Source organism: Salminus brasiliensis, chromosome 16 (assembly GCF_030463535.1).
Source record: "Salminus brasiliensis chromosome 16, fSalBra1.hap2, whole genome shotgun sequence".
Classification (NCBI taxonomy): domain Eukaryota; kingdom Metazoa; phylum Chordata; class Actinopteri; order Characiformes; family Bryconidae; genus Salminus; species Salminus brasiliensis.
The window spans coordinates 15,689,764-15,761,852 of NC_132893.1; the positions used below are offsets into that span (position 1 = coordinate 15,689,764).

At 39.8% G+C, this 72,089-nt stretch overlaps 1 protein-coding gene and 1 long non-coding RNA gene across 10 annotated transcripts in view; both read left to right on the forward strand.

Annotated features, from left to right (window-relative positions):
• Positions 1–24,734: 24,734 nt before the first annotated feature.
• Positions 24,735–51,387, forward strand: LOC140537298 (uncharacterized). 9 transcript variants are annotated; one of them, XR_011977661.1, is made up of 13 exons: positions 24,735–24,987; positions 25,557–25,651; positions 29,932–32,012; positions 32,096–32,165; positions 32,372–32,441; positions 32,884–32,953; positions 37,169–37,213; positions 43,135–43,894; positions 44,003–44,163; positions 48,868–49,567; positions 50,036–50,076; positions 50,162–50,362; positions 50,651–51,387. It is a non-coding gene; the product is annotated as an uncharacterized lncRNA (long non-coding RNA). The 9 variants fall into 9 exon arrangements; XR_011977660.1 differs by having other exon boundaries at positions 48,868–49,208; positions 49,404–49,567; positions 50,162–51,387; XR_011977659.1 differs by having other exon boundaries at positions 48,868–48,984; positions 49,130–49,567; positions 50,162–51,387.
• A 14,995-nt stretch (positions 51,388–66,382) lies between these two features.
• Positions 66,383–72,089, forward strand: part of smyd4 (SET and MYND domain containing 4) — a 10,433-nt gene continuing 4,726 nt past the window's right edge. The window contains exons 1-4 of the mRNA XM_072659145.1: positions 66,383–66,617; positions 66,806–66,950; positions 69,870–69,959; positions 70,081–71,092. Coding sequence (XP_072515246.1) covers positions 66,484–66,617; positions 66,806–66,950; positions 69,870–69,959; positions 70,081–71,092 — 1,381 coding nt within the window. The 5' untranslated portion in view covers positions 66,383–66,483. The remainder of the gene's footprint in view (positions 66,618–66,805; positions 66,951–69,869; positions 69,960–70,080; positions 71,093–72,089) is intronic.

Consider the following 72,089-nt stretch of genomic DNA (forward strand, 5'->3'; position numbering starts at 1 on the left):
TAGTGAAATAGATTTCAAACTGCTAACCAGCCAATTAATCTATATTAGTCTATATTGTCTATTTAAGTCAAGAGGTCATCAGGTTGCCCCAGATAAAGCCCTTGAGGTGTGACCCCGAGTATTAGTGGGGCAGTGGTGGCTCAGCGGTTAGAGCAACAGGGTTGTGGGTTCGATTCCCGGTCTCTGCAAGCTGCCACTGTTGGGCCCTTGAGCAAGGCCCTTTACCCTCTCTGCTCCCCGGGCGCTGGAGTTGGCTGCCCACCGCTCTGGGGGTGTGTGTGTACTCACTGCCCCCAACACCCCCCCTGTGTGTGTGTGTGTGTGTGTGTGTGTGTGTGTGTTCACTACCAGATGGGTTAAATGTGGAGGACACATTTCGCTGTACAGTAACATACGTGCACCTTTACCTTTTATTGCTGTTGTAAGGGAAGGCTGGATCAGCTGTTTGAAGACTCCTGAAAAGTCGAAAACATAATTCCAAAAGACCGTCATTTTTAGACAAAACCAAAACGTGTGCCTGTGTTGATTCTGTTTGACATCCATCACACATCAGATTAATGTTTTAAACCAATTCTGCCAGCCTTGCCTTAGTCCAGTGTAAGGAATGCACTATTTTAAATAGAATTATAACGTGTTTAAACATATAGATGAGGAGTGTTATTTACAATATTTATTTATAAAATGAGCTTGAGGATGCTGGTGTGTGGGTCTTCAGGTGTGTGTGTGTGTTCACTGCACAGCTAGGTTACAGGGGGGAGCCAGACTCCATCTGTGTCACAAAAAATGTGAAATGGTGAATCTGGTGGTGTTGTCTGGTATGTTGATGCTGCAATATTGTGGGGGAGTCTTTTCAGGCATTTCAATATTCTATTCCTAAGACTGACTGATCGAGTTGATTCTTTAAGCGCAGAGAAGCAAATCCCACTACCACAGTTCTGGAGGTTCCACAGAGATCCCAATATTTCTCTGGGTCCAGAGTTTTCAGAGACAGGATCAGAAACCGACAGAGGCGGCCGCCGTCATCCCAATGAGTGATTCTGAGTCAATTCAGGCGCTCTACTGACTCCGAGACTCTGTACCCGAGGTGACTGTACATAAATTAATTAGACCGCTTGCCTTACGAATTTGCACTTTTTTTTAGATTTAAATAAACGGGAGGAGACAGAAATCTGAGCGCTTTTTGTATCCACAATGTTGAACAGTATTTTCAGGTCATTTGTGAGTTGTTTTGAGACTCCCATGTTTCCACTCTTTAGCGAAGATGCAAAGAGGAGAAAAACTTGCTATTGGCCACCTTAACCTCCTTCTCATAATTGGATCCACCTGTGTTTGTAGGTCAAGAGTGTAATGGAAGTTATTGATGATTCATAATTAATACCTAAATGGTTGATGCATATTCTGTGATACGTAAGGTGACCTTGGTCACTTCGTGTTATTTATCTATGTTGTACCGGGGTCTGTCCACACTGTTATTGTCGGTCTCTGCTTATCTTTATCAGGGTGCAATTGCCGACTGGAGGGCAGAACGATCTCCGGTCAGCACTTACCTTAGAATGACCCCCCATAAACAGGGACCAGACTGGGTCAGTGGGGTCAAATTCCTGAGACAGTTCTCATGCAAGTAACAGATAAATGTATAGCCTGTTTATACCATATAAGGCTATCTGGTCAAACATTCCTGAGCGGGTGAGGGTAAAGCCCAGCGATGATAAAGGCTCCTGCAGACCATGCAGAGCTCAGAGCAGACAGGCAGAAACTAAGGTTTTGCATTATACTTCTCTCAATAAATTTGTTACTCACTTCGATACAGACTCAGAGACTCGGTGCTTCTTCTGTCACAAGTTTTCCACCACAAGAGTCAATGAGCTTATAAAACAAATTGTGTTCCAATAATTAGTGCTAAAGGTATTCAAATCAATAAAATGACACGGGTGCCCAAAAATGTATGCACCTGCCTAATTTTGTTTAAATAATTATTGCACTCTTTCTGTAAATCCTATAAACTTCATTTCTCAATATCAATATCACCGTGTTCATCTGCTTTATGATCTATTTAACTGAAATTACTGATCTGAACAACCAATGATTTATAAAAGAAAATCAAAATTATCAGGGGTGCCTAAACTTTTTCATAGCACTGCATGCAGTATATTTAAAGCGGCTTTCTTTCATTTACGCAACATTGCTAAACTCCGCAGCATACTATCTCAGGGGGAAGCTGAGAAGCTGGTGCACGCATTCATGACCTCTGGCTGGCAAGTCTGTTCTGTCCTGCTCTGATTACAGGCTTTGTATTACTATTATTGTGGTTCTAACTATTTCTGCTACAGGTGCCTCACTTAACATAAAGCTTGTTTTAATCTTCATCTTTTTCCTGCGTCTTGGTATCAGGCCTGTCCCTCTACTCAGCAGAGTTCCAACACAACCACCCTAACCCCCTCGCGCTTGCTCTCTACTTTGGGGCAGGCGGAAATGGCCTCCCAATCTGGGGGTGTCGACGTTAAATTGAGTCTCTAAGCTGTTTGCTGTAGGTTGTCAGACAATCATTTTGTTGGTTCAGTTGTCCACTGTATGACAGCACACTTACTGGCAGCTTACAGGAAGCTTAATGTACAGCTCTTGCAAGATGCTGCCTTTTGCTCTGCTTTTCAGCAGTTTTGGGAAATGTGGAGGTTAAGGAAAGGGGACTATGATTCTCTCAGACAGTGGTGGGATGTGGGGAAAGCTCAAATCAGACTATTCTGCCAACAATATACAGCCCTATCCACCATGGGAAGGAGGAGGGTTCTTTTGGACCTTGAAGCGAACGTTAAAAGCGTTGAACAGTTAGTGGGTCGGAACTCTGACTCTGGATTGCAGACTGTCTTGGCGGCGCTGCACAGAGACCTGGGAACATTTCTGCAAGAGAGACCTGGGAACTTTTCATTTGATTTCCAACCTTTCATTTAAACTGTTAAATGAAATGGATGCCCCTACGTCTTTTTGTTTTTGGGTTGGAGAACCGCTGTAATGAACCAAAACAGATGCATGGACATGTCTGATAGGAGACTAACCTTCCATGTGGGGAAAATGCGGGAGAGGGCGGTTGAGTTTCATGGAGGACCATGACTACCTTTTCGAAACTAATTTCGGATTTGGGGAGCAGTTTGTCAGTTACATTGAGCTGCTGTATTCTAATGTTTATTGTCTGGTTCAGGTGGGAGGGGGATTGAGTCGGCCGGTCAGTCACTGTTTCAGGATGGGGTCGGGTTAGAAAGCTGGAGGAGTGGAAATGGCTGCTCCCTCAAGTGTCATACCGGAGTAGGGTGCTGATCATTAACAACCTAGTGGCATCAACCCTGTGGCACCGATTGATGCTCCATCTGGTCTGCTGACTGAGGTCCAGAGGAAGATGGTGGACTTTCAAGTTGAAGGCTGCACAGAGGCCGCTGTACCATGATGTGGAATGGAGGGAGCCTGCGTGTGCTCTGCTGAGGAGGACTAGGGGTAAGGGGGTTGGACCTCCAGTTGTTCCTCATGAATCTGGAAGGATTGAACCTTGCTGCACTCTCAAACTTTTATGCTGTAGTTTTAGAGGCTTGGAGATGTTCAAATTTTCTTGGGATGGAGGACTATGAGTGGGCTCCTGGGGGTGGGAGTAACCTATCTTTCACAATCCTGAAATAAGGATGCCCATGGATCTATCACCGAGCTTCAGGAACTGCTTTATGTCAGCGGGGGACACCAAGTTGGGCCACCTGCTGATTCCAGGTGAAGGTGGATGAAAGATGCCGCAGCTCTTGTCTCGGCAGACTGGTGTGAAGCCATTGAGGCTGCTGGAAAGGTTTGTAACCCAGCTATGGCAAGAACTTCCACCAGAGGGATGTTGGACCAACTGCCGAGTGAGGAGCGTCTTCCCTTTCCATGGCTACAAATGTCTGCGGCTTGTGACTGGCAGGAGGGTAGGGGTAACCTCCTGACCTTCTCTTCACTGAGCCTAGGTGAGTTCTCGACTGTCAGCAGTAAGGCACTGTATGGTGTGGCCGTGAAGATGAGGATTTTTGGTGTCTTGAGGGAGGTAAGAGAGCACTGGTTGCAGGGTCTCTTGGGTGAGCACAGCATGGCAAATTTCAGGTGGCGAATTTTGTATAAACTGCCTGTACCCAAAAGAACTGGGGGCCTGCAGTTGAGGATAATCCATGGGGCCTTGGCCACGAACAAGCATGTTGCTCACTTGAACCCCCTTGTTGATGTCCATTTTGTAGGAGGCCTGAGACGGTAGAGCACGTGCTTGCCTGGTGCATGTGCCTGGAACCCCTGCTGGACTTGCTGAGGGGTTTGTGTGTGAAGGTTGGGGTCCCTTTCACATTAGACATATTCATACTGGGTCCACTCTGCTCTGTCTGCCTACTGAACTTTCTGTTTGGACAGGCAAAATTATCCGTCTGGCTAACAAGGCGGAATAGCCTTCAAGGTGAAGGTGTGACTGACCCGGTGCTGCTGTTTTAAGGCACTGGTCAGCTCTCGCGTCAGTGTGGAATTTGCATATTATAAACTGCTGAATGATGTGCTGAAGTTCCAGACTGTGTGATGTGTTGGTGATGCTGTGTGTGAAGTTTGGTGGGTTTTGTTATTGTTTGTTATGTCCGTTTGTCCCCCTCACTCACTCATTCTCTGCCATCCTGTTTGGAGGTGTCCATTTATCCATGTTCCAGAATCAGGCCTGTCCCTTTACTCAGCATGGACTTTAACATGAGCCTCATAACCTGTTCCTACATTATCTAGAGCTCATTATCTCTGTCTAGTTCTTTGTGTAATGTTATTTGTTTGTTTGTGCTGTGCGGGTCGACCGAAGGCAGATGAGTTCCTCGGACCATTGTGGTGCTTGCTCATAAAAGGTGTGGACCCGGATCTCTGTAAAGCGCTTTGTGGCATTTGTTGTTAAAAGGCTCTATACAAATAAACTTAGAATTTAATTGGCAGCGTGACTCCTTCAGTACCATCATTCTCTACTGTTTGCCCAATGCAGCAAGGTCCTGAAGGAACACTGCTGCATGCTTCTGGACATAGTCTTTGCCCCCTCTCACCTACCGATGAGTGAGCGAGCCGTTTACCCAGCTCTGAGCTCCACTGCTGGCTGCGGGACAGATGCGTTGGATAGTGGGCAGGTAAGTGATTTACATGATTTACTGGATTTTCTAATCATTTCTTCTGTCATTTCTCTGCTTGTTTTAATGGTTTATAATTGGAGCGTCAGAAAATTGCTTTAAAAATCTTAGTAGAATTGATATAAATTCTTTTGCTACAACACCATCATGCAATACTACTACTCTTGTGATATTCGGGGATTGTGTTGCTGCTGCCTCCATCCTAAGGGTAGGACAACTGGTAAATGATCAACACCACAGATTATCAGTGTTATCCTCCTGATTTCAGTGTATAGCCATTTTCATCTAGATAACGTTTCTGGACCATCTACAGTTTTTAATCTTAGGCCCACCTTCCCTCACTGCATGCTCAGCTTCTGGAAGAGGGGTCAGAGTAAATGTGTCATTTGTCTCTACAACCCTCTTTTGCACACTGGATCTATAGGACCAGCTAGGTCTGTATGTAAAGTTGAGATAATCCATGTAAACTTTTGTTTGGTCACATGATCTGCTGCGTCTGTGGCAACAGCAAAGGAAAATTATATTACTAAGACTTTAATTCTAGACAAAGTTGTTAAAGAAGATGATTATGATGATGATAAAATAATAAAACTGTTTCCGATTCATGTATATCACCCCAACCAGTAATAGCCATCCGCTCTCATCAACTTTTCAGCTGCTACTGTCGAGCATTTGCGCACACCTGCGACTACAGGAAAATAAATTCAGTGGGAATCGAGCAAAGTACTTGTGCATTTTGATGTGTGTGTGATTTTGATAGCTGAACAGTTATGAACTGATAATGATGAACCGCGCAACATGCGCACAAGCATGTTAATCTGATCAGGTTTAAGATGAGTGTGAGGGGCTAACAATGTTTCCAGATGTGTGAGCAACAAGACCAAGCGTGTTTTCAGCACAAGTATTTGCATGCAAGTCTTGCCATTATGGGCAGGTGTTTATCGCTTGTATGCCACCATGTTAACGGATCATCTACATCAAAGGTTGGTTCCTGTTCATATGCTGCCAGTTCAGCAGTAGCTGGCTCTTCAGTAATAGAGATTCCTGATTGCTTTTGTTTTGAACAAATAGCTGCCTGATGTTTGTTTTTCGTTAATAGGGCTCATCTTGGCTCGTGGACACACTTGTCTGGCTCTGCTCCAGCTCACTTTTGAACATTTTGGTTGGTAATTCTGTCTGTCTGCCACAAATCATCTTTTGGTTGACTCTCAATCATATTTGGACTCCAGTTCCGTCAGAATCCTGTGTTTTGATGTTTTTCATTAGCTTTAAGTTTGTTTCTGATTGACTCAATGTTGCTTTTCAGAAGCAGAAGTGTTGCAAAAGCAACGATATGGTGACCTAATTCTCTCTTGACAAAATCAGTTAACTTTAACTGGATTAAGAGCCTTGTTCATTGCTTCCAGCACATCAAGGTCCTGCCAGGTCAGTGGCAGAGCACGTCCAATTGCTGTTCAATTATCCTTTCAATCAGTTTTTTTGTCTGTTTAGAACCTCAGCGCTTGGAACAATCCTGTTTTAGGACAAAAAGGGTGAGTCTTTTAAATGTTTTTTAATAGTTTAACTCATTTTATTGTTAAGTAAACAAATGACCAAGTGCACACAACATTATGGTTCATGCGTTCATTAGTTTATTCAACAATTTAATTACTTTAAATATGTCTAAATATGAGAACTTAACGTAATCAGAGAATGTTAGGGGAGTTGGAGTTCTTGTTGAGCTTTCAGCAACGCCTGCCTCTCCTGCCACCTGTGGGGGAAAAAATACCAACGATTAAGTGGCATACATCCAGAGCTGGTTGCGTGCCCTGTCTTTGCCTCTTGGTTTGAATTCTTAACACTCAGATGTAGGTTCTGATGTAATTGAACCATTTCCATCAAAGTTCGTCTCTCACGACTGACTTTATATTTGCAGCGTTGTCTGTTGTCATGTAGGTAAATTTTTCCTCATTCAGATTCCAGTCCTGGAGTTCAGAGTGAAGACCCTCAGCTATATTGGCTGCAGTGTGGCTCTCTGGAAAGAACACAGTTTTCAAACATTTGCTTTTAAGTTTCCACTGCAGTAAAATGAAGTGTACAGAGTCATATTAGTGCTTCACCACATGTCAGTTGTCTGAGTAAAACTCCGCTCTCTTGATCAAATACTCAGCTTTAGTTTGAACGTTATTCTACATCTCCGGCACTGCTGTCTTACTGAAGTACTTACGGCTTAGTAGTTCGTATTGAGAGTTCAAGGTTTGTAGTGTTTCTCTGAATGTGTTGAATGGAGACAGTCCCTTCACGATATAACTGGTTTTGCTCGTAGTGCGCACTTGGACCCAGTTTAGCACAATGAGCTGGATGATGTTTTCTGAGATGTGCTTGCAAATTAGTAGTATTTCCACCCTTTGATGCGTTTTCTGCATAGACGGCATGTATCACTGTTTAACATCTAACTGGTCTCAGTGTTTGTCTGGTTATAAACTAAAATATTGCCAAACTGGTGCAGTGACACCCTTCTGTATAGGCTCATCCATTTTCACCGTCTACCCGGGAGAAGGCCACATGAGGTGGAGTTGTTCATTTGCACATACCCAGCATTCTTTAACCACATTTCTACATTCTAATCTTTAAGTCGCATTTTAAAAAGTTAATTTGTAGCTGTAGTTGATTTTATATTTATGATGAGTCATCAATACTTAGATGCTGTCTTATTTATTACATAGGACTAAATGTTTAGTTTACCATAGTATAGAATGCTTGCACAAAGTTAACGGTTAAATAAAGCCAATGTCCAAAAAAAAAAACTAGCAAAAAAAGCACATGGGACGATATTGCACTGAACGTCGTCACTTGTTTAAATTATCACGATATTTAATCTTGTTTTATAGCCCCAAGGCTAATAGGGACATGCAAAATTAGAATTTCTTCAACTTGAATGCTGTAGTCATGCAGAATACAAAAATCTTTATTAAAGCTTGATCATATTTTTGTTGAAGAGACAGTCCAAACTCCACCGACAGAAGACGAGGCTGTCCGTGACTCCTCAATCACGGCAGTCTTAATTCTACTCTGCTCCCAAAGAGGGCCTGGGTGAGCAGAGGGCTCCTCCACAACCACAGGCAGTTTTCACATCTGCTAACCGGTTCGAGGACAACTCCTCAGAGCGGTATTCTCACTGTTGGAGATTCTTCTGGAAAACACTAGTATCAGAGCCCAAAGAGTAATGTCACAGTCAAACGCAAACTGAAGACCTCCTCTTCCAAGAGTACTTGGGTGAAGAGTGGAGTTCTATGGTCTCCTTATTGACTTGTGTTTAGCAGTGTCTAAGCCTAGAGGTATCTTTGAATTTTTTGTCTTCAGACTAGCTGAGGTTATTCTTGAGTAAACAGAGAAGCTCTTTTGTAAGTCGCTCTGGATAAGGGCGTCAGCTAAATGCCGTAAATGTAAATTCAGCACAACCAATCTGAGGAAATATAAATGAAACAATGCATGTCTATATCATAGACTTAAACTCCCTCACTTCTTTAAAAACAGTGTATACAGAAACGGCACAGAATAGCAGTATTATGTCCTTTCAGAATTTATTTTTAATCAAGTTTCCATTGTCCTACACTGAAGCTGATGCCCCTTTTTGGTAAAATCGTGCTGCAGCACATGTTCAACCTCCTGTTTTTGACTGAAGTTTGCACACTATTCTGTCTGCACAGTTCGATTTTTGAAGCTGGATGCCAAGATACCAGCATCAAACATGACCTCTGGCCTACTCTGTCTCGCTACCTAGAGAATTTGGTCTATCTTTGACATGAGTTGGTCCTTCTCTTCCTCACAGAGGGGGGTGTCTTGTTTCAAGGCTAGTAAAGGGTCTATGTGTATGGGCTGCATGTGTTTGATGTAATTGTGACCCATAACAAAAAAAACAAATACACCAGAACAAAGTCTATCCCACATAACAGAAATGATGTTGTATTATCTGTATTCTCCTTTGTCACATGGATCCTCACTCTCTGTATTCACTTTTCTCTCAGACATGGAGGAACCTGAATCAGGCTACATCTCAGACTAACACCACTCTGCACAGTCCACTCTCTTATAGTACGCTTTATCACCATTTAATTTTTTCCATCTGTGTGACGAAGGTGCTTCCGCAGTGCTCTGCATATTCTTTCTGGGCATTCTGCTTCAGTAGAAGTGGTGCCCTCTAAAGCAGTAGGCTTGTCAGTTAAGACAGCGGGCATGCCAGAGGTATTCCCACTGCTGGCCTACTAAGATTTTGTTTCTGCTCAGTTCATTTTTTCAGAGACTGTCAGGATTTTGTTACTGTGAGATTCCAGGCCTTTCTTCTTTGGTTAATTTAATTGATGTGAAAGTCAACTCTGTACATGCAGGCAAAACCAGCTGTCGTTTGTTCACATCAAGCATGCTGGATCTAGCAGCTTGAGTACTAATACTGCGTTGGGAAGTTCCATGTTGTATTTACACATCTGTGAGTACCGCTGTTCAAAATAGATTATACAGTCTGCCATAGATGCACTACTGTCTCTAATAATCCGATCAGAACTTGAGGATGCCTTGTATGGTCGCTCTTCCATGTCTATATAATAGACTTAACCCCTTCAGCTGCGTCTGGTCCTCTAACAGAAATAAGCTTCACCCGAGCTGTCTGTGGTCTGTCGTTCATGTCAGTGAACTGGATAGTTGGCAGGTAAGTGATTTACATGATTTCATAACCTTTTATTATTCATTTATCTGCTTGTATTAAGGTAATAAATTTGTCTCCCTTGTAGTATCTCAAACCCTGCAGTATCAAGATTGTCTGTCTCCCGCATTGTTTGTAATTGATATCAGCTTTATCTTCTTTATCTGAGACAGCTGTTGTGCTCTCTGCTCCCTGTGTTCCTGTACAGTACTCTGTCTCACTGACTGTCATTTGTTTTTCTGTCTGTGTTACTCTGGAGAAACTTGGCAAATGCAGAGGAGTGAGATCTCCAGACTCTCTGCAAGGAGGTCAAGCTTGACCGCTGCTGTTGTAGAGGCAGTCCAAACTCCACCAACGTAAGACTAGGCTGGAGGCTGCCCGTGGCTCCCTCAACGATGGCCATCTTAAATCCAGCACTACCAGCGTGGTGGACACAGCGTTGCCGTCTCGCACTGGAGAGGTCCTGGGGCCGTCGGCATGGCCTGGAAAAGCAGAGGGCTCCTCCACCCCACAGCCGAATTTTACCTCAACTAACTAACTCTTTTCGCCTGCTCCCTCACCGAGGACAACTCCTCAGGGTGGTGTTTCCATTGTTGGAGGTTCTGCTGTAAGACCCTTAAGTATCGGGACCAAAGAGTAACAACTCAATCTTTTTTTGTGTCCAAGAGTCCTGGACATAATCAGGTGGCTGAAGGAGCACTGCCAAACACTACCAAAAGAAGCAGCTCAAAGTTTGGCTACCAGTACTGTCCCACCAGGAGTTTGAAGTGGAGCAAGGTCAGGTGGATCACGGAAAACCCTGTCATCTTATTTAAGATACTTCAGTATAATGACCGGGATCCCATACTAAAGGAGTGCAGGCGCTCCGGCCATCCTACATGGAGCGGCGCACACCTGAGTTTCTTCCCGGACTTTTCTCAGACAACTGCCAGGAAACAGTGCTTTTGCCGCAGTGAGGAAGACATTGAGGGAGGTGGGATTTCAATCTGTACTCTTCTATCCAGTGGTTCTAATGTGATTAGAAATGGGGGAGTTATGGACATTATTCATTCAGTTTATTCTGCGGTAATAAGAGGGATAGACTGTAGTTATGATCTGGCTGTTAACTAGGTCGATGTCGAGTTTTTTTTTTTTTGTTTTTTTTTTAACTTGCTCTATTAAAAACTAATTGGTCAGATGAGAAAATCCCATCTGAGAGATTTTGATATTCCCAAATGCAATAAATTCTATAGAGTTGCTTCTTATGCAACTGCAAATAACGGAGTTCTTATCTTGGTACTGATTAATTGGGAGGTCACTATGTTAAACCAAGGAAAGGGTTGAAGAAAGGAGAATAACACATTACAACAAAGGTAAGAAATGAGAAAATTACCTTTAGTTCAGTTCACGCTCCAACTCAAAGATCCTGGTTTTTCTTTTCTTATCTAACAAATCTAGTGGACTTTGAGTTAGTGGTGGGAGCAGATATGAATAGTAATGAATCATTTATTATTTAAACAGTTCAAGGGGTGATTTTTCTGTCATCTATGTATTACAACCCTCTGCAAGGCTCTGAATTAAGGAGTAAATTAACCGAATTTCTTATGTTGAATCAGGCTTCAGTGGATGATCAGAGGTTTGTTGGGAGCAGTGTATGGTTTCTTTAGGAATAATTCTATTGCAATTGCTTCTTGGCGACAGAAAAGACACAAGTATCTGCCCTTGAATATAAACTTGACAAGAAAGAAAGGTCCAAGAAAGATACAATCAGCACTTCTGGTGATGTTGCAGTACAAATAGTTTTAATAGGCATCCCTGACAAATGTTATGTATTCTTCTGGGTAGAATTGGGAACTTGATCTAGGGAGTAATTCATCATTTCTAACAATAAAGGTGAATTTCATTAGGGAGGTTAATTTAGCTTTAATCTTATTACTTAAATAGAACTCAACTTTTTGCAGTAGTTGTCGCCCGGTATCACTTATAAATGCTGACATAAAATGATTTGCTAGGGTATTGGCCAGATGCTTAGAATTACTGGTTCCTGAAATGATCCACTGTGATCAAACTGGTTTCATAAAGTCTCGTTTGGCGGCTGATGACATTTCATCTTCTCCTGCATATTATTTACTCAGTAGACACTTCCAAGACACAATAGGCTATTGTCTCACTAGATGCCATGAAGACCTTTGATCGTCTTAAGTGACCCTATTTGTGGTCCGCTTTGAGACGTTTTGGCTCTGTCTCCTCGGTGGAGGCTTCGTTATCCACTTTAGTGACACGAGTTACCACCACAGAAGGCAGATTGGATGAGGTTTAAAACACTCTTGGCGGCTGAAGACTCTCTAAACCACGACAAAGCCCAAGTCACCAAACTGTCCGAAATAGCAGAGTTCCTGCAGGCAAAGATTGACTATCTGGAAAACCGTGGGAGAAGGAAAAACCTTAAAATTGTTGGTTTGCCGGAAAATGCAAAGGGCAATGTACTCCCTGGCAGAGTTCCTGCAACACTAGATTCCCTCCTGGATGGATCTTTCCACAGGTGTTCTGCCCATTGAAATTGAACAGGCTTAAACATCCCAGTCCAAAAGCTCACCACGGAGCGTCCGGGTCCGCTTTCTACGCTTTAGAACTAAAGTCATTTTTGGAGCTGCGCTGAATAAACGTTCAGTCTCTCGTAATGATCAACCTTGCGCTTCTACACTGACCTCTCGGCTATAGCGTGGCATGAACTGCGGATTCGCCTACCCAGCCAAGCTCTGTCGTATTAACCTTGAATACACTCCTCATACTTCTAATCAGACTGTGTTTAAGTTTTAATTTTGCATTTGCTAGCAGGGACCAATTTGTAAGTTGTTACTTTTTCTAAACAGAAATATTTGGAAACAAACGCAGTCATTTATTAGCTCAACAGCTTAATTATAACAGACTGAACGATCTATAAAAGCTATTAAATTTGATGTTTCCTACCACCCTTGCATAATTAATGATCCTTTCTTTTTAAAATGGCTTTACACTTCAGACTGGAGCAGTTCACATTTGGATAGATCAAATTACTTTGATAACATTTCTCTCCCTAGAGCCTCAGAAGTTGATCAGACTTTTTTGAATGCCCCCTTTACACCAGAGGAGATCTGGGATGCTATCAGGGCCATATCCTCAGGAAAAGCACCTGGCCCTGACTGCTATCCAGTCCAATTTCAAAAGAAGTTTTGGTCAGATTTATACCCCATTTTTATGCCCATGATTAATAATCTTGAAGAAAATTCAAATGTTCTACAGGACAGAAACCCAACAGAATGTGCTTATCAACCCATTAGTCTACTTAATGTAGATTACACAATTCTAATTAAAGCGGTGTCTCTCCGACTGGAAACATTTCTTCCATAGATCATTAAACCTGATCAGACGGGATTCATTAAATCCAGATATTGATCTGATAACATTCACCACCTTCGTAATATTATAAATCTTACCAAAAGAAAAGACCCTACTTTAATAGTTTCTTTAGATTCTGAAAAAGTGTTCAGCAGGGTTGAGAGGAATTTTCTTTTTGCACTACTGGAGAAAAAAATTGTATAAATATAGTCAAATTGTTGTATTTAGACTCCACAGCCTCTATTAATGCAAACAGTCTTATAACTGAGATTTTTCCAATTGGAAGACGCTGCAGACAAGGCTAATGTATTTCACCGTTGCATTTTGCTCTAGTAATAGAACTCCTTGCCGAATACATTTACATCTAGTTTCATTATTTCAGGAGTTTTAGTGGGGGAAACGGACCATCGTATTACATTATTTTTGATGATCTACTTCTATATTTAAAAAATCCAGTGACCTCTGTTCCTGAAATCAGAAACTTCATCACTAATTATAGTGTGCTATCTGGCTATAAAATCAATGTTGGCAGGTCTACAGCTATTCAGCTGAATGTCCTGGATTATATTAAACTAAATCTACCTTTCCAGTTGACAAAAACTGGCTTTAGATACCTTGGGATAACAATTACCTCTGACCTGAACCACACTTTGTTTTGCCAGAATTAGTGTAATCAAGAACAGTTTACCTAGATTGCTTTATTTCTAAACCTGCCGTGTCATTTGACCCCCATCTTTTTCTAAAAAGGTAAATCAATTAAAAAGCAGATTTATTTGGGTTAATAAAAAAACCCAGATTAAAATTCTCCACCCTTCTAAACCCTAAAAATCTAGGTGTATCCTAACCAAATCTGAGTTTATATTTCTGGCAACACAGGCAGAACAGATGTGTAGTTGGTTTTCAAATAGATTAGACTGATTATGGGTCAGTATAGAAATGCTCATGTTGTGGTGATGGCATGGCTTTAAGTGAATGTGAAGGACAGTTCACCAGAAGGAGACAGCCAAATACTTCCAGGTAAGTTCCAGTGATATTTAATGTTTAATTTGTGCAAAAATCAAAAGAAAGTACACACAACAAAAACACAACCCAAAAGAGAGAGGCTGCACACACTCTGTACAACAAGGCCTCCGCGGCTTCATCTGAGGGCTGCAAAGCCTCACAGACATCTACTTCTGCTTCAGCCTATTTTGCTCCTCCCTCCTCAGCCTGGAGTGGACCAAGTGTCTACTAAGGGGGTGGTCATCACAAGCAATGACAATACAACAGATAACATGGACATTATTTACACATCTTTTTCCACTATTATTTGCAAATAAATTCTTTAAAAATCAATGTGATTTTCAGATTTTTTTTTTCCATTTTGTCTCTCATAGTTGAGGTCTACCTATGATTTCAATTACAGACCTCTCATCTTTTTAAGTGGGAGAACTTGCACAATTGGTGACGGACTAAATACTTTTTTCCACACTGTATACAATTATTATTTACATGTTTATGGCCTTATTGATGTATACTGGTAAGTTATGCTAGCTGGAATTATATGTATATCATAGGGTTGTTGGTTGTGTGTTTTCCTCCTTCTAGATTAACTGTGGATCCTGCCAGCTCCTAGAAGACCTACTCACAAGCACCCTCATTCTCCCAGGATCACCAGGTAGGTAACATGTCAGAGTGACAAGTCTCTACTGTGTATGGGCTGGTGAGTCAGCTACCACTGACTTAATCACACGTCATCCTAGATCCCCAACTTCTCTACCATTTATTCATAATTTTGACAAAATATCGTCTCTCTCTGATAACTTTAGTGTACAATACGTTGCTTTCTTGGAGAGACGCTAGAAAATATATTGAAGTCTCTAATTGTATCTCGTTATGGTCACCACTCACCTTGAATCCAGATCTACCCCCTCAGCTTTGGGAGATTGGGCTTAGTAATTAGACATAAAGGAATATAGAGGATTTTTCTAGTTTATTCACAGCAGAAGTTTTAAACTTATTTGAACAACTCAAAGCACTTTCTGGACTCCCCAATACTGAGCTTTATAATTTGTTTCAAATCAGACACTTTACCCAGTCCTGTCAGAAAAGTGGCAAGTTTAGATTTCAATTCAACGAATTGGAGGAACAGCTCACCTCGAATAGCCCAGAAAGTAGAATCTCACCCCTTTACATTACTTTATCCAACATGGACTCATGTTATGACTCATTGAAACTAACTTGAGAGAGGGATCTAGGATTGACGTTTGATGATGAGGTCTGGGGTCTTTCCTTACACCTGTCCGCCTGCACAGTAAAGCAAAGTATGCTCAGCACAATCCTCTTGACTCTCTTTGACTGTTCTTATGGTAGAAGATGGAAAGTTCTCACCCCTTTCTTGGCAATCAAATGTCCTCCTCGGGTGCCGCCATCTAAAGGATTTCCAAATGAGGCATCACTGAATACTATCAGTGACTATACTATCAATGACTGAAAACCCCTTGCTGTGAACTCTGTACCATTATCCGTTTCACCCTTAGTTTTTAAGAAGTTCACAGACTGCATCGGAGTAATCCTCAGTAAATGTCTGAGTGGATCTCCAACCCTGGATTTATATAATTTATATAATGCGGAGTCTCAGCCAATCAGGAGCCTCCGCTGTAAAGCAGCAGCGTGGTCTTGCAACAGTGTGCAGGACAAACGAACCAGTGTGACCGAGCTCTGTAGCTCCTCTGGAAGACTGAACTTTAGAAACTGCTCAAGCTGTGTGGCTGTGAGTGCCTTTCATTTAGAGTCTGTGATACAAAGTAACTCCTGTTCATTTTGTTTGGGAATGGCTTGCTATGCTAGCTTTTTCCTTAGCAATGTAGAACTGCCTAGTTTGCAGGCAAGTAATTTACTTGATTTGACCCATTTATTTTGTCACTTTTCTGCTTGTATTAGAAAGTAATATATCAGTCACTCATAGTATTTTAGACAAATGCTGCAGTATTGAGACTTTCATAGTTCCATCTTTGAGTACAAGCAGTTGCACGTTGAATTTGGGCATATATAAATACAGTGGGGCAAAAAAAAGTATTTAGTCAACCACTTGTTGTGCAAGTACTCCTACTTAGAAAGATGAGAGGTCTGTAATTAACATTATAGGTACACTTCAACTATGAGAGACAAAATGATAAAAATCCAGGAAAATCACACTGTAGGATTTTTAAAGAGTTAAGGTGTAAATAAGTATTTGGTCACTCACAAACAAGCAAGATTTCTGGCTCTCACAGACCTGTAACTTTGAAGGAAGCGTTTCTGTCCTCCACTCGTTACCTGTATTAATGGCACCTGTTTGAGGCTGTGGATAGAGGTCTTTTATACAGATAACGTAGGTCTGTTTATTACATTGGTGGTGGTCATAAAATCGGTTCACACAGGGCCCCCTGGAATCGGAGTCGTCTTGCATTTATGATGAACTTAAAACTCTTAAAAATACAGGTCATTTCTGAATATGAAGTTATAAAAGCTCATACAAGTGTCCAAAGAAACACAAAGGGTAAGAGAGTAAATGTAAATGACTGCAGAATTTTAAATAGTGAAATAGATTTCAAACTGGGTTCTAACCAGCCAATTAATCCTCAGAGTCCATATCTGTCTATTTAAGTCAAGACAGGTTACCAAGTAGTATTAAATTCACCACTGCACCCTATTTTAGGTAGGAGGGTTTTCTTTCCCTTTAAGTAATCTAAGCAGTCTTGGCCAGCACCTTTTCAACAAGATTTCCCTAGATAAAGCCCTTGAGGAGTCACCCTGAGTATTGCTGTTGGAAGGGAAGGCTGGATCGGCTGTTTGAAGACTCCTGAAAAGTCAAAAACATAATTCCAAAAGACCGTCATTTTTAGACAAAACCAAAACGTGTATCCATCTATCACACATTAGATTCCTGTTTTAAACCAATTCTGCCAGCCTTGCCTTAGTCCAGTGTAAGGAATGCACTATTTTGAACTGAATTATAATGTGTTTAAACATATAGATGAGGAGAGTTATCTACAATATTTTACCACCATTCAGTAAATATATTGATGGGCAGATGGATCCTCCACCTACTGCAGCTTTAATACTTGTAAGGGTTTAATATGAAATGAGTTCAGTAACAGATATGGTGCCAATTACATTTTATATGTGTGGGTTGACGTTCAGAACTGTATCTAATAATGACGAGGAAGTTTGTGGACACAACTACGTAACTGCAAATACCTGAAAAATGAGCTTGATGATTTAAAAGATGCAAACCTTTTATAAATAAACAGATCCTTTAAGACATTTACTCCTTTTACTCCAAGATAAATAAGGCTTCCTCAATGGTAGAGGAAGTGAACGTTTTTTCATCATCAGGCTGTATATAGATCATTCATTTAGTGAAAAGACTCTTCCAAACTGCAGCCAGATTTTCAGGGACTGTCTAGCTGTTCACTAAAGCAGACTGTGAAAAATATTGTGGTATGGGTAGTTTTGTACAGAGCAACATGTGTAACGGGGAGGAACAGCCCTGATGTTCGAAGCCGAATAATAGCGCAGATCTGGTAACGATAAGCAGCTGTAGGGGCTCAGCGGTTAGAGCTCCGGGCTATTGCTGAGTGTTGTGGGTTCGATACCCGGGCTCGGCAAACTGCCACTCTTGAGCAAGCAAGGCCCTTTACCTTCTTATGTGGGTGCCACAGCAATGGCTGCCCATCACTCCAGGTGTGTGTGTGTGTTCCCACTGTAACCCAGCTGTGTAGTGAACAAATTCCATCTGTCACACAAAATGTCGTAAAAGGTGAATATGGTTTTCTTGTAAGACTGACCGATCGAGTTGATTCTTTATGCGCGGAGAAGCATATCCGACTACCACTGTTAGAGGAATATTGGGATCTCGGTGGAACCTCAGAGACAGGATCAGAAACCGACAGGGATTTTCTTGGGATCCAGATTGGAAGATTTTAAGGTATTGTCCTGGAATAGATTTTGATTTATATATATGATTGATATATATATAATTGAGCGTTGCATAGTTTATTATTTTTAGTTTGAGTATTTGAATAAAATGCTGCTGGTATGTTCTAGATATGATCCACATTGTATGAAAAGCAATGTGAATATTACTGTGGAAGTGTTGTAGCACTGGAGTTCATTGTCTTTAGTTAAGATAAGATAAGATAATACTTTATTAGTCCTGCAGTGGGGAAATTCTCAGTGTCACAGCAGAAAGGGATAGCAAGATACTATATAATAATTTACACTATATATACAATATAAATAAGAATTAAAAAAGCAATAAATTAAATTAATTTAATACATTAAATTAATTTAATAAATTAAATTAATGTAAGCAGAGTTAATTCAGTCTGAGGTTTGGGAGCTGAGAGGAGTGAGCTGTAGACCAGCATGCATATTAGTGTGCAAGTGTTTCAGCTCACAGTCTGCATGTATGGAGAGAGATTCGCTGTCCACAAATAATTGCTTATTTTTCTGCGTTCACACTACAGAAACCCAGTAAACAGCCATTACCAGCATCATTGCCTCAGTCTCATCTTCTCTTGAATCGTTGACCACAGATCACAACACAGAACATCTTATGTTAATGGTTGTGTGTCACTGAGTAGACTGACCCAGACACACCTGTTACAAACGTGTGAGCGTTAAGCTGCTCCAGGATGTGCCTACTGCTGTTGTGTTTGCTGTTGTATGTCGAAATGTCTCAGCCCTTTACCTATTGGATAGGCTTGACTTTGGGCTTAAGGTATCTTCCTGCTTTGTGAAATGCTTCCCAGGAGTGGCTTAATGTTTACATAGGATACAACTGATTTTGTTAGATGAACAGAATTACTGACACATTTGATTCATTCATTGCTCTGGGTTTGCAGGTATCCCACCAATGCAGAGTATGTTCAATTTACCAAAGCTTTAATTGTGAAGAGCCCTTTCCTGAAGGAGTGATGTTGAGGAGAATGGTTATGTAAGTTTGTTTTAGGAATCATTTTATTATTGTTGGTGTCACATTTGGGGGGGATTTGAGTAATTCCCTTTTTTTGGTTGTGACTGATAATTTGTGTCCTTGAAGGAATCATGCATTGTTGGAGAGGATGCTACGTCTGGGGCTCACATTAAGGTGTTGCAGGAAAAGTACAGAAAGACACAACCTGATTTAATGATCATGAAGACCTTTGCATTGGTGGCATGGAGAACTAGCTGAGGGGATGACCATTGAAAACCTCTTAGAAGATTCTTAGGGGTAAGTGGAATAATGTAATGGGGAAAACAGCAGAGCCGTCAAATGTCATGTGGTGAACCAACTTTGTATGTATAATTGTATCTTCTATAGTCTATTATAAGATATTTATGGCTATTCTAGCTATTCTATTCTCCTTTTTTTATTATTATTTTTTTTTTGTATATAAACTCTTTACTACTGCCTTCATCACTACACTTTATTGCAACATTGTAATGAAGCTTTTGTGTATTTTCTGCATTTATCTTAGTTGTATGATGAGGTTGATTCCATCCATCCTTTTATGGTGTACAGTTGTCACTGCTTCAGCTGAAACAATGCTGAGATTTTTCCTCTGAAGGACTCCTAGGTGATCTTCAAGAGATGCTCACCAAAAGTGTAAGCACACCATTTTCATCTCTACCAGCAGAACTACAGAATACTCTTAACACTCCAGTCCATTTTTCGCCTGAAATGATAAACATTTCATACAATTTCATGAGGAAATGTTACTGAAAAGCCTTCAAATTTGTAATGGAAAACATTTACAAATATTTAAATTGATCTGCAGTGTTCAAAACATGAAGAGAACCACAAAAATTTAGACGTTTTTCAAAAAAAAAATTTTTAATCTAGATTTGAGACTATAAACTATAAAATGTATAAATATATCATATAAATAATATATATTTTTCTGACCTAAGCTTTAATATGGTATCTTATATGCTTATATTAGACATGTATTGCTTCAGATATACTGCTAGATATTCATAGTGACAATACGCTGTAGCCCAAATACGGGCTACAAATCTAAGAGATTAAATTCATTGATGCTCTCAGACATGTACAGTTTCAAGATAAGGTGTATATCTAATATTACACTAAATGATGTTTAATGTATTCCCTTGATGGTGTCTTACTTACTAAACATTGTCACTCTGTGGGTTCTGTGTGGTAAAATGTTGCTTCTGGTTTCTGGTGGGTGTTGTTTTTAATAAGGCTGATCTTCTCTGGAGTATAAATGTTACCTTTTGATGTGGATTCTTTGAGTATGGCATACATTTTGCCTTGTTAGGATGAAATTATTTTTTTTTTAGTTGATATAATAAACATTTTTTGTTGCTTTTTTTATTGTTTTGTTTGCTGTTCATGCCACATGTTGATGGTAAAACTAATGTTTTATGGTAATGCTAAAATTGAGTATGTTTACTACTAATTAATCAGCAAAGAAAGACATTGTGAACAGGTGTGGGTTTTTCAGGTACACTTTAGTCACACTAGGGTCCAGAATGGCTTGTCACTGGGGTTGTGCCTCCAAAAGCACATGTTTGTACCTTTTGGAAAGGGGACACAGTTGAACCATAGTTTAAAGGTACATTTTAGCCTCTTAAGGTACTTAATAATAAAAAATACCCAAATTTGTGACGTTGGGTACTTTTGTGTCCTCCAGATTCTCTGTGTGACTGTGGAGTACGACAGCTTGTAGCAGTGATAGTGTGGCTTCAAGGGGACAGGAAGGACGATTCACCATGAGAATACAACCAAACACCTTCCAGGTAAGTTCCATGTTGAATTATTTAATATTTTTTAAATTAATGTTGTATGTATTTATCAATATTTAATGTTTAATTTGTGCAAAAATCAAAAAAGTACACACACAATACAAAAGAGCTAGGTTGCACACTCTTTGTACAACAAGGCCTTAACGGCCATTTATCTGAGGGCTGCAAAGCCTCACAGACGTCTACTATTGCTTCAACTTACTCTGTACAAGCTGAACCCCCTGATTGCCTCCTACACAGCCCTTTTAAGTCATACGCTCCTCCCTGCTCAGCCTAGAGTGGGCAAAATGTGTACTATGGGGGTGGTCATCACGCAAACAATGACAATGCGACAAATAACATATAGACAATATTTACACATCTTATATACAATTACTTGCATGTCTTGTTTATGGTCATATTGCTGTATAATGGTAAATTAAGCTAGTTGTAATTATATTTGTCCTAGGGTTTTTGGTTATGCCATTGGGTTTGCACAAAGCTGGTGCAACATTTCAGAGAATGGTAGATGAGTTGTTGAAGGGCACAGAGGACTATGCAGCCGCCTATATCGAGGACAATCATCTACAATTCATCATTGGGGGAACACCTACATCATCTGGAGGTTGTTCTGCTTGTGCCAGATTGCATTTCGCAGGATTCGCCATCAACCCTGCATTCAAGAGGCGCTGCAGAAGTCTCCTACCTCTGGTACATCTTGGAAAGTGGCGTGACCAGCACCCACAGCCAAGAAGAGGGTAAGGTCCTTTCTAGGCCTAGTCGGTTGGTATCTGCGATTCTTCTGCACAGCCCTGACTTTTCGAAGACTTTTATGCTGCAATTGTTCATCTGTAATCTCTGTGGGTTCATGCTATGGTCTTAGCATGTTCCTTAATGGTCCTTATGCCCCTAATGCCTAGCAGTTTAAACACATCTTTAATCTGCCTAGACATGAAGTTTGTACCCTGGTTGGTTATTACCTATTTTCACCCACCCTAGAGATGAGTTGGATTAAGACACTTTCTATCTGACGTGTTTTAACCTTTCTCAGAGCAAATGTTTTCCGGTAACGAGTAGCATAGTCACAGATTACCAAAATATAGCAAGTTCATCCCCGGCTTCTTGGTAAAGGACCTACTATATTCATGGCAATCTAAAAATAGCACATCAATAACTGGCAGACTTATTAATGGCACTTTGACTTTTTATCAGGTGCTGTTAACTGACACTCTTGGCAGACCTTACAAAATTCAGCTACATCTTGCAGTTCATGTGGCCAGTAAAATCGACAATTCTGCTGTTAATCTCCATGTGTACACCTGACCCCAAGTTTACCTGTACACACAATCTGGGATTCTGGAAGACATGGTAGTGTTATCAGGGTTTGACTAGCTCCAGTGTCAATAAGGGCTTGAAATGTTCGAATTTTTTGTCTGCAGGCCTCCTTGGTGTTGTCATTTCGAACATTAATCACTGCTGCCATTTGTGGTGTTGATAGTGTGGCTTTAAGCGGACGTGAAGGACGATTCACTGCAAGAAAGCAGCCAAAAACCTCCAGGTGATGTATTTAATGAATAGTGTGTGTGTGTGTGTGTGTGTGTGTGTGTGTGTGTGTGTGTGTGTGTGTGTGTGTGTGTGTGTGTAAAGCCATCAGTAGACAATATGACAGGGATGACTAACGTTTCTTGGCAAAGTCGCCTTCATGAATACTCACAGCAGTTCAGTGTTTCAGACTTTGTTTTCCTTACAATTCATAAAGTAATGTGAAAGAAAGGATACTCTCCCTATCTATGGAATTCACTTGAATAGAAATGTTCTATATACTAAGAAGGAATCTGTTTGATGCACATATTGACAAATTGTATTATTGTGTACCATTATTGATACTCTAAGTAAGTGTCATGTAATTTACCAAAACAAATCTGTATAAATGGAATAAGTTAATCATTTTAATGGTTTTTATCTGTTGTGCCTTTTTAACAAAACCAACTGTAAAATAAAGTAATCTTTATTGACAAATAGCAGAATCTTCTTCAATTTAACAAAAAAACACAATGTGGATATATCACTGCCATATATAAAATATGTATTACTGTGATAATGCATTTAAAAAGTAGAATTGCACGAAAATGTGAGTAAAAGAAATATTTAGTTATTCTGCATTTCTTAGCCATTGCTTTACTTACATAAACTGGAGAATCTGAGGTATGGTAACAAATTAACAGACTTTGCATTTGTATTCATTTAAAGATTGAATTCTTCAATAAGTGCATTTCATGTTCTACAAACTGTGTAAAACATAGACGCTTTTAGTCTGTTATGGCTGGGCGGTATCGATATATTGAAAAATATTGCAATATAAACAGAGCGCGGGATATGGAGTGAGGCTATATTGTTTATATCGATATTTGTACAACTCTAACTCTTGTACAACGCCTTTTTCTGTTCTCTCATTGAGTCTGTGCTCTGCTTAGCTTGTCTGCTCTGCTCACAGCCCCGCCCTCACATGCGCACTCTCTCACACTTTCACTATGGAGGCGAGTAACACAGTGTGAAGGCGTTAGCGCTAGCCTGTAAAAAGAACAGTGGTTGGTTATATGGAAATGATTCAGATTTTACCTGTCAGATAAGGAGCAGAAATGTAATATCTGCACTGAATATGCTAAGGAGGTAGTATCAAAATGTGGGAGAACTACCAACCTATTACACCGCTTACAACAGCAGCACAAACTTCAGTACGAAGAAGCTGTTTAACTGTTCTGAAGCATTCATGTCCCAGCACCCCTAAAGCAGTTCTGACAGCATTGCAAGCCTCCTTTGCTAACGCTGTGCCTTATGAAAGGAAAAGAGTGAAGTGGCGTGGTATTACTGAGGCAGTAGTTTAATACATAGCAGAAGGTGTGCTCCCCGTCTCCACAGTACAGCAAGAGGCTTCAAACGGCTGATGAACTCTTGACCCACGATACCAATTGCCCAGTATTTCTTTGCACGAGCAGCGTTGCCTTACACGTACATTCATGTCAAACAGACCCTTTCAAGCTGGCTCGCAAGAGTAAAACACTTTGCCTTAATATATGATATATGGTCAGGGTGCAGTGCTTTGGGCATCTGTCCATTGGTAAGTGCATTTTTGAACAAATTAACGTTAACTGCTGTACTGTTATATTTCTCAAAGCTGGAATTAAGCAGTTAGTAAGTTTATTTAACTGTATGCATTTACATAGTTAGATCAGTTAAGCATTTGTTACCTATTTCATAAAACATCCTCTATTACCCACAGTATACAATGCAAAATGTCCTTAGACTAGACAGTATAATTGAAGTATACTGAATATACTTTTTTTAATAAGCAAAAGCATTTTATATAGGCCTACTAACTGAACTAAATTTAAATCTCTAGTGTACACTGAGGTGTTGATTATATTTCATTAGGCCTAAATTAGTTCTATTTAACACACTTATTAAAAAGTACTCATTCTATAGGACATGGCATAGATAATGACAGGGTATTAAAATATTTTTTTTGCATAAATTGTCATAACGTGTATATAATATCATTGTGTTTATCGCTATTCAGCTAAAATATATTAAGATGATTTATTTATTTTTTCCTCTCCCCATATCGCCCAACTGTAGTCTGTTTTAAAAAACGTATGCTTTAAATTATACTAAAACAGAAATTGGAGCCTGTACTGCTGTACACACCAGACCCACTAGATGGCAGTAAAGATGGCAGTAAACCATGCCTGCGTGTGTTGGGTCAGGTGGGCACTGCATTTAAAAGGGCATGTAGCCACATGTAGGGAAAGCAGAAAAATGGCAGGGATTTATGTATTTAGTGTTGTAGCGCGAATGACTGCACTCATGTTCTGTTAGTCAGTGTTTAATCTGCTAAATAGTTTAATCATCAGTTCAACAGGAAACAAGATCTTTCTTTCCTTTCACAGTTTTACTAATACAAAGTTTAGTTAGTTTAGTGTGGAAAGTGAAAGCGGCTGCGTCACGTTTTTTTAACCAGCTGAAATGAATTCAACTCACACAAAACACGAGGTAAGGAGTCAGGCTCCCGTTTCTAAACTTCTGTTAGCCCAAGCGGTTCAGTGGGGTAATCCGGGCAGTGAATGGTGCTTACTTTTTCCTGTGTGAGATGAGCAGAATATCTAGAACCTGTTCTGGTTCTAATGGCAGTGGCTCTATATAAAAACCGCCAGCAAAAAAAAAAAGATCTTTATGCTAATGTAGTTAATGTTTGTTATTTAAAAAATATTAGCTACCACAGTCATCAACTAAAATATTTAGAAGTTTACTCCTGTTCCTAGTGAGTGTTTTGATCTGGTAATTAAGGCGCTAAAGCAGTTTCCATTTTTACCGTTAACAGTAATCTGGAGAGCTAGCACTAGCCACTCAGCATCAGTTGACAGCCACATTAGCTAGCTAGCATATGAAGAGCTGATCAAATGTAACTAGCTCACTGGATATGGTGTGAAGGTAACTCTAACTACCAATCATTCATACATGTTGATTCACTGTCAGTTAAGTAATAAATGATGACAAAGACTGATTGCTGTACTTTAGCTTTCATTTCTCATGTTTCTTATTTGTCTTTGACGTCACTGAAGCGGCATTTTTGAGGGATTGTAAGCGGTGCAGTGAAAGTAACAGCAGTGAACTTTGGTGGGATTGGGAGCAATAAAACCAGAGAAGCAGAAAGAAGGTGAGAGGATGCCAGACGCTATTCTTTAGATAAAATGTCATTTATTGACCAGACTGATCCAAACAACCTGACCACAAGTCAGAAATCTGTTACTGCTGCCTCCAACCTCTTAACGTTACTTAAATGTTACCAGCTGATGTGAACACTGATTCTTTTTATTCTACTGATGATGATATGCCTCAATTTCCTGTAATAGGAACGAAAATCCAAACCATCTGCAAAACCATATTTTAAAAGAACCAAACCTTGGTTTAGTTGATCTGGACTAAGACCACCTCTTTTGGTCTGACTAAATGTTGGTCATTTGGTTCAGACTGTGGTTTGTGGCAGTTTTGCAACAGGTGGGACCCAACTGATCAGTCTGAAGGTTCTGGACCGCACAATATAGGTGTGAAAGCACCCTTAGTTTTAAAGTCTTGGGCAATCAGATCACAAGGACACACTGTCTATCGTGTCGCCAAGGTGTCCAGCAGACCAATTGTCTTTAGATTGCTCTAATGCCTAGGTCATTAAATATGCATGGTTATGTTAGTCTCTGTTGTCAGACAAGTGGCAGATATGTTTGTTCTAGCTAAAAAAACAAAAACGTTTAAAGAACCAATATCAATGTACAGACAATTAACTTTAATTATGCATATTTTCAAAGGGAGTAATGCATCAAGACAGGCTTAAAATGCAAATCTATACTTGTGTGATGGACATATGAACAGTTTGACTTGTAACCTTACTTTTGCAACTCTCCTCATAAGTACAGTGTGTGTATATTGCAGCAGGAAGGGGAGCCAGCATCACCGACACTCCTGTTGCTCTTCTCACTACTGGAGTTTCCTTCAGCCCCAGCAGCATCTTTAAGTTGAGGGGGTATTGAGTGAAACTATGCCTGCTGAGACTGGAAAATGAGGAGTTGAAATACTGAACCAAGCAACAAGCTTGAATGCACATGTGCATAAATGTTCAATACATGTACACTGCCCATCCCTCTTTTTCACCAGTGTGTGTGATCCTATTGTACCAACAGAACACCACAGAGCACGGAGTGTCCCTGACACAGGGGTGATGTGTGTGTTCTGCTGATACAATTGAACACAGACACAGCAGTGCTGAAGAGGTTTTCACCCACTGTTTACTCTATTAGACACGTTAGCACACCTTGATAACAGTGCCCTAATAGAAACTGCCATACAAATCATTTGACTTTAATTTGATATGTACGCAAGTGTGCACACCGATCGATATTACAACCAAAAGTGAGATGAGGTGAATTTTCTTCAAAGGAAGTAAAAATGAAATAATAAATCTGTAACCTAATGAAACATGGGGAAGGTGAAAGGGGTCTGCAGACTTTGCGGTTTGACTGTGTCATGGAAAATGAGAGAACAAGTTTAAGAACAAGTTTTACTTTTTTATCAAGCAGCACATAAGTTGTAGCATAATGTGTATGATGTAATTTGCCTTACGTGACATGGTATGTCCTGCAATGTGACTGCTTTACATACTGTGATGCTGAAACTATATATTGTGCAGCCCTAGTACATATGATGACTGATTTATTAAATTGTCAATTACAGATTTTATTACAAATAATTTAAATACATTTATTACACAATATTTTATAAAATATGTATGATGTACACAGGCCAGCAATTACATTGACCTTTTTTTCTACACTTGTCCATTTTATCAGCTCCACTGTGTCTGATCCACTTAAACCAGCACTACATACACAAACACACTCACCACCATGCAGGGGCATAGCTAGCCCCTTTTTTTAGGGGTGCTTAACTTTTTTTTTTTTTTACATTTTTTAACATTAATGTTAAATCCATTAGCGTATATGGTTAAAACAATTATTTTAACAATGCAACCACAGTTTCAAGCCCCCCTCCCCTTGCTTTGTAAAAAGGTATGAACCAGCTTCTCCTTCTTTCAGTGCAGCATTGCGCACACACTGTTTGGTGTTGTGTGTCTGGTAAGTTTTGCAATAGTCTTTTCAGTCAACTATGGATATTCAATTGTTTCTACAGAAAAAAGAGGCAGGTTCAGGTCATGATCATCCAGGCCAACATGATCTTGATCATATGCTTAGAATCTGTTGATAATCGTAATAGTATTGATAACTGATTATTTATATTTTTGATCTAAATTAGTGTAATTATTCTGTCATGACACACTTGCACCCAAATCACCTCAATGTCATTTTCTCACTCATCTGGTCACCCTAGCCCACAGAAGCTCACTTCTCAATGAAAAAATGTGTTAAATTGATATGGATCTATTCATTTTTCTCTTAGATTAAATACTCATTGTTACATTTGATAATTGGTTAGCAGCTAAAAGAGGAAGGAATGAGAATAGAGGGAGGGAGAAAGAGCAGGATAGAGAGCAAAAACTAGGTGAGAAAGCTGACGTTAACGTTATTCACGAACACCGTTATAATGCCAAGGCAGTGTTGGTCCTCCACTGCACTGACTGCGGTAGTGACTACAAAAAATTCATCTGTTTTCAAATGTGGATTCTCACCAACATTTTATGATGCACTGATGTGGTGGTGTGTTTTAAATACCTCAGTGTCACTACTGGACTAAAGTGTTCCAACAAAAACTATCCAGACAACAGTTCTGTGGGCACCATACTTTGACCACTGATGAAGAACTAGATGATTATCAACTGTGCAGCAACAGATGAGCTTCTGTCTCTGATTTTACATCTACAAAGTGATCTACAAAGTTAACTACAAATCTTACCACCATGTCACTGCAGTGCTGAGAATGACCCACCACCCAAATACTACCTGCTCTGGTGGTCCTGTGGGGTCCTGACCATTTACAGAACAAGGTGAATGGAGGTTAACTGAGTATGCAGTGAAGCAGATGGATACAGTCTGGAATTCTTGAACTACAAAGTGCTCCTATAAGGTCAGTGGAGCTGATCTAGTGGACAGTGAGTGTAGGAACAAGGAGGCTGTGTTAAGATTATAATGTATTGATTTAGTTGCAATTGTTGATGCCTTTGGAATGGCAGCGAGTTTTAATAACTAAGAAAGAACTTTTATTTTCTTACATTGGTGTTATTTCATGTTTTGTGAATTACTTGCTTAAAATGGAGGTTTACATTTTTCATTTATTGTCTGAAATGATCTTGACTAGGATTGACTTGGAGTTTGACACACGATGCTTTTAGGAAAATCTACAAAAAAGATTAAGTTGTGTACCATCATATATTTTGTTATGGTGCAGTTGGTGGAATGTAATTTAATAATGTAGAGCTTACTAAATATTATCTAGTACGTAGAACAAGAAAATTTATAATTAAATATTAAGTTCAGTGTTTTAAGTTAAGTATACTTAAACATATTATATAACTCAATGTTCTTAGGTAAGTGGTTATGACAACAGTTTTGAGGTTTTACAGTGAAGGAAGTGTATCTGATTCTTCTACTATTGCTCTGCAGCTAAACTTTCAAGCTAAAGCTCAGCCTGAAATCCAGATTCCCAAACAACTGAATGAACATGCAGTCGGAGCTAGTGATTAATGTATTGTAGGGCACTTTTTATGACAAGGTTAAAATATTAAAATCAGCCAGAAATGACATTGAACACATATTAAAGCCTGCCTTTAAAAATCTTCCTATTTAACCTCACAGAAATATAGCATTCTTGATTATTCACAAAGTCCTACTTAAGGAGCTTTTAACAGAAGCAACATTTCAGCTCCCATCTGCAGATTCAGCAAATCTGGCAGATTTAAACAATATTTAGCACAGCGTTGTGGAGAAAACTACAACAATATTGTTTATGGAAATGTATTTTTACATAAATGAACTTTAATTTACTGCAGGGTCTAGAACAGTGGACTTCGGCCGTGCTACTAAAGATCCACTATCTTGCAGAGCTCCATTTTCCAATCCATTATATCTGCATAAATTCTGTTCTGGAAATGTATTAGAAAAGAAATCAAGATTGCAGGAGATGAAGTCAAATCTCAAGTGCCTGATTTTAAAAATGAGTCTGCTTCATTAATAATTTATGAATTCATATTAAATGAGTATATGAATTTATTGATATTAATATAAACTCAATAAATGCTCCAAGAAGATTCACCCTACTGAATACATTTCCACCATTCATAATTTCTTCCTAATAAACTGTATTATTACCTTCATCTCTTTCCAATAATTCATCACTGAACAAACTGTATTTCATAGTTTTTTCACTTTTTTCCTCAGCTTTCATCCTGGGAAAATATTGATTCTTTTATGTTGTGCTGTATTTATTGTGAAGCCCAGGAGCAGTTAAACAAGCAGCTGAAACCGATGGAGACCAGCCAAGAAGAGAGTTGCAGTAGTCAAATCTTGAAGTGACGAGAGACTGAACGAGCACCTGGGCGGCCTCTCTAGAGAGGAAGGGTCGAATTCTCCGGACTACTGAAGAGCACTTTTTTTACTGAGAAAATTACAGGATTTTACACAAATGATTCGGGGGTTGCAGCGCTAGAAAGTTCTTGCAAGCATTGTCCTGTCCACTTTACCAGTTACATAGTGCAGTTTGCAGTATGCTGAGCCCAGAGTGGTAGACAGAACCGCTATGCTCTCTATTCCAGGTCAGTGAAGCATTAACATGATTTTAAGCTGTTATTTTAAGTTAAAAACACCACATAATGTCGCTTTATGCCATGTTATTCTGTATAAAACGTTCATCTGTTCGGCGGTATAGCGGTTTTAAGTATGCCATGGTATGTTAGATATTATACCGTGTACATGTGCTTAATAGCGGTTTAAGTAGTGAAGTTTATATATATATATATATATATCTATCTGTCAGGCCCTAGTCATCGCAACCTCCCCCGGGGCGATCCCGAGCCGCCGCCCACAGGCCCAAATAAGGACTTCCTCTTCGTTTCCTGGTTGTTTGAGTTGATATGTTCATTTGTGTTTGTGTGTTCAGTTCTGCTCACTTGTGTTGATTCATGTTAATTTGTGATCGTTCATTGTTTATTGGTTTTGTTCATGTGTTGCACCTGGAATTGGGGTTACTTAAGATGCTTCAACCCCTTTGATCTCTGCCGAGCACTTACTCATTTGGAATCTCTAGGACGTCCTGAGGTTCCTCACTCGTTACTGGCGTGTTCGTCAGCTCTAGTTTTCGACTCATGTTTAAGAGTAGGTCTTCAGTCAACTCTTGTGGCAAGCGAGGCACACTCTCTTCCTGTCTAGGTTTCCAGGCGATCCATGTTCACGGCAGCACGCTGCTTATTCAGGTTAGGTCGGCCTTGCTGTTTGGTCTAGCAGCTGGTTCCCCAGCTAACCCTCGTTTGTTTATAGAGCTCTGTTTACTTTAACGCCCCCTAGGCCAGGCTCTGCCTGTAGGTTTTCGATCAGGTTCCCTCTTTGTATTCCTTTAACTCAACCAAAATGGTGAACATGCTGAGCTAGTCAAGTTCAGGTTCTGTTTCTTGTTTTACCCCTAGCTGCTGCTCACGTTTTTCATACCCTTTGTGTTCATGCTGGTTTTGTTTAAACTGGCTTACTTTATCAATCTCTGCGAGTGTTTCTCCCTCTTGGTCTGGCTGTACATGCCATGACACTATCAAAACATATCTCAAGATATGTTGCACTTGGCCACTTGAAACATGCTGTATTTTATGTAGTGCACTAGCCCCCTTTTTTTTTTAATGGATTGTTTTATCCTTTTTGGTTAGTTGTGTGAAAATGGCACTGATTTTCAGTGATCTAGCCAAAACTATGTCATGGTTTGTGGCGTTTTTACCAAATTTATCAGATTTATTTACAATGTCATTTTGAGGACATCTCCTAATATTCAGACCATAGGTGTCTGTACAGTTCACAACAATATAGCTTGCATAAACTCACAGGCCTTGTGTATTCACTATATAGACAGAAGTCTGGAAACCTAGTTATTAACCAAAACATTTAGACACATGCATGTAATGACAGTGTGATGCTGAATGGCAAGTTTTGAGGAAGATATGCCATTGGAAGGCTCCAATCAGCTTACCCCAAAACCAACCCCATGACAACAGTAACAGGGAGTGTGTTGAAGTGAACACCATGCTCTCTGTTACGGTTGTTGAGGTTGGTTTCAGGGTAAGCTGGTGTAACAGGTCCTATTACACTTGACTGCCCAGATTGTCTTGTATCCTTACTGACTTGGGAGCAGCTGATTAAGGAGGCTTACACAAACATCAGAGTTATTGGTGAGTCTAATTCATGACACACACTGTTGCACCACTTACTCTAATTAATAGAATTCACTGTCCAATCTCTTATCCTCAGCCCTCAATGATTCAGGAATGGCTACAAACTTCATTAATGAGGCTTTCACCAATCTCATCACTTTTCTTGGCAAGTCCACTTCTTCACATTCCTTTTTATAGCACTTAAATTGCCCATAACAATCAACTGCCCAGATTATCTTCTGTCCACAGCCCTTAATGACCCTGGAGTGGCTTCAAACTTTATCAATGAGGCTACCATCAGCATCATCCACAGTTCTTGGTGAGTCCACTTAATCACACTCTGTTATACCGCTTATTCTGCCATGTACAATCGACTGGCCAGACACTCTTCTGTCCACAGCCATAGATAATTTCGGAGTTCATAAACAATTTCATCCACTGTTCTTGGTCAGTTCATCACACTCCATTTTATAGCACTTACAGTGCCTTTTACAATCAACTGCCCAGATTCTCTTCTGTCCACAGCTCTCTATGATTCGGAATTGGCTACAAACTTCATTAATGAGACTTTCACCAAACTCCTCCTCAGTTCTTTGTAAGTCTACTTCATAACAGTCCCTGTTATGCCGCTTACAGTGCCTTTTACAATCGACTGCCCAGATTCTCCTGTCCACAGCCCTCAATGATTCGAAAGTTGCTTGCTGTTGATTAATAAGGCGATCATCAACATCATTTAATTACTGCTGCTGGCCACCTATAGCTATGTAGTTGCTGCTGCTAGCCACTTGTGGCTCCGAGACTGCTGCTAACGGAGTGGTGTGGCTTGGTTTATGACAGAACATGTTGTCCGGCTTCCACAATTTGACTTAATTTAATTAAATTAAACCAAACTGACAGTGGTTTTACAACTCCCATAATAAAACCTTTGTATTTTTCTAAACCAAGGGGTGGCGTGGTCTGGAATACTGTACATATGGGTGCCACCCCTTTTAAAATGCTCATTACAATCAACTGCCTTGATTCTCTTCTGTCCACAGCCCTCAATGATTCAGGAACTGCTACTTCATTAATGAAGTTTTCACCAATCCACCTAATCCACAGTTCTTGGTGAGTCTACTTTATACTGATTACTTTTTTGGGAGGTGCTAAACCACTTCATCCACAGTTCTTGGTGAGTTTACTTCATCACACTCCCTTTATGATGCTTACATTGCCCATGTTACGTGCAGCAGCTATTTGTTTACATTAGTATTCTCTTGTTTCCCCTCACCTTTCTGAGCTCTTGTTCAATTGGCTATGTAATAGTCTACAAGTGTGCTTGCTGAGTTGAACGAGACTTTGTGTTGATTGGCTGAGCTGGTGTTGGAGGATGGCTTATAATTAAGCCGAGCAGCTACCTCTGGACTCCTTCCATATCTATTACCGTTACCCCACCGGCCTGACCATGAAGTGTGGCATGCGCTCTATGGGTTAACCTTTTTTACTACATTTGTTTGATTCTCTACAGTGGTATGTAAAATCCTGTGGCTAAAACGTAAACATTTTAGCTTGTAAGCTGTAAAGGCTGTAGCCTATTTCTTTTTGGGGCTTTCATTATGTTTTTGAGTAGGGAGTTATTTTTATAACCTAATATATTATTGGATTACTGGGGGTAAAACATCAGAAAAAAGACATGTTGATCTAATGTGTTCTGTTAGCTGTGGACTAAAGGTTAGAGAAGCAGCCTTGTGACCAGAAGGTTGCAGGTTCGATCCCTGAACCAACAGGACATGACTGAAGTCCCCTGAAAAGGCACTTAACTATCCACCTTTTCCTTGGGTGCCGCAGCTAGAGCTAGTCCACTGCTTTAGGCATTTGTATGCTCTATTCCTCTAGTGTATGTGGGTTTTCACTGCATGAATGGTTTAAAGGTGCAGATCAAATTCCTGTGTGTGCAGCACAAATGCTGATTAAGTGGTTCTAATAATAATAATAATAATAAGTGTCCCTTTTTCAGGGGCTAAAAAGAACTGCTTTGTAAAAGGTTCTTTAAATCAACTTTAGGAATAATAGAAATGGATCATTTAAGCAGGCAGAGGACAATATAAGAACAATATTCAGCTGGTTTACCTTTACTAAAGAACCTCTAAAGAATTCTTTTAGTGTCAGATGAGTTGAACATACAACCAAGTTCTTCAACAGTTGCTATGTGAGTTCAGGATATGATCGCCCCAGCCATTGACTGCTTGCCCAGTCTCCTGTGTAGTTATCCTAGTAGTATCAGTGAGTCAAGCTGGTCCTGATAATAACATTAGAGAGTAATTTACCGTTTTTAGTGTCAAGTGTCAGTTGTCAGGCATTCTGAGATGACCTCTAATTTGACAAATTCAGCCCAACACCTGACATTAGTTGGAATAAGTATTCATAAATGTTTATGTAGATTTGGCAGTTGTCATACAAGGCATTTGTATGTGTAAGTAACTCTATGATCCCTTATCAGATATATATGTACATCATAAATCATCCAGTTCTGAGGGAGTTCCTCACCCTGACTCCCTTGGTGGGACACCTCCACTAGTCAGGAGTGCAAAACAGCTTTGAAAGAGGTTTCTGAAGAGAATATTGGCTCAGTCCTGTATTTGTCAGCCCTCAGTGAAACTCTGGTAGGCATTCAAGAGAAAAGACAAAGTAACCCACTCTCAGTACCTGTGCACAGCCAGACAGTCAAGCATGGAGTAGACAGTGAACAGGCAGTTTCTCCAAATGTCCTTTTGGAATCTCCAAAGGCCCCATCCTCTCCAAAATAAAAAGAACTGAGTATTTGTGTATAATCGTTGGTTTTTTATTTAGAAGGCTAATAGCCTGTTGTGTCTAAATGATCAACTCTGGCATATATTAAATAACTCTCCCTAAACTAAACATTAAATAAAATAATATTAATTTAATATAAATTAAATCAAACCCTCAGTTTTGGATGCAAAGAGAAGAGCTGGTACAGAACTTTATTCAGACAGGTCCATGAAGTGTCCAATGGCTTCACAACTTCGCATTTTATCCAGTTTTTCAAGTAGAGTTAGGTAATATTTTATATTGATTATGATCATTTAGTGTCATGCTTATTAGGTATTTATCATCCGGTGTCCAGAACCCTCTCTTCACTTAAAAGATTCTGTAAATGACCAACTTTAGGAATAATACAGATGGATTATTTAAGCAGGCAGAGAACAAAAGAACAATATTGAGCTGGTTTACCTTGACTAAAAAACCCTGAGGAATTTCTTGTCGAGTGTATGAGTTGAACATACAACTCATAGCTTCGGAGAGGCACTCGACTATGCAAAGGCTCATGGGAGGGTGCAGGTAAAGGCAACAGCGACCACCTCTCTTTAGTTTCAGTGCATTTAAACATACACCAAGTGTGAATTCTACATTTTTATCAATTCTTCTGTTTACAAGCTGTCATTTGTTTTTTCATGAACTAAATTACATCTAGTGTTTTCACATTTTTGATTTTGATATATGGTTCTCATCCCACCTTCCCTTAATGTCGACTGCCAAGTATTTTAAAGCTTAGTTTAGATGTTAGCCAAAATCATAGGTGAATATATGCTCTAAATGCAGCGCAAGATGAGAATATTACAGAAAAGATAAACAAATACATGAAAAGGGGGAAAGATAAATGTATTAAAATACCATAGAAGCGTAAGTAAATTTGTGTTCCCCCTTTACTCCCTAAGTGCATTAATGAATATGTAGTCAACTGAAGTAATTCATAACTGTTATGCAAACAATTATCAATTGACATTCTGTGACAAATGCTCTGGCTTTTAGTTTGAGTTAGATGTGCCTGTTGTTAACCCAGTAAAACCAAAATATAGTTAATAAACATCAGGTAAAAAAATACTTACTACTTATAGCTGCTGCTGGTTCTAAAGCTATTCAAAAAAGGGACCAAAAGCTGCACATTCATCCCAAAGGTATTTGCCTCTTAGTTAAAATTAGTTGATAGTTGATTAGTTCAGGTTCTCTGCCCAAATCTGAGCCCGACTTGATTCCCAACCCAAACTAGGGCTGAGATTTCCCACCACTTTCCTCAGGCCTTGTCGGGTCAGTAACAAATCACACTGTGATTCTTAAAAAGCTGCACAAGTTAGAATCCACATTACACTTGACTTGCAGCGCTGTGCATAGCCAGCAGGACAGGCCCGCTGTCCTGAAATCCTTTAGCCTTCTAAACGTTGCCTTTGTAATTTGTAATTAATTATTTTTTATCTCATGTTGTTTCCTAAATGCAGAATTAATGTTTAACAGTGTTATTCAACCTAAGCATTTGCACCAGCCTATAGCCCATTTAATTTGTTTTGATTAGACTACAGTTAGTTTGATAGGCTGTTATAGGCTTTTATTATTTAAAGAATATCCAATGTTATCATGGTTTATTTTGCATGTAAATGATAATTTTTGTTGGCCTGTTGCAGTTTAATGATTGTGCAATGCATAGTTTGCACTTAAGGCTATATGCTTAATAAAATGTTTGCTTGTTCATAAAGTATTTTATATTCTTAAACCTTGTTAAATCATATTAGAGCCCTTCTGAGGGAGAAAATTACTGAGGATGAAGAGATCACTAATGTGCTGGATTACAATAGCTCTATCTGAGGAAAGTTAGGTCTCCCCCCTACTCTAGAGGCAAGCGAGGTTTGTTTGCTTCCATCTCAGGTTCCAAGACGACCCACGTACAAGGCAATACGCTGCAAAGTCAAGTTAGGTCGGCCTTGCCTTTTTGGTCTAGCAGCTGGTTCCCCAGCCCTCCCCCCTTTTGTACACAGAGCACGGCTCGGTCCTTGGTTTTGTATCTCCCCTTTAGTTCTCCCCCTAGTTCCACTCGGCCACTTCAGCTACTTGCTCCTCCCAGTCCCAGGTTTGTTTTGTTCGCCGTTTTGGTTCTGTTCATGGTCTTGCCCATGTTGCTGCACTTTACGTTTCTTATCCCTTTGTTTAGTGCTTGGTTTTGTTAATAAACCGTGTTGCTTTGATCTCCATCTCTGCAAGTGTTCATCCCTTTAGGTCTGGCCTCACACGCCATGACAAAGTCTATAGCTGGCTCCTTGCGTTTTGTTTTGGCGCTTATTTTATGCACATTCTAAAAACAAATTTATTTTACAGAAACGTTACTATTATTAAGGAAACCATGGTTTTTGTGACCGTGATCTAAAACAAGTAGTTTAAATGTAATGGGGGATAAATCAGTTTGCTGTTATTTTAGAAAAGCTTTTTACGACCAATAGGTCCAGGAAAATGTTTATTTATAATGCTTATTTCTTGTTTCTTTTCTGTTTGCAGGTGTTTGAGAGGGTTTAGCTGGTGTGGGATTGTCACATTTCAGTGGTGAATATATTTTTACTTCACGTTAAAAACTATACAGAACTGACTGAACACACGGAGCTGTAAAGATCAGAAGAAATGTGGGAATGTAAAGATTGTGGAGTTTCGGTGTACTCCAGGTTTGATTTATTGAAACATTACAAATTGCAACACAGGCATTATGCCACAAAGGACACATTCTGGTCCAGAGGAAGTTCAGTTGACCACCTTTAGTTGTCATTTGTGTGTATGTGCCGAGCTTTCTTCTGAAAGGGATTATTTTGCTCATATAAATACACATCTAAAGAGAAGTGAAACTGTGTGTTGTATGTTTTCTGGTTCTGGTGATTTTCAGACAAATGTGTATGAAACTTTTAAGTCCCCCCAAAACAGAGAGCACAACCCACATTCATTCATTTAAATTGGATGTAGTTGCAATCACTCAAAAAGATCAGGAGCCTACGATTTAATTAAAGAGATGGAAGGTGAAGTTTCTGAGATTGGAGATGCACATTTTGACCCTAACGAAAGTCGCAACTTGATTGGTACTATTGTAGAGAATTTAGCTGCAATGTTGTTGAAACTGGAGCATTTTGTCGTGTTCCGGCCACAGCAATAGATGAGATTCTAGAGGAACTGCAATATGTTATATTATAACTTCATCATCTGCCCCTCTTTCAGAAAATAAGTTTCAAGAAGTGTTTAAGGACTGACTTCTCAACCACAAGATTGTTTCTCAAAGACATTGCCAGTGTTGGTGCATTACACCCATTATACTTGAGCATTTTCATGTTCTCTCTGGATACCATCCAGATGTCATGCATGACCTTTTTGAAGGTATCGTGCCAGAGATTTAAAGAGTCCCGAACATTATCTGGAAGGTTATTCCAGAGTTGGGGGGGGGGGGGGGGGGGCTTTATAAGAAAAGGCTCTTCCCCTGTTTTCTGAATTTTGGGAACTACTAAGAAGCCAGCACCCTGAGATCTAAGTATTCTTGATGGTTCAAAATATGTAATAAGATCTCACAGGTACTAAGAAGCGAGGTCATGTAGGGCTTTGTATGTTAATAGAAGAATTTAACAGTGGAGTGCTGATGGAACTGGACTGGACTTCCTGCTGAAACAACCTGACAAAAGTGCATTACAGTAATCTAGTGTGTACTAGCTTTTCTGCCTCCTGTAGACATAAGGAATTTTAGTTTGGCAATGTTCCTAAGATGTAGAAAGGCTGTCCTACTAATATTTGCTATATGTTGCAGTAATAGCAGTTCTAAAATAGAGCCTTGCGCAACTCCATAGCTTACTTTTGTGTAATTTGAAGATAAATCTTCACGAACTGATAGCTTTCAGTTAGATATGGCTGTTCCTGTGATTCCAACAATTTTCTAATATTACTAGTAGAATAGCATCATCTATTGTATCAAAGGCTGCACTGAGGTCTAGTAGGGCTAATAAAGATAAGTAGCCTTAATCAGAGGCAAGAAGGAGATTGTTTATCTTCACTAGGGCTGTCTCCGTGCTATGATGGGATCTGAATCCAGATGGGAATTTCTCATATGTCATTTTTACTCAGGTATAAGCAGAGTTAGGAGGGCCACAGCTTTTTCTAATATATTGGATATAAATGTTAAGTTCAAGATGGGTCTGTAATTAGACAATACACTAGGATCAACATTTGATTTCTTGATGAAAGGTTTTATGATTGCTAATTTAAGGGTTTTGGGTACATAACCACGCCAGCCAGAGGAGTCATACAGTTTTACATGGAAAGACATCCAGACATAGCTGCAGATGGATAAAAAAAAGCCAGACACAGTAGTACATGGACAGACACGGATAGATAAAATGATTTAGCTTTTAATCATAAATTTACCATAAATTGCGCCTATGCCGACATCATGACCAGACCTGTGTGGGTATTCATTAGACACTAGACTAAGGTGGTAAGTAATAACTTCATTGACAATGGTTGCTTTAGTTGCCAGATACTGTATATTTAAAAGTTCACTGTCAATTTTAAACAGGAGTTACGAATTGATACATATGCCTTTTTTTTCCCCCTAAGATTGTTAAAACCGATCTTCTGACATCTATGATTACAAACTATTTGAAGGACAGAGACTGTGTCGATACTGCAGGGTTTGTCTGAAATATGATACTATTACTTTTTTTAAAAAGCAGAGAAATGGCAGAAGGAATTATTTGAATAGAGTAAATCACTTACCTGACTGGTGTGACTGGGTAGGGCCAGTAAGTCCTGGCATAGCACCTACCTGATGTTCCCAGAGAGCACGACAGATCCCAGGCAGCACAGGTGAAGCCTTTCTTGGTGGTAGAGTACCGGACTTCAGACCTGCAGTGTAGCGCGAAGAGTCAGCTGGACGGCTAACTCCCTTGATCCTGGCGTATGTCTTCTTACAGTTACTTGAAGGGGGGTAAAATATTGTCTGCACTCATCCTCTTATTAACGGTACATTTGTAAGAGTCCCTAGAAACAATACAAAACATAGGAGCTGGAAAGCTCTCGCAAAGCTGTTTGTACTTCGAACATCCTTCCTTCTTTCTCTATAATCCTGGGAGTTTCCTTGAAAGTCTGAACCATGGAAATCCTTGTTTTGAGTTGCAGAGAGTCAATTCAGGAGTGATACCTTTGTCCTACTGAGTCCTCTGTGTGTAAAGTTTATCCCAATGCCCATATGAAGAGCAAGTTAGTTGTAAGGACTGCAAACAGAGAAACAAACATACAGAAAACAAGAAAAAAGCTTTTTGCAAGAGTAGAACAGCACAAAACCTCATGAATAAAACATACACAAAGTTTGGCTGAATATATTAAGAATTAAATGATAGCAAACTTACCATGAGTATTAGAATATATAGTTCCAACAATAAGGGTCTTCATTACAGTGAGGCCTGAAGTGGGCTACACCTAAACCTCCTTGCTACTGCATGGTTTCTTCCTTTTGGCTTGTAACCTGGCCATCTTCCAGTATACTGCCACATAGTGGATGGAGTAGGAATTACCATGAAAAAAACATGCCATCTGTCAACACTGGAGTTAAGTTATAGAATTTTTTTATGAATGTAGAAAATAGACAATAGGCAAGGTCGAACCACAACAGGCCCAGTGAGACCTAAAGAACCAGCACATTAGGCCCAATGAGACCTTAGGAACATGACAACAGGTCCAATGAGACCTAAAGAAACGGCTCAAAAGGCCAAATCAGACTAGGGATGCACCCATCAGATATTAGGATTGGATAATGGTCCCGATATTAACAATGCTCATTTCCCTTTGGTCTTACAGACATCACATTTCAGAATAAAAGTCCTGAGCTCAGCCAACACTGATAAATACATGAATAACAAATCAATACACATAATCATCAAAATTATTGCATTTTCAGCTAAAAAAAAAAAAAGTCATAGCTCATATGAAGACTCATATATAGCTCATATATTAGAATAGCCTATTATCTTTTGAAAATAACAGTCTGGCATGTGTGACTGTCTTCTTTTGTCATTTTAAGGCAAATGCTGTGCTATGGTCCTGCACAATTGTTTCTTGTGAGGTAATATTTGCAGCAATACTGATGCTTTAAGTCTGTCTCACATGGTAAAGTATATTGTTTATTTTTTTAACAATATCGAATCGGTATTGTGTATCAAAAGTTTATGTATTGGTATTGGAACTGAAAAACGGTGTATCTCTAATTGTAACATAGGACACAGCATATGACCGCATTGTTGTAGCGCATTTTTGACAACTTCACTGGTTAATAGAATATGTCTACATTGATGGTTTCACCCTGATTGCTGAATGTTTAGCCTGTCAAAGGCATGCTTGACGTTACGTACCACTGGCCTCGCCTTCTTCTGACATAGTATGTCCACCAAACTTGACATGCCACTTCAGAATCATGTGCTGAACAAGGATGGTAAAATGGGCTTAAGTGTTCAAAAGTTTACATTTTTACATTTTACAGGTTTACATTTTTGGATAATTATTCATTATTAAGACTATTGCAAGTATTATGATAACAAATATGTTGAGGCAAGACAGATGGAGAACAGCCTTAGGTTTTTAGTGGTTACCCATGCTTTCTGCATATCATAAGCTGTTAGTCACTGGTAGTTCTGGACTGAGTTAAAATCTCAGGTGGGTCATTTTCCTTAACAGACTTTAAAGCAGATGTTAATAATGTCAATGCTAAAGCAACACTTTTACATTTACCTTGTGCTTGTAAAACTGTAGCATCATAATTCATACTTAGTGGCTCAGTGATTAGAGTGCTGGATTATAGATCACAGGATTGTGGGTCCTAGAACCCTAGATGAAAGCCCTAGAATATGCACTGTTTAAAAATGCTAGAATTAATTTGTCAAGTTACAATGCCTATAAACAATCTCTGCTCTGGAACCTTTTTGTGGTGCTGGTTATTGAGTCTGACCCACCATGTTGTATGTGTCATAAAAAGTGTTCATAAAGGGTGCAAGTGTTTTGGCAGAATTGTTAGAGTTGTGGGGTAATATCTTTTCATGAAGGCCAAAATTCCTGGCAGCACCCATGTAGGCTCAGAGAACTGTGGGTATCCGAGTGCTGGGAAGGATACCTCAGTTGCGTCCTCCAAATCGCTCTGAACATCGGCTGCATTTCTGGGCTGTATACGAAGGGTCCTTAACTTTGGAAAAGTTCCACTGAGCCGCAGAGAAATGCAGCCTACCTCGTCTGCAGTCTAGACTTTGTAACGCAGCAATAAAGACACCAATGTGAGTGTACTTAAACAAAAGTGCACTGATCACCCAAAACTAGAGCAGAAACGGTATGAAAATTGTCATGATTATAGTGCAATTGCGGCAATTGCAGCAGTAGTGCCATGGTGGCACTGTAACGTAATCAGTACAGTGCACCGGGGAAGATGCCGCTAAATGTCAGTGTGCTGTGAGCCGCACATAAAGCTAACTTAAAGTTAACCTGCATCAGTGAGTGCAGAAACACTCCTAAAGCTTTATCTCTGAAACTGAAACTGCAGCACACACAGTTTACTCTCCCAGGGCCCCATCTCAAATCACTCCCTCTTCACTATGTATTGCACTTTGTGGGCCATGAAATAGAAGCACTTCCACCAAACAGTGCATGATGTGTGACCAAGTCATTTCTATTCAGCAGTAGGTTCGACAATTCCCTATTTAAGCTCGCAGACTCATCAGGGACACTTCACCCAAGCCACACACTTCCATCAGGGAGGAGATAAAGGACCATCCTTGCCAGAACTGCTACCAGAAATCCACAAAGCTGCTGATCCGCAAGCTGTCCTTCCAGCGCTCAGTGCACAAGAACATCCAGGGCTTCAAGGGCTGATCTCCACCTCTAGATTTCCGCTTCCATGGCCCCTTATGGGGCCTTCGAAGGGTTAGTTTGAAGACACTAATCTGTGCACTATCCACACTAAAAGAATCGGGAATGAGGCCTCATCTATAGACGTTACCCCACTGGGGCGTCTATTCACAAGAGATTTTCAATGCTGGGTGGCCTCGCTCAGGCTGGACCTGTGTCTCTGTGTCAGTGGAAGCAAGTGCACTTTCTCACACAGGTGGTCCCTATGGGCATGGTGCATGCCAGACAGGTTGTGGCGACGGATGCGTCGCTGTCCGGTTGGGGTGCACCTACGAAGGCAGAGTCACAGTCATTGATCTCTCGTAATTGATGCTGGTGGTTCACCTGACACTGGCACATTTTCTCCCCTATTTAAAGGGCTACCATGTCCTTGTGTGGACCGGCAATACACCTACATGCAGAGAGCAGTTTTAGGAGCAGTATAGTCAGATAGCTAACTGGGGTCAGTTAGATTTTACAGACTTGTTGGTGTTACATGTGTGAGCATTAAGCTCCCTCACTAGCTGCATCATGAATTAGCATGAGGCTAAAGGTGGTGTCTTCTTTTCCAGCTTCTTATTCGGATTTTCGTGTGAAAAGGTAACGTGGAATAGCGCCGCCTTCAAAATGGTCATCCCCACTAGACTGATCACCAAGCTCAGCGACCTGGAAATCAACACCTCCATTTGTAATTGGGGCTTGGGCATCCTAATAAAAAGACCCCAGTTGGTGAGGTTGGGTAGTTCTGGGTCCTCAAGACTCTGCGTGACCGTGAAGTACGGCACTGTTCCTTATCAGTGCTGTGCGTGGAAGAGCTCGCAGCTTTATTAGGAACACCTTTCACCCCAGCCACACACTGTATAACCACCTACAATCCAGGAGGAGATGAACAAACCAGTGAAATGTCAGTGTTGTTTTTTCATGATGTAATATCTCACATCAAGATATTTATATCTAGTACAGTCTACTTAATCTGCCTCAGCACGTGTAAAGCCATCACTAGGAATGACTAACGTTTTTCTTAAAACGCCTTCATGAATACTGGCAGCAGTTTAGTATTTCAGGGGACTTTGTTTACCTTATTTATTCATAAAGTAATGCGAAAGAAAGGATACTCTAGCACACAATGGCTTCTGTACTCGAGTCGAATACAAAATTATATTAAGTAAATACTGAGACAGTTTTAAGCTTAGAACCCTGGGTTTAAGTGAAATTGACTAAATCTGTCTAACAATCCAATCCCATGTGAAATTTGCAACATATTGTACAACATATGAAGGAACACAGAAGGAGGTCCCAGACAGATGGTCAGCTCTGCTCACTGAGAGACAGGTAATCAGTCACACAAGTTATGAGTCTGATTCACACAGTCTGATTTACTTCAAATATCTTATTCATTCGTGCTGAATGTAGCTATTATTTCTATCCTTGTCTCCTCAGATTAGGACCGATTTAACGAAAGTCACCACCACAGACCTTTTCCCGTCTATAATCCACCTACTGGATGATCTGGTCTTAAAAACTGCTGAAGGTGTAAAAAGCAGCAGCCACGAATGGAAAAGCTGGTCACCATTTGGCATTGTGACTGCTCTGAAAAATCTGTAAGTTCATGACTGTCATAAGATTTTCATTGTTCATTACATATCTCTAATAATATCCCCCAGAACAACTGCAGCTTTGCTTGGTCTGCCACACTCAGATCATCCAAATTTCATTAGGATGTCAGCCTGTAGCTTTTTTGTTTTGTGCTGCAAAACTGTGGTGCATGTATAGATTTTAACATGTATTTGTGAAGGTATGCTGTGGGTCCTATGAAAATTGTTATATATCTTTTACTTGAACTATAGAGGAGCATTATTGGGAAGTCCTGAGCATATCGCAGTTTATAAAATAATGGCTTTTGTTCTTTAGGTTGTAAACTAGCGGTAATAAGTTAATTGACCTCATCAGGTAAGTGATGAAAATCCATTCTCTCTCCATTAGCACACCTGATCAAACGAGTTGGGATTCATCAGTCATGGATTAGAAATTTGGCCTTATGGACTAGAAGCATTGTCCTTCTAGACTACATAGAAACACTTTCTTCTGGTTTTAAAAGTTCAACAAGGTGCTCAACAAGATGCTGTTTCTCAGGAGACTCTCAATGTTAATTTGTGGCAGAGGAGACTATTGTATTACACAACCTCAAATATGTCTGTGCAGTTTTTGGCATCAATTGTGTAAATGTTGAGTATCCACAAGCTAGGAAGTGTTCCTCTGAGAGTTGTGATGAAGCTCACACCAGACCAGGCCTCTGCAGGAACTTACGGATTAAGAAACAGAATCATAAGGTGCTGTTAAACATTTCTCCACTTGATTGCAAAATGGAGATATTAGGCTTTTTTAAAGTTGTTTTTTATTTAAATGTAATGTTGGGTTTGTCTGTCTACTTCATTGTTAATGTGTAGAATATTTTGATCCATGTTTGGTGTTTAAAATAGACGCTTATAGTCTATGGTTTACATTATACTACATCAGCGGTTAGAGCGCCGGGTTATCGATAACCGGGTTGTGGGTTCGATTCCCGGGCTTGGCAAGCTGCCACTGTTGGGCCCTTGAGCAAGGCCCTTTACCCTCTCTGCTCCCCGGGCACTGGAGTTGGCTGCCCACCGCTCTGGATGTGTGTGTATTCACTGCCCTTAGCTTACTAGTGTGTGTTCACTACCACAGATGGGTTAAATGCGGAGGACACATTTCGCTGTACAGTGACATACGTGCACCTTTTTTATCAGAAATTAAGGCCAATACTGCTGTACACACCAGACACACTAGATGGCAGCAAAGATAACTAAACCAGGCGAGGTGGGTGTGTGTTGGGCCTGGTGGCCACTGTTATTTAAATAGGCATGCAGCCACATTTATGGAAAGCAGGAAAATGGCAGTTTGGCGGATTAGTAGACTATGATAGCTGTCTGAGAAGCTGGCTGGCTGTCTTTTGGACTCAAACAAGTGGGCCGAGACCCCTGAGCACGTGGACCCTGGCCCATTTCTAAATTAATTCTGCTGTGTTGTTTTTAAGTATGAACACAAAACGAACCAAAAGCATCTAAACAAATCAAACACGGGACATGATTCGCAGTCATTCCTGCCCACAAAATCTACCATCAACCAGGGGCGTTTTTGTCTACCTCTCCCACCCGCTCTGCCAACATGCCTTCTGTATCTGCCTAATTCATCAAGTGTGCAGACCTGTCCACATGCCTGTGTGTAAGTTTAGTTGGGCTGTGTCCAAAATACACTACCACACCATACAGTGTTTCAAAAGTCTAGTCCTAATTAGAATCGCATTCTTTAGCTGTATCAGTGAAGATGTGCAAGTTGGGATGCAGTAACTGGAACATTGTACAACTTTAACACATGTCGTGCCACAGCAATAAACACATTAACACTAACCCCAAACCCTAAATGCAGCTCCTAACCCTTGGGCTCTCAAACCTAGATGCAGAATAAAGCTCTTCAAACTTTAACCCTAGTTCCAAATGCTATGGATCTTCCAAGCCTAAGCTTAGACGTACATTCTAAATATCTACAAACATTAACCTTAATTCCACAACCAATGGCTTTCCTAACCTTAACCACACAAACAGGCTGCAGCTCTAAACCCTTAGGCTCTCTCAAACCTAAACTCAGATCCATGTCATAAAGCTGTCCCATTCATAACCCTAATTCCAAACCCACCCAAACAATGGTATATTAAACCTTAACTCTAACCTAACTTTAGGACTTTAACACTAAACCTGATACCTGTCACGCCTGTCCCTTTGTATGGCTTCATCATGTGCTCCCTAGCACATGGCTCTGTTTGTGTCTGTCCTTCCTACACTCTTATAAAAAAAAAAGAGGGTTCTTCAAAGGTTATTTGGTAAAGGTGATTGTCCAATGTGTGCAGCTACAGGAAGCCAGTGAAGAGAACGCAGCACTGAAGTGACATGGCTGAATTTAGAAACGTTATAGATGACCCCTTGCTGCTGCATTCTGGATAAGTTCCAGAGGCCTGATGGTGCACAAAGGGAGACCAGCAAGAAGAGAGTTGCAATAGTCAAGTCTTGAAGTGACGAGAGACTGAACAAGCACCTGGGTGGCCTCTCTAGAGAGGAAGGGTCGAATTCTCCAGATGCTGTACAGGAGAAATCTGCATGACCGAATTATGGTTGCAACATGACTTGAGAACGATAACTGATCATCCATGACTATCTACAGAAGCTCGAAGCCTTGGTGTAGAGTGACTAGTGAGTTTTCAAAGGAGATGGCAAGATCGTTTTGAAGTCCAGCAGTTCCTGGGATGAACAGCAGCTCTGTCTTACTGGGGTTGAGTTTGAGGTGGTGAGCCTCCATCAAAGAAGAGACATCAGCGAGACACGCTGAGATGCGGGTAGAAACCTGTGTGTCATAAGATGAAAAAGAAAGGATGAGTTGAGTGTCATTGGCGTAACAGTGGTAAGAGAATCCATGGGAGGATACTACTTCACCAAGAAAGCTAGTGTAGAGTGAGAAAAGAAGAGGACCAAGAACTGAGCCTAGTGGAATGCCAGTGGAGAGACTACAAGGAGCGGATGTTACCTGGTATTTACCCGGTAATTCCAAGGGCGGCAAGGATAGACAGGATCTTGTGGTCCGTTGTGTCAAAAGCTGCAGAAAGGTCGAGGAGAATCAGAACCGATGACAGTTTGGCAGCTTTAGCTGCATGGAGTTTCTCTGTAACTGCAATGAGAGCAGTTTCAGTAGAGTGAAAGGAAGGAGGTTTGGAGCAATTGTTTGGAATAGTGTGGATGAGGCTTTTGCAGCAGCAACTTCCATTGTAAACCTGGAGAGAAGAGACCCTCTCCGTTGTGACTTCCTCCACTTTCTTTCAGCTAATTCTTATCTCTCTACGGTTGTTGCGGAGAACATCTGTCAGTCACTGGGAAGGTGGACCTAGATGAGAAATCTGCCCTTTCTCATCTAGGTCCACCTTCCCAGTGACTGACAGATGTTCTCCACAACAAGGTCGGCAGAGGTGGGGATAGACTAGAGGAGAGTGTTCCTAGTGCGAAATAGGAGAAGGATTGAAGATGTGGAAAAGTGGTCAGGACAGTTGAGGCTAAAGCTATGGGGAAATGGAGCGAAGATTGCGGTAAAGAGTGGAAGAACTTGTGGAAGTAGTGGTTGAAGGAGCAGAGAGGGGGAGTGAAAGCTGGAAGCATGATGACTGGAGTTTCTCTGATGGAAGGTTGAAGTCGCCAAGTAAAATAAACGAGGCATCAACAGGGAGTCCACTCAAAAGAACATCCAGTTCATCAACAAAATTGCCCAAAGGACCAGGAGGATGATGGAGGACAAAAATTTTAAATCTAGTGGGAGAAGAGACAGTAATAGCATGATTTTTAAAAGAGGAAATGTCAAGATTAGAAAAAGAGCGGGGTAAAGCACCACAGAGGAGCAAGCCTTTGCAGCCGCCCCTGCCAGTTCTTCATTGAGAGTGGGGAAAAGGCAAAGGCAGATGACAAAAGCGGCTGGAGTTTCAGAGCTGTCTGGGTTAATCCATGTCTGTCAGAGCCAGGAAGTTTGAGACCGAAATCTGTCTCTTGTGCACTGCAGACTGGCAATTCCAGATTCCCCCATGTCACCATCACCTTGGTATTAGAAAAAGGTGGGTAAATGAGGTTACTGGAACTGCAGTGTCTGCTTTGGTGCCTGCACCTCTGGCTGCTGTCAGAAGTGTGGCCCGGAATTGCAAACCACATCTTCAAGTACAATACAAATAAAATTTAAATTTGGAGTTGATATCCTAGTGAAGAGTGAAGGTCTTACACACCTAATTTATCAAGAATTGAGGCTATTGGCCCCTTCTCTGCAAATCTCTTTTAGCTGGCCTGAAACTACACCTGAATCAGCACCTCAATCAACTAATGAGCACTAAGCTTCTATGTTAACCCAAAAACAAGAGTATTACCAGGATCTAGTAGAAAGTACATTTAAAAACCAGCCTACCTTACAAGTAAAGAAGCAAGCCCACTACCTAGCTACCTAGCAAAGTAACTACTTGGCTATCTAGCCACTGATCTAGTAAACTTTGTAAGTACTTGTTTTTTCAAAAGATAAATGTTGCGGTATATAAGTGCTGTAATATTTGTTATATTTATCTTATCCAAAGTACAAAACACATCACCAGTGTGTTGTGGTGTTGTCTCATAACTGTATACCCATGCCTGTAAAAAGAACTTTGGATCAGGTTATGTACATATGTTTAGTATTTCATGTGGTTGTCTTGTTTTTCTGATTGTTAGGATGCTCTGCATGAGTCCTAAAAGAACAAGTTCAGAAAGGAAAGACGCCCCTTGGTCAGTGATGAGGAAGTGGCCAGAATGAGAACAAAGTTTGCCAGTCCAGGTTCTGGCAGAAAAGTACATCTTTTGTTTGTCCAAATGCCACTTAATAACACCTGCTATAAGTAGAACATGTGGAACATGCACACTTATTTGGGTAGATCTTACACTTCACTATTATTGTCTATTGTGACAGTTTAATAAAAACCTATTGTGAATTTAGGTTAATGATCTCACTGCAACAGAAAGTGTGCATGGGGGAAAGAAACATTACAGAAAGTTAGAAGACTATGGCTGAAGAGGTAAAGACGGTTCAACCAGATATGCTGTTACTGAAAGAGCAAATGATGAAGACAAATACCGAAGGACATATATCCACTCCCATTCTACAAGAGAGATGGAATTGGATTGATGTTTTTTTGCCCTGGTCAGTTTTGCAATTAACACATTTTGTTACATGTTACAACACTAACAACTTTGCTATTGAACTCCAACAGATGATTTTGGAGATGAAAGTTTTTCAACACATTGATGTAGACAAGCTAGTCACTTCAGTGCTGACCAAAATGCCCCCATGGTTTTACTGCGAGCATCACACTCCACAGTGATTAAGAGATGTCTGGACACCATTAGGGCTGTCAGGAAAGTGCTGTAAAAAAAGGTGAGAATCCTTGCATCTTTTAGTAATAATAAAACCAGTATGACCACCCCTGGTTTAAAACTGATCATACAGGAGAACTATGTAGTTATATAATTACAGATAGTAGTGTAGAGTGGGCAGTGAGTGGACACGGTTGACTTTATTGTTGTACACTGTTAAAGACGGCAGTGAAGGTATTTTTTTGTATTTAGTAAACAATGTAAATATGCCCTCAAAGGTACAACAATGGTTTGAGAGTTATGTGTGCCGTCAATAAATTTCATATAAATCATATAAAAGGCTTGAGTCATGACAGGGTTTGTGGAGACGACAGTTTTGTTTTTGTTTTGTTTTTTTGTTTTTAAATATACTTAATTGCATAATGGTGCAATTATTAAAATGTACATTTGATGGTACCACTTCTATTTGAGAGTGTATTTCTTGGTTAAAGTTGTACATTTATTTATTTATTTATTTATTTATTTGCAGTCTGCAGTTGGAGACGACCATCCTGTACCTTCTCTTCACAAGTGAGGAAGTAGTTTTTCTTTTTTTTTTTTTTTACATTTTGATGTATTGATGTTTGACACTAACTCATATTCTGTTTTGGTCTAGTCAGGCACATACATGGTGGTCACAACACAGATTATTCTAAGTGGTTGTAAGGAGGGAGTTCACTTGCAGTACAGTTTAGTGGAAGTCACCATGGACAAGAAAATCATAGTGGAAGACTGCACAGACCTCTTCCTTGCCCTCTGTGTACTGCTCAGCACAAAAACTCTTGCATTTCTTTAAAGCGAGCATTCAATTCTTTCTGTGAGTAGACTTTGTTAAAAAAAAAAAAAAAAAAAAGGAGCTGTGAAGGATTAAGGACTTCTCACAATTTAACATGTTATTTAATTGAATGTATTTAATAGTTGACATACTTTTAGGTTTTCATTGTAACTTAATGTGTTTTCAATACTATAAATTGTGGGGGGGGGTTTTCAGTTGCTGTTAGCATTGTATGGGCAAATGCCAAGGGTTGGTGCTTTGCTTTTTTTTTTTTGGTGATTTTAGTTTGTCATGCATATAAATGTATGCAAACGTAACTCGGTCCTGCAGATTTCTCCTGTACAACATCCGGAGAATTCGACCCTTCCTCTCTAGAGAAGCCACCCAGGTGCTTGTTCAGTCTCTCGTCACTTCCAGACTTGACTACTGCAACTCTCTTCTGGCTGGTCTCCCTCTGCGCACCATCAGGCCCCTGCAACTCATCCAGAATGCAGTGGCACGGGTCATCTTCAATGTCCCAAAATTTAGCCATGTCACTCCACTGCTGCGTTCTCTTCACTGGCATCCTGTAGCTGCTTCCTGCATCAGATTCAAAACCCTGACGCTGGCCTACAAAGCCAAGAACGGACCAGCCCCTCCATACCTGATGGCAATGGTCAAAAGCTGATCCGCACCAAGAGCCCTTCGAGCTTCAAGTACGGCTCAGCTCGACCCGCCATCCCTCAAAATCCGCGGAAGACAAGCGTCCAGGCTCTTTTCTGTCCTGGCACCAAAGTGGTGGAATGAGCTGCCCCTGGGTGTCCGAACGGCCGAGTCGCTCGCTGTCTTCAAACGCAAACTGAAGACCCACCTCTTCCGAGAGTACTTGGACGAATAGTTCTATGGTCGCCTTATTGTATTGTGTTTAGCAGTGTCTAAGCTTAGAGGTATATCTTGAATTATTAGTCTATTCTAACTAGCTAAGGCTTTTCTTGGGTAAATAGCAAAGCACTTTGTAAGTCGCTCTAGATAAGAGCGTCTGCTAAATGCCGTAAATGTAAATGTAAATAAATACTTAAATTTTAAAAGCATGAGCAATTTCTTGTTTCATTTGAACACGTATTCATGTCTCTTTGAATAGCATTACTTTTTTTATTACCTAGTTCTATACTGAGTGCAAAAACAAGGTTGGTTTACCTATTGAACTGTCCAGTGAGTGTTTATCAACTTCACATGCCTTCTCCATGGACAAATATAATTTGATGTATTGACTGATGCTGAATAGTTTGTATGCATAAATTAAACTCAATAAACACTATAAAATAGACTTGTGACAATATAATTCCACCAAAGTATTGACTTCAGTATTACATTTAAGGGCAATACATGGTTCCTAATAACACCATAAAGGGTTCTATTTAGGACCCTTTAAAAAGGATTCTATGTAGCACCAAAAAGGGTTCCATTATTGTCATGAGCCAAAGAACCCTTTTTACTAAGTGCGTAGCACCGCCTGTTCATTAATGTTCCCACCTGTGTCTGTCATAGCCACACCCCCTTGTTAACTCCAGGTGTTCCTCGTTTGTCCTTTTACAAGTACCCCTTTGTCAGCTTTTCCTTGTCTGGTCTTGTGTGTGAGCATGTGTTTGTATGTTCATGTCGGTATACAGGATGTTGGTTTGGCCTGTTTGTTTGGTTTCTGTTAGTTTCTGTATTTGTTTGCTCAACCTGTTTATCTGTTTCAGTGCTGAGATTATTCCCCTGTTTGTTTCCTTTGTTTCTTCTGTTTTTATTTATTATTTTTAAAAATGAATTCCTGCATGTACGTCTGCCTCCAATCCACACACTGTAACAATACCAAACGCTGTGGCTATTTGAACGCTAATCCTAATGGTAACCCCAAATCTTAACTACAGCTTCAAACAATTGAGCTCTCTCAAACCTAAACTTAGATGCACACCTTTAAACTCTCCTAACCCTAGGAAAAAATCCTGTTGCTGTCCCAACAAGGTGTCAAAAGTATTTACATCCATTACTCAGGTACAGTTGAAACCAGACATTTACATATACTATATAAAAAGACACATGCATATACATATGTCTCATATTAACTCAGATGTTTCCAATAACCCAATAAATAGAGTCATAATATGATAAAATAATAATAATAAAAAAATAAAGCTTCTAAAGACATTACATCATATGGGCTGTCCCAAAGGTATAGTAATCTTAGTGTATTTAAACTTTTGACTTTGAAGAAAGTAATACAAATTGCCTTAAAAAAAAAAAACCCTCTCATTATTCTGGCATTTAGCAAATAGAAAAAAAAATGGTAATGCTAACTAAAGCTGGAAAAGTTTATTCTGATTTCATGTAAGACAGTGAGAATAAAATGTATGTGTGTGTGTTATAGTGTATGTAAAAAAAATGTTAATGTGGGGAAAAATGTTGGGATGCACTAGCCTTCCTGTTTCAGCTGCATATATGTCTATTGAAAGTGAATGTATTTTAGTAATATCAAATATATTAAAGGAGCATCGATGTGCACCACTGAGCATTAACATGTGTTATGATGAGTAGTTGCCTCTAAGTAATGGTAATGGTGCAAGTCAAACTTCAGAGGCATGTTATCAAATACCTTTATTGGAATGTAAATGTGGTGCTTAGTTGGGACATTTCACTCGAGTTCTCTTGAGTCTTTACCATGGACATCTTTATACTAGGCTACATATGTCTGCTGTGTCCTTGCTGGAGTGTGACATGACGTGCAGGTGCAATGGATTGCTTATAAACCAATAGGGTGTCAGAATGGTATAAATGGTAGGTTTCCAGATGTGCGATTCATCTGGATAGGAGTAAAGAGGATATTTTTTTTTAATTGTAAGGGGTAGAAGTAAATTATACACATTTAGCAAAAAGGGTTCTACTTTTTAAAGGGTTCTATATAGAACGCTTTATGCTGCTATTAGGAACCATGTATTGCCTTTTTCTAAATGTAATACAAAAGTCAAATGTAAAAAATATATATTTGTCCACGCAGAAGGCAAGCCATTTTAACGGTTATGTGAAGAAGTTGACATACACTCACTGGACAGTTCATCAGTTCCTTTAAACATATAGGAGAACTCTGTAGTTAAATATTTACAGCAAATAATTCATAATTCTCTGTTAAGAACAATTAGAAAGATAATAAAGTATGCAGAAAAACAGTGACTACAGACTGCAAGTATAGAACAAGGTAATAAAGATGTAGGGCTATTCAAACAGAGAAGTAAATACTTGTTTAATTAAATTAAATGAATACTTGTTAAAATTCAAATATTTATATGCATGACTTAAAAACTAATCACAAAAAAGGCAAAAGCACCGAACCTTGGCATTTACCTCTACAATGCTAACAGCATTTGTGGAAAAAAGCGCAGAATTTATGGTACTGAAATAAACGTACATATGGAAATACAATAAAAACTTGAAATATGCAGGATGTTACACTAAAAGTTGTAAAATTCTTAAACTATTAAATACATTCAATCAAACAGCATGTTAAATTGTGAGAATTCCTTCATCCTACACAGCTCCTATTTTTTTTAAAGTCTACTCAGAGAGAATTGAATACTTGTTTCAGTGTAATTGGAAGGAATCTCTCTTCTTTCATTTTAAACATAAATGCTTAAAGGAATCTAGAAGTTAAGTCCCTTAGGATACACCAGCCCAAAGACAAAATTGGTGCTGAACAGTACACTGAGGGCAAGGGAGATGGTCCATGGTGACTTTCACTAAACTGTACTGCAAGGGTACTTCCCTCCTTACAACCACTTAGAATCATCTGTGGTGTGACCACCATGTATGTGCCTGACTAGATAAAAACAGAAAATGACTTTGTGTCAAACATTAATACATCAAAATGTTACAAAAAAACACTTACTTGTGAAGAGAAGTGAGGCATCTTCACTGAACAGACGGAAGGCACAGGGTGGCTGTCTCCAACTTGCAGACCTATGATAAATGAAAATATTTCTGAGAGTGTATTTCTAGGTTAAAGTAGTAAAAATTAGACATGGGGTGCATCACTGGGGTGGTACCATCAAATGTACGTTTTCATAATTGCACCATGATCCAACACACAGTGGGGCAAAAAAGTATTTAGTCAGCAACAGATTTAGCAAGTTATCATACTTAGAAAGGTTAGAGAGGTCTGTAATTTTAATCATATGTACACTTCGATTATGAAAGACAAAATGAGAACAAAAAAGTAAATTATAGTGGAAAATAAGTATTTGGGCACCCACAAACAAGCAAGATTTCTGGCTCTCACAGACCTGTAACTTCTTTAAGAAGCTCTTCTGTCCTCCACGTTACCTGTATTAATGACATCTGTTTGACCTTGTTATCTGTATAAAAGACACCTGTCCACAGCCTCAAACAGTCAGACTCCAAACTTAACCATGGCCAAGACCAAAGAGCTGGCGAAGGACACCAGGAAGAAAATTGTAGAAGAGTGAATCTACAATAGGCAAGAAGGTGTGAATACATCAACTGTGGGAGCAATTGTAAGAAAATGGAAGACATACAAGACCATTGATAAACCAAGATCTCATCCTGTGGAGTCAAAATGATCATGAGAACGCTGAACAAAAATCCCAGAACTACACTGAGGGACCTGTTGAATGACCTGCAGAGAGCTGGGACCAAAGTAACAAAGGCTAGCATCAGTAACACTATGGCGAGAGGGACTCAAATCCTGCAGTGCCAGGCATGTCCATGCCCTCCTGAAGTTTGCCAGAGAGCATACGGATGATCCAGAAGAGGATTGGGAGAACATCATGTGGTCAGATGAAACCAAAATATAACTTTTTGTTGTGTTTGGAGGAAGAATGCTGAGTTGCATCCCAAGAACACCATACCTACTGTGAAACACGGGGGTGGAAACATCATGCTTTGGGGCTGTTTTTCTGCAAAGGGGACAGGACGACTGACCAGTGTTAAGGGTATAATGAACGGGGCCATGTATCATGAGATTTTAAGCCAAAACCTCCTTGCATCAGTGAGAGCATTGATGATGGAACATGGCTAGGTCTTCCAGTATGACAATGATCCCAAACACACCGCTCAGCCAATGGTCGGCATTTCAAGGTCCTGGAGACTGGTTTGGTCACTCCAGGATCTTGAAATGCCGACTATTGGCTGAGCGGTGTGTTTGGGATCATTGATCACCTCAACCCCATTGAAAATTTGTGGAGGGAGTTGAAAGTCTGTGTTGCCTAGCGATAGCCCCAAAACATCACTGCATGGAGGAATGGGCCAAAATACCAGCTACAGTGTGTGCAAACCTGGTGAAGACTTACAGCACACATAACTCTTAAACCATTGTTGTACTTTGGGCATATTTACATTGTTTGCTAAAGGAAAAGTAAACCTTCACTGCCGTTTTTAACTGTGTACTATAATAGTGTCCACTCACTGCCCATTCTATTAGACACTTCCTATGCAGAGAAACAGTGGGACTACCATCTGTAATTATAGAACTACAAAGTGCTCCTATATGATCAGTTTTAAACCAGGGGTGGTCATACTGGTTATACTATTACTCAAAGATGTGAGGATTGCGGCGCCAGTGAGCAGAAATCAGACGTCGTTTTCTGAGCTCCTGCAGGATTGTATGTATAAAACATCTTTTTCATATTAAAAACCAAACTAATACCTCACCAAAACAACATTAAAGTGACCATAACTCAAAATTATACAGCTATATCCACATGGGTGGCAGCAACAGAATGCTACTTTGCTACAGAATGCTGTAACTTGCCTTAAAAGCCAAGTTGAAAACCTCGAGGAAAAGAATGACAACTTAGACGGGGGAATGTTTGGATAGTTGGCATGGATGAACAAGCAGAGTCCAGATTGCCCGCGGCTGTTTTTAAACTTCTTTAAGAAGTTCTACAAATGGTCCAAGATGTGACCGAGAGTCATTATCAACCAATCAAGAATCAACCACAGTAATACATAAGAAGGGCAAAGACCCTACTGATTGTCAATCCTATAGGCCAATTTCCTTATTGAATGGAGACCTACGCATCCTAACAACAATTCTGGCCTTTGATAGTGTCGTGGCAATATTTATTCAAACACTAAAACGGTTTAAATTTGGCCCTAATTTCATGAACTGGATACAAACACTATTCAGATCCACAGGCTGCTGTCAAAGTTAATGGATATGAATCAAAAAGATTTTCGTTAGAGCACAGATGCAGACAAGGTTGCTCTCTCTTGGCTCTCCTGTTTGCAATTAGTATTGAACTGTTAGCACAGCTCATTAGAGATAATAATAATAAAAGGAATCTAAATAAATAAAAAAGAACAAACTGTCTCTCTACACAGATGGTGTCTTGCTATATTTGACGGAACCAGTAACAACAATACCCCACTTAAACTTTTCTCAGTATGAATATTATTCAGGAAACTGAAGGAAATGGATATTAGTGGTTACCACAAAGTATAAAATATATATATATATATATATATATATATATATATATATATATATATATATATACATACACGCATACCTAAAGCCACACACAATCTTTATGACTTCAACTACAAGAAAATAATTAGATCCGTTACTGACTGGACCGATGGTCCATATTTCGTCTCTCCCTATTCGGCTGTGTCAAAAGTATACGTATGAATGTCTTGCCCAGCCTGCTTTATTTATTTCAGATGTTACCAATTTAAGTCTTTATTTTAAAATATGGCAAAGAAAGCACCCAAGAATGGCTTAAAACATTAGTTATCCAAATCAGATGGAGGGTTTCTTCCTTAAAATATTACTGGCATTCACAAATGAAGCCATTGTTAATGTGGATTCAGGATAATACATATACACCATACTTTACCATTTCTGGATGCCCTTGTAAAAGAAATGGGACAATGGACCACAGCTACCTATAAAATTTGAAAAAAATACAATCAGCTTTTGGACTGCCCAAAACTAGATCAGTACTTACAAACATAGGGCATATGAATCTGGAAACCTCCCTAAATATAAAACCGAGATGGGAATCAGAAATAAAACACAGTTATAACAGAATTCCTGGAAAGAAAAATATGCATGGAAGCACACTTAGTGACGAGTTTAAACACATGGAGGGAATTCAAATGGAAAGTATTCACTAGATACTTTCGAACCCCAGACATTGTGTTAAAGATGGGCCCAACACACACTACTTCATGTTGGAGAAACTGTGGAGCAAAAATTGGAAAATGTAAGTTACAGACCTTTTGGGAAGATGTTTATTAAGCTCTTAAACAAGTGTTTTAACAGGATATCCCACAAGATCCTACAATCGCAATACTGGGAATAATATCTGAAGGCATAGAGAGGAGGTCTAAGAAATACTACTTAGGAATATTACTCACAGTAGCTTTGAAGTGCATTACAATTAAATGGATGACACCAGACCCACCCACATATAACCTATGGATCCAAAAGGTTTGGGATGTCTACCACATGGAGCAAATAACCTATTCATTAAGATTCCAAATTGTTATTTATTAAGTATTGGAGCCCATTTATTTATTTATTAATACAAGACTATTTTAATTTTTTTTATTACTATTATTATTTTTTAATATATATATGATACCTCTTATACCCTTTATTTATGTGACTATTAAGTCCTGTGGAATGAATTCTTTTTGCTGTGTGTTAATGTGAATTTAAAAAAAGGAAATAATATTATGTAAGAAAATACTGTGACTTAAAACTAAATAAAAACTAAGTTCCAAAAAAAGATGTGAGGATTCTCACCTGAGTGAGATCAGTAAGATCATTAACCTAAATTCAGACATACATAAATTGTCACAATAGACAACAACAGTGAAGTGTAGGATCTACCCGAATAAGTGTGCATGTTCCACTGTACTTACAGAAGGGGTTCTCGTCAGAACCCAGAATGGCAATAGTTTCCTTTTTGAACTCATTGGACTCATGCAGAGCATCCTAACAATTAGGAAAATAAGGGCAACCACATAAAGCCATTTACACTAACGTGCAATGAATTTAATAAAAAACGATATTATATATAATAAAATATTACATACGTATACAACCTGATCCAATGTTCTCTTTCAGGCATGGGTATACAGTTATGAGTGAAGACAACAACTCAACATACTGGTGATGTGTTGGGTACCTTGGATAAGATGAATCAAATATAACAGTTTTGTCTTGGTTCGTCTCAATGTTTCTTCTTCTTGACCGAGGGGGGTTTTCCTTGCCACTGTTGCCACAGCACAGGATTCATCAATCAGTAAACATTTATGATGAAATATAGCTACAAATGTTAACAATTTTTAATTTTTTATTTCAGTAGTTAGCAGACTTTTAAGCAAACAGCATGAACTGAATTACATTTAGACTGGACAAATGTGTGACACCACTGTACAGTACACATTTTTTCCAGAATAGACATTAAAATTGCCTGCTTCTTATTTATGGCATTTAGCTGACGCTCTTATCCAGAGCGACTTACAAGGTTACTTGTATTACAGATGTGGGCCAATGCAGTGTTAGGAGTCTTGCCCAAGGACTCTTATTGGTGTAGCGCAGCATAGTCACCCAGACCGGGAATCGAACCCTGGTCTCCCACATGGTGTTGTAACTAGCAGGTAGTGGTGTTATCTGTTGCGCCACAACAACCATGTCTTAATCTCTGCCATTGTCTCTGCCATTCACTCTGTGAAAACGCCTAAAGTTGCCCTGTCAATCTTATGCTCTAAGAGGGAAAAGGTTATTCAAGGATCAAGAACAAATGTATTTTACAACTTACTGTAAAAAAAAAACATCAAATTTTATACAAATGTCACACTACAAAAAGAAGAAAACGTTAGCTGATACGAATTTACAAGTCTTTTATATTGCTCATTTTAAACTAGCTAGCTAGGTGATTTTAAGACATGGTTAACACGTTGGCTAGGCAGTATGATATTTATTTTAAAATAGACAGCTAGGTAGTAACTTAGCTAGCTAGGTAGCTAGCTAGACGGCTAGCTAGCTAGAGCTGATACTTGCTTAATAGCTAACATACGCTAGCAAGTTAGCTAGTGCTAGCATTTGTAAGCGAACATTAGTTAGCCGTCGCCAATAGTCGAAATAGAGGAATAAAATAAATTGTAATCTAGTTATTACAGTTATTGATCTAGTTTGGCATCTTAACTATCCGTTCTCATATGAATGTTTACTCGTGAAGTGTAACCATTGGTTCAAAACCTTGTGATAAATGACTGTTTGTGTAAAACGTTGTACAGACTGCAGGCTTACCTCAGAGTGAAGAGCGAAGGCCAGTGGCTCGCCGCTGAACAGACGCAGAGAGAACGTGTCCGCGCGCCATGAGAGAGAAACTGATTCAGAACTGGGAATTGATTCTTAAGAGTTGATTCCGTCAAGAAGAGTCAGTCCATCTGTTCTGAATCAATGGGGAGAAATGTCCTCTTTTACTGCAGTTTCAGTCTCCCTGCTCTGCTCCGTGTCCTATGAATCTGTATAGGACATATAGGACATAGATAGTTAACAGCATTAATAGTGCTCTCTAAAATGTAGTTATGTGAATATTACACCATAATCATAAATGGCATTATTGACACAGTAGTATAATTATAAATCACACAATTACAACGATAACAATAATTATTTTTAGTATTGCTGTTGTGTGGTTTATGCTACTACTAGTTACAATAATATAGTTCGTTTTTTATTATTATTTTTATTACAAAAATATGAGTGTTATTACTTAAATCATTATCTATGAAGTTGTAGTGCATCCAAACGAACCAATGAACCAAAAAAAATAAAAAAATAAAAATGAACCAATAAATGCTGGGCAACACCTATTCAAAAAATTAATACCAAAATGTATACTTGACCACCAAAGTCAGTATAGGCAAAATTAAATTACTTACAAGAGAACTCTTTCCTAAGCTGCAAAGGCATTCAAAAGGTTCTATGGGTGTTAATAGTTCTATATAGAACCATCACCTTAACCAAAGAACCTTTGAAGAAGGTGCAGAAAACCAAACTTTTTACTTAAGTAAGGCAACAAAGCATTTGTACTTCATTACGTGACACCTCTGCCCAACGCTATGGCTATTTCAACCCTAACACTAACACTAACCCCAAAACCCTGTACAGCACTATACTCTTGAGCTCTCTCAACCTAAACCTAAACCTAATTCCAATATGTTTGGGTCTTCCAACCCCAACGCTGTCCCTAACCCACAGCTTGAAACCAACCAATTCCAAACCACAAGGTTTACCCAAACCTAAACCTAACTCCAAACCCAACTACAGCTCTGAACATTTAAATTTTCTTAAACCTAAACTTGATGCATAGCATAAAGCTCTCCCAAATCTAAACCCAATTCCAAATCAACCAATCAACCAATTAATCAACATAGATTTATATTGTGCTTTTTTACTAAGAAGGTTGTGACAAAGCAGCTTTACAGAGGTCCAAGCCTCTTTTGAGCAAGCTAGTGGCAACAGTGGCAAGGAAAAACTCCCTCGGTCAAGAAGAAGAAACATTGAGATGAACCAAGACAAAACAAGACAAAACTGAATTAAGAAAAAAAAATGCTAAATGTGGTGTCAAGCTATACAGGACGTATAATCCCACACCGTAACTCCCGCTCCAAGCCCATGGGCTTTCTCAAACCTAAATTTAGCTTCACAGCATAAATCTTTCCCAACCCTGAACCCAAATACAAACATTTCATAATGATTTGTAAATATGTTTTTTTCTTTTTTTTCTTCTTCTTATTAAGTAATAATAAGTTCTGTATCACTGAAACAACGTGTCTGTAATACATAAAGGAAATTACATTATTGTGTTTGTTGCTAATGCTTTAATATCACTAATCACAATGGTAATGTTTACATATTTAATATTCTAAAATCCCTTAATACAAGACGGTTAGCCTCGTTAATAATCGGGGAAATTATCGTAGACTCTTCTTCTCAGTCAATAACTGGAATTGCTGCTGCAGATACGATATCTGACCTGTAGATGGCGCTGCGGTGTCGCTTTTCATCCTGAATCTGTGTAATCGCTGTGAAACTGGACTGAATTGTCTGCCTATACCTCTTTACCCTGAACTGTCTCCGTTTTGTTGTGCTAATAACCACAGTAATAGGAGGCCTGGAAAAATGACCTTAACGTGATTTTAGACAAACCTAAAGTGACCTTCACCTTTACAAGTTCCATAATGGGAGTAAACAGCCCTCATTCCCCAACGTGAATCCAGATCCAGATCATGTGATAAATGCACTGGTTTCCTAAAACACTCTTTAACATTAAGGAAAACACGTTGATGAGTTGATGGAGATTCAACACAACATAAAAAGAAAAAGACAGATACAACATGCGGACAAAATACTGGGGCATTTGCTTGTTCATTGCTTCTTCTGAAATGAAGTCGAGTTTATCCTCGTATCCTCGTCCTTTTTTTTTTTTTTTTTTTTTTAACCTTTTTTCCGCTTGAAACTATTGAATTTGATCTGCAATAGTCAAACTGTAAAGATTATCACTAAAAAATACGTTTTCCTTAATTTCATTTTAAAATGTAGATTTAACAGACTATAAACTGAAGACTGGAGCAGACAGTGAACAGGCAGCTTCTCCATTTTTAGAAGTCCCCAACCTCTCCAAAATAACAATGATTTTACTGCAGAAAAGGGTTTGCGTATCAAATGCGCCTGATGGAAACATGTTCCGACTGTATTTCTTTACCTTCCTTGACAAACGTATGTCATCCACCTCTCCAATCCTCTTTTTGAGTTTTATTCAGGTTAGTTTTATTCTAGAGCCAAATCCAGAGCAATCAGTAGTAAATAGGCTCACATAGGCAGGAGGGTCTAGTTTCACCTTTGCTTGTTTTATTTAGTCAGGTTTTGTTGTTCTAGCTTTTACAGCTCTCACTGCTGTCCGACACTCGGTTTCACTTTCCCGTTCCAACTCTAAAACCTAAAACCTCCACATAAAACACTTTCTTCTTTGATTTATGAGTTTATTGATAATTGTTGCCAAATAGAGTTTTGCGTCACGCTGGAACAGAATGCGTATTCCTGAGGAAAGCTTCCTGTTTACCTCCCACCTCCTCGGTTACGCATCATTATAACTTGCGCCTGATTGGTCTACAAACGTGATTGACGTGTCGTTGGAATAGCTAAGAGTCTAATGTGTGTTTGAAGGAGGAGTAAAATGATGGACTTTTGAGGGGAAGAAGGCTTTCTACTAGATTTTGGAAGAGCATTGCTGTGAGGATTTGATTGCATTCACCCCACCTCATCCCAAAAGTATTCTCGTCTAGAATTGTGGACACTTTGTGGACTCTTTTAATAAATGCATTCAGCTACTTCAAGTTGCACCCACTAGTAACACAGGTGTACAAATGCCTTCAGAAACACACAGCTAGTCGCTGAATGCAATCAAAACCTCACAGCAATGCTCCTCCAAAATCCTTCTTCCCTGGACAGTAGAGACAGTTACTCAAAAAAAGCAGGATTCATTCTTTTTATATCCTTGATTTCACAGTTGTCCCAATACTTTTGTCTATATATGTTATATTGTTATATGTTTAAAATGAATTGCAGTATTTCTTTTACATTCTTAAACATGTGCCTAATCTAGAACAACATCTGTAAATCACCATTAGTTAGTTCTAATTTTATACTATCAGCTATATGAGTGTTAGTTTACATTATCGTAGAGGTTTTTATTCTCATTTTTGAATACTTGATTTGAGTACTGATTTATTGCTGCACTTAAAATTAAGACATTAACATGAATTTATTAAATTAGCAGAAGCAATGGCTGCATGCAGAAGACTCTCCCTCTGATGTCACACTGACCACTGACTTCACTGCTATAGTTTGTGAGGTTTCCTGTTTAATGTGCATGTTTGATTAAAAACTAATCTTTTGATTGTTGTCTTAAATTGTTGTCTACGGAACAACTGTTGAAATGCCAAATGCATATCTAAATATGATTTGTGTCGTCCACAGTGTTTCTATCCTTAGAATACACTGTGAGCAGAATTATTAGGCAAATGAGTATTTTGATCACATCATCCTTTTTATACATGTTGTCTTACTTCAAGCTCTATAGGCTTGAAAGCCAACTACCAATCAAGTAAATCAGGTGATGTGCATCTCTGTAATGAGAAGGGGCGTGGTCTAATGACAACAACACCCTATATAAGGTGTGCCTAATTATTAGGCAACTTCCTTTCCTTTGGCAAAATGGGTCAGAAGAGAGATTTGACAGACTCTGAAAAGTCAAAAATTGTGAGATGTCTTGCAGAGGGATGCAACAGTCTTGAAATTGCCAAACTTTTGAAGTGTGATCACCGAACAATCAAACGTTTCATGGCAAATAGCCAACAGGGTCGCAAGAAACGTGTTGGGGGGGGGGAAGGCGCAAAATAACTGCCCATGAATTGAGGAAAATCAAGTGTGAAGCTGCCAAGATGCCATTTGCCACCAGTTTTGCCATATTTCAGAGCTGCAATGTTACTGGAGTATCAAAAAGCACAAGGTGTGCGATACTCAGGGACATGGCCAAGGTAAGGAAGGCTGAAAAACGACCACCTTTGAACAAGAAACATAAGATAAAATGTCAAGACTGGGCCAAGAAATATCTTAAGACTGATTTTTCTAAGGTTTTATGGACTGATGAAATGTGAGTGACTCTTGATGGGCCAGATGGATGGGCCCGAGGCTGGATCAGTAAAGGGCAGAGAGCTCCACTCCGACTCAGACGCCAGCAAGGTGGAGGTGGGGTACTGGTATGGGCTGGTATCAAAAATGAACTTGTGGGACCTTTTTGGGTTGAGGATGGAGTGAAGCTCAACTCCCAGACCTACTGCCAGTTTCTGGAAGACACCTTCTTCAAGCAGTGGTACAGAAAGAAGTTGGTATCGTTCAAGAAAAACATGATTTTCATGCAGGACAATGCTCCATCACATGCATCCAAATACTCCACAGCGTGGCTGGCCAGTAAGGGTCTAAAAGAAGAAAAAATGATGACATGGCCCCTTGTTCACCTGATCTGAACCCCATAGAGAACCTGTGATCTCTCATAAAATGAGATCTACAGGGAGGGAAAACTGTACACCTCTCTGAACAGTGTCTGGGAGGCTGTGGTGTCTGTTGCATGCAATGTTGATCGCAAACAGATCAAGCAACTGACAGAATCTATGGATGGAAGGCTTTTGAGTGTCATCGTAAAGAAAGGTGGCTATATTGGTCACTGATTTGTTTTTGGTTTTGTTTTTGAATGTCAGAAATGCGTCTTTTGGGTTGATTGAGAACATAGTTGTTCAATAATAAAAAGAATCCTTTCAAATACAACTTGCCTAATAATTCTGCACACACTATTAATGAAATATATAAATGCTGTAGACTGTCTACTGAATTAATAAAGGTTTCACTTTATTTTGATGGTCCAAATGCACATCTACAAATGCTTACATGAGACGAAGGATCTACTTCTACTGACTTTCCTCTAATAAGCACCTGAGGTCTCAATCATGATCAAGATTCAGCTTGAGTTCCTACATAAATCCTACTGATGGTGTATTGATGGTCAGTAGCTCATCTATAAAAATCATACTGACAGACATTAACCTGCATAACGAATGTGACTTTATTCACATAATGGCCAGGTCTAAAAATGTATGAAACGGCTTTAAAATGCAGTTGCTGCTTATTCTGTGATATATGAAATACAGCAGCATTCCCTCATAATTGACCCTCTAAAGGGGCTGAGAACAAGTATGCCAGATAAGAGTTGAAAAACGGCACCACTAGGGAAAAACTCCATGATCTCTGGATGGTGCTGATGCACACAGGCCTAAAGATGATCGTTACAAGCTAACACAAAGTACAGGTCAATAAATATTGTGACATTGTAGTTTAATTATGGTAAAGGGCTTGTGTTTCCCACTGTCCAATTCTGATATATGTTAAGTTTATGTCCTAAAATAGCCATTTTTTTATATTTCCCATACAGCTATTTTCCTGTCTGTTTCTCCCGTAGATTCAAATGACTGTGCATTTAAGACTACTGTATGTAAAATAAGTAGTCCAGACCATAACACTCCTTACAATTGTGAGAGTGGCAGAAGCTGAGCTGTTGAAAGCTGAATAGGTGGAGGTATGCAAATGTGTTAGCTTTCATAATTTAATCATTTTCATACAAGCTGTTTTGGCAGCCTAGTTTTCACACATAGAGCATGTGCTCTCAAAGTGATTTTTATTTATTTATTTATTTAAAAAAAAAAATTCAAAGAAAAATGTAATTTTCAATAAGGCTCAGTGATTAGAATGCTGGGTTTCTATTCATACGGTTGTGCATTTAATACCCACATCTGCAAGGCCATGAACATCTCTGCTCCAAGGACACCAGAGCGTGGCTGGCCTTGTGCTCTGACACTGCTATCTAGGATATGTGATGGCAAAAATCTTTGTTGTACTGTAAGTATAATATTAATAATATTAGAGTTAAAAAAAGGAAATGTATATGTATATATATATATATATATATATATATATATATATATGTGTGTGTGTGTGTGTGTGTGTGTGTGTGTGTGTGTGTGTGTGTATTAATGGGGTTCATGAACAATATAAGCTAATGTAACATTTGATTGTATATGTAATCATGACCACCAGTGTACCAAACCCTTAATGCATGACTGTTCACTTTAAACTGAAAGACTGTTGGCTACTGTTTCATCCGTGGTTAATACCGAAGCACTCTCCATAACGAAGCTAGGTAGCTAGCTAAACATTTTACAGGACTGTTATATAATGCGATTTTCATTTCATGTTATATAATGCGATCAAATTGTAAGGATAAAGTTTTGATAATGAAACGATTGATTTCTTGAATTGTTTTGGAGTTTGATTGCACTCAATAAGTTATATTTGCTATTAAAAAAAAAATATATATTTTAATAATATTTCCTCTGAGCCGCGGACAGGGGAACTTGTATTTTGAAATGTGGCGCTGAGCACTGCACAGGAAGTTACTTCGTTGCAGGCAAACTTCAAATGCTGTTATCCTTTTCTTAATATTTAAATTGTCGTAATAGGTTGCACGTATTTTCTCATCTTTGCGGTGTAAATGGATCTCCCTTGTCCAGAGTGGACCCAACATGTTGAGCAGAAATGGACCGATCTGGGATCTGCTAGGAGCTGGAGCTTTTCTCTTCTGACAGACATCGACGAGATTCTGCAGTTCGCCCAGTCGCGAGTGCAGTCAGTGCTTTTTACTCACATTTCCCCCTCATTGTGCTGGTGTTTTTGAAGTTCCTTGCCAGCGAGAGAAAAGTGTTTTTCTAATGTTTGCTTTGCATTATTTAGCCACGCGTATTTAAAATCCACTCCGTTCTGACGTGCTTAAATAATTTGCTTTCGTCCAGTCATTCATTCATGTTTTCATGCAGGCAAGAGGATCTTGAAGCTTTGGCCAGCATTTGTGAGAAGTATCCTGTGAAAAAGTCTGCTGAATGTTCAGTGAAGTTTAGGGAGCAAGGTAACCTAAGCTTTAAAGTGAAGGACTACACGTCAGCTGCACTGTATTACTCCAAGGTAACTCTCTCTCTCTCTCTCTCTCTCTCTCTCTCTCTCTCTCTCTCTCTGTCTCTCTCTCTCTCTCTCTCTCTCTCTCTCTCTCTCTCTCTTGTTACATAAGTAGTGGGTTTGCCTCCAAGAACTACACTTGCTGTAGCAGTTGTTTGTTGTTTCAGTAGAGTAGTAGTGGCATACAGTAGTATCAGAATCTCTTTATTTCACCAAGTATGTTGCACATACAAGGAATTTGTCTTGGTGAGAGCAACACGTATGACAAGTAACAAAAAAACACAGAACACAGTCTTAAACTAAAGGAAAAATGACACTAAACAATAAATAGGGTAGGGGATAAATTAAAAAAGTAAGAAGTACTAAAGGTAATAAAGATCTGATATTTACAGAAAGTAAAGATCTGATATTTACAGAAAAGAACATCTGTACAGTGTGCAAATAGACAGTGCAAATAGGCAGAGTGCAAAATAGCTGTTCAGTCCGGTTTGGTACAGTTCAGTTGTATGTTTTGAGGTTTACAGTGGGAGGTTTCCACTGTGGTTGAGGAGCGCTACAGCTCTGGGGAAGAAGCTGTTACTATGACGTGTTGTGCTGGTTTTGATGGACCGCAGTCTTCTACCAGAGGGGAGTGTCTGGAAGAGGAGGTGTCCAGGATGTGAGGGGTCAGATGTAATCTTGCCAGCCCGCTTCCTCATCCTGCTGGTGTAGATCTGCTGAAGTGATGGCAGGTTACATCCAATGATCCTCTCTGCTGTCCTGATGATGCGCTGGAGTTTGGCTCTTTCTTGTGAGGTGGAGGAACCAAACCAGATAGTTATGGAGGCTGTGAGAATGGACTTGATGATCGCTGTGTAGAACTGGATCATCAGGGTCTGTGGCAGGTTGAATTTCTTGAGCTGTCTCAAGAAGAACATTCGTTGTTGAGCTTTCTTGGTGATGGAGAGGGTGTTTTCCTCCCATTTCAAGTCTCTGGAGATGGTGGTGCCCAGGAACTTGAGTGACTCCACCATGGATACTGCAGTGTTGTTGATGTGGAGGGGGGGGAAGGGTGGGTGGATTGCGTCGGAAGTCCACCACCATCTCTACAGTCTTTTCTGTGTTTAGCAGCAGGTGGTTGTTGCTGCACCAGGACACCAGCTGCTCAATTTCCTTTCTGTAGGCAGACTCATCACTGTTGGCTATGAGGCCCACCAGAGTGGCTGCCAAATAAAGGGCAACATTGGGATGTTGACTTCCAGGAACTAAGGTTGCAGGGACTAGATCCTTCCAATCCTAGTGGCAAGCATGAACAAACCTATGGTAGTAAAACCGCTGGAACGTTATTAAAACTGTAAAAATATACAGAGGGAAAACCATAAGGATTTCAAGGTGCAGGGTCAAATTCTTGGTTGCACATATTCAGAAAAACTTTGCTGTTTTCCACATGCACATAGATAACTCTCTTTCCCCTGGGCAGTTCAACTGTGAGGTGATTTATTTTAGAGGTACTTTCCAAATGCACCAAGTGCCAAACATGTTTGATACTTTATCTAACATAGTTTTTTAGTAGTTGATTAGCTCTTTGTTAGTAAAATACAGAATGTTTAATTGGAATACACTTCCAGTTAATCTGTTTGTTGGTTGGAACTTTAATTGCCTCTGCTAAGCCCATTTTTGTAACCAAAAATATAGGTTAGCAAATAGTGGGGGAGACAAACTAAACCATATATGTGCATATATGGCCATTTATCATGTGTAGGCATTATGGTTAGACATGGGTTAAAGAGGCCATAAGTGGGTTAAGGGACATTTTGTAGCTAAACAGCTTAAACTGTGCATTACAGACTAAAGGGGCTTATTGTTAAAAACAAATTGTCTTTTGTAAAAACCTATGGGAAGCAGCTTTCAGAAGCTGTTTTTAGTTGTCGTGTGGTCAGAGAATGGAATGGGAAAAAAAATCTAGATAAGAATAAACTTGCTTTCAGTTATTACCTGTATGCAAGTCTTCTTATATTAGCTGTCTTTGTAATCAAAAAATGGCATTTAGCTGCACAGTTTAGACAGGCTCAGGGATGTAGCTCATCCCTTTAGACAGCAGTGGTTATTGTATTTACTTAAATAAATAGAGTTGAAAAGCAGACATAGACATGGTATTTTTAACATCTTCACCACAGTTTACGATGTTTTAGCAGTTACTATGCAGAGGGTGTTCTCTGTTCATTTAGGACAGTTGTGCTGCCACATCCACTTAGCAAACTTTTTAACTACTATTCAAGAAAAGTTCTCTTTTTTTTCTTTTCTTTTTTTTTTTTAAATACACAGTGTGAATGGGATTGTTTTTTTTTTCATCATTGTATTGTCAGTTACTTGTTGAGGCTCTATGTTAGTACACAGCAATACAGCGAACATACCACTAGGTGCCTCCTTTGCTTTCAGTTTTAGCCCACTGTCACGCTGAGACTCCCTTAGGATGTTCGGCCCTGTTTTTGAAAATAACGCCTTGAGACAATCACTAAAAGGTTACAAAGTGGTCATATTTCAAGTTTTTAGGATGGCCGTCGTTAGTATTCTCTATGGTGCTTTGAGAATCATGTCCCGGGATAACAGCGACTGCTGAAGGCCATAAATGTAAAGTAATTCAGGAGTGTTCGGTTTGGTCCGTGGTTTCCAACTCGGTTGGCCCTGTAATAACCCCTGGATTTTACTGTTTCCCTGCTCCAAACACGCCTGCTCATACTAATTGGCTCATTAGCAATCTCTTTGTGAGTCGCTGAGGGTGTATTAGAGCAAGGATTCACTAAAATGTACAGTGCAGTGGACCAGGATCAGGCTTGGGAAGCTATGGATTTGGTCCTACGGATTGGGACATTTAGCACTTGAGAGAACTAAAATGAAGATGGATAGATGTTTCTTATGTTTCCATGAGGTCTGTCTCGTATATTTCAGGGTGTGTGTCATGCTGGAAAGAAAACCGAACAGCTTTCTTTATGTTATGCCAACCGTTCAGCTGCCCTCTTCCACCTTGGTCACTACAGTGTAAGTTTTCATTTTTTAATTCTTAATTTTATTTATTTATTTATTGCACCAGTATTGTATGTGTACCAAAGTAAGGTATCCATATGTGAGTCAGAGTTATTTGTCCATGTCTGATATTTAGAAATGCATGGAGGACATCCAGCGAGCTTTGGATGAAGGCTACCCAAACCACCTGCAGTGCAAGCTGCTAGACAGACGGACACAGTGTGTGAATCGGCTTAAAGAACAGGAACAATCAAAAGAGCCACCCTCAAAGCATCATACACCACAGACTGCTGAGGAGAAGGAAGGTGATAACTGTCTGCCAACCGGCGTGTCTGTTCACTTCACTCCTGAAAAGGGTCGTTACCTGCTGGCCACTGAGAATAAAGCAGCAGGAGACATAGTGGTTAAGGACCAGGCTTTCAGCTTTGTTCTTATACCTACCATTGGACAGCACACAAGGACCAGCAAAGCTTGTTTGTTTGGAACACAGCACCGATACTGCCATCACTGCTTGTGTCAGACTTTGAGTGCTGTGCCATGTTTGGGCTGTAGTTATGTCCAGTACTGTGGGCAGAGGTGTTCAGATGAGGCGTGGAAGCAGTACCATTGCTGGGAGTGCCCAGCTGGCTCTGAGCTGCTGGCCCTTGGAGTGCTGGCACATCTGGCCTTTCGAGTGACTCTGAAAGCTGGGCTAAAGGAGGTCCAAAAGGCGAGGGAGGTTAGTGATGTGTCAGGGATAGCCCTTGTCAGCTGTGACTCAAGAGATGCTAAATTTCATGGTCAAAGTTCTTATCCTCTGGAGGGCTTCCTGTCAGATCTAAGTGAAGGAGGATCCAGCAGATTTTCTGAGTGTTCTGACCATTCAAGTTCTTACCGTGGAAGATCATACTTGGGCGTCTATAGCCTGCTACCACATGTGGTTAACCATCCCCTCAGCTTACGCTTCCTGTTGGCTTTTACCATTGCGGTCCTCCATCAGCGACTGAAAGAGGTAGGGCCTTTACCAGAAACATGGACCTGCCATGAGCCAGAAGGAGGAGGAAAAGCGCACTCGGGAGTAGAGCAGAACATACTGGGAGCTACAGCTCTGAGACACATGATGCAACTGCGGTGTAACGCTCAGGCTGTGACAGCAATGAGCATCAAAGGTCAGAAACAACTTTCTGTCTTTATGACTAGCTGTGTTTACAGACTCATTTTAGCTTTTGTTTAGACTTTGTTTTTAGGGTCAATCACAAAAACGGATTTTATTATCTCAGACTATTTCAATAGCTATCAAAAAAGGTTAATTTCCCTGTTCACTTGCTGTTTCATGCATTATAGATTTGTTTAATCTTTTGGGCAAAACTGTCAGATTCCTATGTAAAGCATATGTTACGCAGTGAGCTCCTTTAGAAAGCAGTAGCACTCAATACCATTACCTTAAGTCAGGGTATAGGGTCCATTTGCTTTTAAATAGTGGATCCCTTCTGTATGTCTCTACGCATTATACACAGTCATATTTGAATTATGACCACCTACCTAATAGTGGGAATAACCACCCTTGGCTCAGATGAGAATAGCATGGACTCTGTTGGCTGACAAAAGTGACGTGTTCATCGATCTGTACCACTCGCTGAAGTTGTCATTCCCCTCTGGTATCAGTGGCTCGCGGGGCACCACTGTTATGGCGTTGGGAGACAATCCATGTGCGATGTGCGATGTGCGATGTGCAATGTGCGTCTTCTTTGTACACCTTCACTATGGCAGTTCTAGAACATCTCACAAAGTTGGCTGAGATGCTACCACCCCTCGCCTAGCGATACATGTAATTACAAACAAAATACATTAATAGTGACAGATTCTTAAGGACTACTATACAAAAATACTCACAGCCAAGGGTGTAGATGGTCATCATATTCTAATATGACTGTGTATAAGTGAGCACTGGAATTGCAAAAAAACATTGTATTTTTGTATCATTATTGCGATAAATGCACATTGACATGTACCCTCAATCATGTATAGCATGCATCACTGTACATTAGGGCAGTGGTGGCTCAGCGGTTAGAGCGACGGGATAGCGATAACAGGGTTGTGGGTTCGATTCCCGGGCTCGGCAAGCTGCCACTGTTGGGCCCTTGAGCAAGGCCCTTTACCCTCTCT